At 42.9% G+C, this 72089-nt stretch overlaps 1 protein-coding gene, 2 long non-coding RNA genes and 1 other non-coding gene across 12 annotated transcripts; all 4 read left to right on the top strand.

Annotated features, from left to right (window-relative positions):
* The first annotated feature begins 22584 nt into the window (after positions 1–22584).
* LOC123594060 lies at positions 22585–48078 on the top strand. The gene is made up of 3 exons (XR_006710653.1): positions 22585–22695; positions 44190–44191; positions 48068–48078. It is a non-coding gene; the product is annotated as an uncharacterized LOC123594060 (long non-coding RNA).
* On the top strand, positions 23260–34663 carry LOC123594061. Its single transcript, XR_006710654.1, has 3 exons — positions 23260–23365; positions 32147–32151; positions 34644–34663. It is a non-coding gene; the product is annotated as an uncharacterized LOC123594061 (long non-coding RNA).
* Positions 48079–48319: 241 nt separating the features above from the next.
* Positions 48320–56560, top strand: MAGED2 (MAGE family member D2). 9 transcript variants are annotated; one of them, XM_045470661.1, is made up of 13 exons: positions 48320–48436; positions 49948–50021; positions 50374–50829; positions 51432–51740; positions 51859–51922; positions 52180–52259; positions 52783–52877; positions 53584–53663; positions 53757–53799; positions 54127–54189; positions 55313–55427; positions 55818–55913; positions 56426–56560. In XM_045470661.1, the coding sequence occupies exons 2-13, from the start codon at positions 49977–49979 to the stop codon at positions 56498–56500; spliced, it is 1521 nt and encodes a 506-aa protein (XP_045326617.1). In that variant the 5' UTR covers positions 48320–48436; positions 49948–49976; the 3' UTR covers positions 56501–56560. The 9 variants fall into 9 exon arrangements, with proteins under 9 accessions (XP_045326617.1, XP_045326610.1, XP_045326616.1 ...); XM_045470654.1 differs by having other exon boundaries at positions 48321–48436; positions 55818–56236; XM_045470660.1 differs by lacking the exon at positions 48320–48436 and adding an exon at positions 48877–49050 and having other exon boundaries at positions 49948–49998.
* On the top strand, positions 55026–55155 carry LOC123595559. Its single transcript, XR_006711247.1, has one exon. It is a non-coding gene; the product is annotated as a small nucleolar RNA SNORA11 (small nucleolar RNA).
* Positions 56561–72089: the final 15529 nt, after the last annotated feature.

Here is a 72089-nt window from a genome sequence, read left to right as displayed (position 1 = left end):
TTAAGAACTTATCTAACTCAATACCCAAAAAACAACCCAGTAAAGAAATGGGCAGAAGACATGAATAGACACCTTTCCAAAGAAGACATCCTTATGGATAACAGAACATGAAAAGATGTTCAACATCACTCATCATAGGGAAATACAAATAAAAAAAACTATGATGATATACCACCTCACACATGTCAGAATGGCTAAAATTAGCAACACAAGAAACAACAGGTGTTGGCAAGGATGAAGAGGAAAGGAAAACCTCTCATACTCTTGGTAGGAATGCACACTGGAACAGCCACTCTGGAGAACAATATGGATGCTCCTCATAAAACTCAAAGTAGAATTTCCCTATGATCCAGCAATTGCACTATTAGGTATTTACCCAAAGGATACAAAAATGCTGATTCAAAGGGCACATGCACACCAATGTTTAAAGCAGCACTATTGACAATAGACAAACTATAGAGAGAGCCCAAATGTCCATAGACTGAAAATGTATAAAGAAGATGTGGCATATATATACAATGGAATATTACTCAGCCATCAAAATAATGAAATCTTCCTATTTGCAATGACGTGGATGGAGCTAGAATATATTGTGCTAACCAACATAAGTCAATTAAAGAAATGCCATATGATTTCACTCATATATGGACTTTAAGAAACAAAACAGATGAATATATGTGAATGAGGGGGTGGAGAAGAGATGGGAACAAACCACAGGAGACTCTTAAAGAAAGAGAAGAAACTGAGATTTAATGGAGGGAGGTGAGTGGGAAATGGACTAGATTGGTGATGGTTACTAAAGAGGGTGTTTCTTGTGATGAGCACTGGGTGTGTTATGTAAGTGATGAATCACTGAATTCTACTCCTGAAACCAATATTGCAGTGTATTTTAACTTAAATATAAATAAAAATAAACAAATATATAAAAACTTCAAACACCAAAAAAAAAAAAAGACACATTGAGAAAAGTAAAAAAAAAAGATTCACATTCCATATCAGTTCTCCTCCAAGCCCAGGTATCTCAGTGCAGAGAGTGACACATTTCCCATGGGAGCAGAAGAGTATAATGACTGCCCAACTTCACTGTGGACACCAGATCTGACCTGCCACAGCACCTGGACAATTCTCATGGACCTGGGTAGTTCCTGGAATGTTTTCATGAATCTAGACCCTGGTTCACCCCAGCCTGCCTAATCCAGCAGCCTTAGGCAGTTTACACTATTCAGGCAGCCTCCACAGTAGGCTCCCAATGTACTCCTGAAAACCCAGGCCCCTGGTTCACCCTGTCACTTGCTGCTCCCAGTGACCCCAGGAAGATGACATGACACCAGGCTTGCCATAGACTCCTGGGAACCCAGGCTTATGTCTCACCCCAGTGATTGTTAGTTCCAGCAGCCCCAGGTGACTCCTTTAATACTAGGTTCCTGCTGGAATCCCACTAACCCTGTCCCCAGTTCACCTGGTACCTGCTGGCTCCAGCAATCCTGGACGTGTCCTGCAGCTTCAGGCAGTGAGATTGGCACCAAACTTCTGTCAGGCTCCTATGAATTTAAGCTCCTGGTTTACTCCAATGTCTTCTTGATCTAATGATATTAGGCTCCCTACAAGTCCCCAGGAATCCAGGTCCCTGGTTCATCTCAGTGTCTACTGGTTCCTGTGGCTCCAGAAAGCAACCTTTCCACCAGGTTCCCTGTGGGCTCCTCGAAACCCAAACCTGCATCTTACCCCTGTACCTTCCAGCCTGTGTCCCCGGGGGTTTTCCATACACCTAGGTACCTCCTGTGACACCAAGATCCTGGTGACAGGCTCCTGTGACAGTGGACTCCTGCAAAACCAGGCCCCTGGCTCACCTTGACATCTGCCAGCTCCAGTGGCCCCAGGAAACCCACATGAACCCAAGCAGGTTCCACAGCACCAGGCTCCCATGAGAATCCAAGACATCATCACAACTCACTTCCTTGTAGCTCCAGAGGGCTCAGACAGCCCCCATGACCCCAGGCTCCTGGCATGCTCCTGCCAGGCACACAGCTCACTCTAGGATTCTCTGGCTCCACCAGACTCAGGCAGCACCTATGAAACCAGGGTCCTAGTGGGTGCTCACAAACCCAGCACCTAACTCACCCCGGTGCCTGCCAGCTCCTGTAGACCCAGGCAGCATCCATGGACCCAGACAGCCTCCACAGCACTAGGCTTCAGATGAGTTCCTGTGAATCTAGGCTCCAGCTTACCCTGGCTCCTGCTGGCTTCTGCTATTTTCAGTGGTCCCAGATGACTCTCATGGCTCCTGGTAGGTTCTCACAATACAGGACCCCAGTCCACCCCTAGGCCTGCTGCTTCTAGGGACCCCAGACAGCTCCTGCTCCTCCAAGTGGCTTTCTTATATCCAGGCTCCTAAAGAGTTGCTGCAAACCCAGGACTCCCAAAGCCCCAGGAGGATCCTATGGCACCAGACTCCCAATGGGCTCCAGTGAATTCAGGCCACCATTTCACACTGGCACCAGTCTTCTCCCGTATCACTAGACTCCTTACAGGCTCTCATGAACCCATGTTCCTGGCTCATCTCATCATCACCTGGATAGCATGGCAGATCCTGTGGAATTTAGCTCCCAGTGGATGGGCTTACATGAACCCAGACTCCCAGTACATCTGAACACCAACCTGCTCTTGTGGCTCTGGACAGCTCCAGTGGCTCCAGGTCTCAAATCAATGCCCATAAACCCACTCCAGGGGGGTACCCATGAACACAGGATCTGGATGTGACCCAGTATCAGAATGACTACCATGGACCCAAGCTTTTGACCCACAATAGCAGTAGGCTTCCCAAGGACTCCGGCAGCAATCCCACCCCTGGATCCCACCCCAGACTGCCCACCCTGAATCTCTGGACAGGCAGACTGGTGATGGAAGTTGTCTACTAAAGTTAGTCTGTAAAGACTGGAAGAGTTGCCTACTTTCTGAAATGTGAAGACATAAATGTAAAGTCACAAATATCATAAATAATCAAGGAAACATGACAACACCAGAGGAAACTAATAAAACTCTAGTGATTGCACCTAAAGAAATGGAGATCTATGAACTGTCTGACCAAGAATTCAGAATAATTCTATTAAAGAAATTCAGTGAACACAAGAAAAAACAAAGGGGCAACTAAATGAAATTAGGAAAACAATACATGTTAATGTAAGCCTCATGGCAACCACAAAGCAAAAATACACAAAAGAAAAAAAGGAAATAAAAGAATACCACTGTAAAAAATAATCCACAGAAAAAGACAGCAAGAGGAAAAAAGAACTAGACAACAGCTGTAAAACAATGAAATAGATGACATTAGTAAGTACTTACCCAACAGTAATTACTTTAAATGTAAATAGATTAAATTCTACAATCAAAAAGTATAAAGTGACTGAATGGATTAAAAAACAAGATTCATATTTTACCCACAAGAAATTACTTCAGCTTTAAGGATGAACATAGGTTTAAAGTGCAGGGATGGGGGTGTCTGGGTTCTCAGTAGGTTAAGCTTCTGGTTCTTGGTTTCAGCTTAGGTCATAGTTCAGATCTCATGGTTTGTGAGCTCAAGCCCTGTGTTGGGTTCTGCAGTGGCCACTCAGAGCCTGCTTGGAATTCTTTATCTAGCACTCCCCCTCTTGTGCTTCTCTCTCTCAAAATAAATAAATACATATTTAAAAACTTAAGCGAAGATATGGAAAAGGATTACATGTCATTTAAAAAAGAGAAATTGAACATTTTTCCAAAACAGACTTACAAACAGCCAACAATTGCATGAAAGTTGTACATCACTAATCATCAGGGAAATACACATAAAAGCTACAGATATTACCTCAGACCTCTTAGAATGTCTATCATCTAAAAGACAAGAGGTAGATAGTGGGATGATGATGGAATAAAAGGATCCTGAGCTCACCCTGTCCCATGGACAGACTGAGGCAACAATTATATCTATTGCAACTAATTTTGAAAAAGACCAAAGACTAGCAGAAAAGATCTTCCACAGCTAGTCACAGAGAGAAGGCCACATTGAAAATGGTAAAAGGGTCAGAGAAGTGGTCAGAAATCCAAACCCCATAATGATTAGTCACAATGGCAGGGATATCACAAGCATGGAGGAATGAGGGGATTAGATACCATACTAAGCATCCCCAACCCTTGGGACCTGCACTGGGAAGATGAATGCCTATAATGTCTAACTTTGAAAATCAGCAGGGCTTGACCCCAGTAGTTTTAAAAATCAGCAGGGGTTTAACTCCAGGAGGACCAGAGGGCAATAGGAAACTGCAGTTTGAAAACCACATGGATTATACATAAATAAGATTTTTGATGAATCTTAGAATAAGAGGTGGGGCGGCAGGAATGTGCAGAAGATTTCTCCAGAAACAAAAGTGCTAGAAGATGCCATTTTTCTTGCCTCCCCTACCATAGATAGCTGGACACTTGCAGGGTCAATTCTAACACTCGACATCTAACTTGCTATCACTGCATGTCCAGCACCAACGTTCCCCTGCCTACCTGCCCAACCATACATGCCCATCTCAGCAGGCACCCCTCCAAAGTGGCTCCTCTCTCACCACACCCAGCAGGCAGCCTCAGGTGGGCAGCACCCCTCCAATTGACCCCTGCCTTAGGGAAGTTGTGAGTTAAACCCACAGTTCCTGCAGCTGGTTCTCTCAGCTGGTTGCACAGAGAGAAAGCCCTGCCTTCTGGTGCACATGCAACCTTTGCCAAGACTCAGTGCAGACAGCTAAACTGAATTCTAGCACTACCCACCAGTGAGCCCATCATAGCTGCACCCAGGACTCTCAAGAGCATGGGGAGGAAACCCTGCCCAGTGTGCCTATAGCAAGTGAAGAGAGTCATTGCAACTAGCTGGACTGAAGGCCAGCCCCTTCTGCCAACATGCCTAGAGTAATCATGGATTGGCCTCACCAGGAGGATGTATACAGCCCATGAGGACACCTCTGAAGTGCCTGATCCTGGTAACTAGGGGGCATTGCACTACAGGGCACCACAGGACCTCTTCTATGCAAGACCACTACTTTCAAGACCAGAAAACATAATTGACTTACCTAATACATAAAAAAAAAAATAGAGTAAGATAAAATGAGGAGACAAAGGAATATGTCTCAAATAAAATAACAAGGCAAAATCATAGTAAAAGAGCTAAATGAAACAGAGATAAGTAATAGGTCTGATGAGTCAAAGTAATGGTCATAAGTATACTCACCAAACTTAAGAAAAGAGTGGATGCACTCAGTGACAACTTCAACAAAGAAATAGAAAATGTAAAAAAGAACACAAGTCAGATCTGGAAACTACAGTAACAGAAATGAAAAAGACACTACAGGAATCAATAGCAGATTAGATGATGCATAAAAATTGGTAAGCAATAAGGAAAACAGGGTAATGGAAAGAAACCAAACTGAACAATAACAAGGAATAAAAAATGAGAATAGGTTAAGAGACCTCTGTAACATCATCAAGCAAAATAACATTCATATAATAGGGATCCCAGAAGGAGAAGGGGGGGCAAAAATTATTTGATTAAATAATGGCTGAAAACTTTTCTAACCTGGGGTAAGAAACAGACCTCCAGATTCAGGAATCAAAGAAAGTCCCAAACAAGATGAACTCAAGGAGGTCCATGCCAAGGCACATAACAATTAAAATGAAAAAAAAAAATGATAAAGAGACAATCTTAAAAGCATCAACAGAAAAGCAAACAGTTACATATATGGTAAACCCCATAAGGCTACTAGCTGATTTTTCAGCAGAAACATTGCAGGTCAGAAAGGAGTGGTATGATATATTCAGTGTTGAAAGGAAAAAACCTACAAAAAAGAATGCTCTACCCAGCAAGGTTATCATTCAGAACTGAAGGAGAGATAGTTTCCCAGAGAGAGCCAAAATTGCACCTGGACATCAAGCAGAGTGGGCATGGCACTGAAGATCCACACTGAAATTGATTGGTTTCTGCTTAGAGTCGAGGATACAAATGCTGGTTTGGGGTATGTGGGTGGCTCAGTCAGTTAAGTGACTTCGGCTCAGGTCATGATCTCATGGTTCGTGAGTTCAAGCCCCGCATTGGGCTCTATGCTGACAACTGGGAGCCTGGAACCTGCTTTAGATTCTGTGTCTCCCTTTCTCTCTACCCCTCCCCCACTTGCACTCTGCCTCTCTCAAAAATAAATAAACATTAAATTTTTTTTTAAATGCTTGTCAAATGTTTCAGTGAAACTTAATGCCACTCTAAGCAAGCTGGTCCCACAATGATGGGAAAATAATGAAGTGACCTTTTCTTGAATCAATCTCTGGTCTTCTTCCTATATGCATGGGGGCTGCATGCATGTTCCCATTACCCAGTCTGACCCAATCCCATGGTGGCAAGTCTGCAGGTACTTCCCATGAGCACAGATTTTGGAGGGCACATTTTTAATTCTCTTGGAACTCATGTAGTTTGAAACCATGTCAGTGTGATTTGACCTAGCAACTTTCAGGGTAATGTGGACCTTGGGACAGAATCTAAGAACCTGACCTTGAGTTTTGTTGTCAACCAATCCCCTTGGCCAAAGAGCCCATCACTTTTCATTCACTAACTGATGGGAACCAAAGGCTATATTTTTAGTACTTCGATACTTTGTATTTCTCAGTGTTTATAGGAAGCTACAGCTTCTCTGTTATCTGGAGTGGTGGGATAAATAATGGCCACTGAGGGAGAGATTGTCCTGGGCTATCTGGGTGGGTCAATATAATCAGTGGTCCTTATAGGAGGCACACAATGGGAGTGAAATTTACAGGAGGAGGTAGTGTAACAACAGAAGCAGAGACTGTGCTGATGCAATTGCAAGATTGGGAGAAAGGGTCACAAACAAGAGATGTGGACAGCATCTAGAAGCTGGAAAAGATAAGAAAACAAATTCTCTCCTGGAGACTTCCAGAGGAACTCTGCTAACACCTTGACTTTGGCCCAGTGAAACTTATTATGGACTTCTGACTTCCAGAAGTGTGAGATAATACATCTGTGTTCTTTTAAGTAAAAAGAAAAACAGAGTTTTCCAGACAAACAAAAGCTAAAGGAGTCATCATCACTTAAGCAACCTTATAAGAAATGTTAAAGGGAATTAATTAAGCAGAAAAAGGCCAAAACTGGAAATAAGAAAATTACAAAAAATTTCACTGGTAAACATAGAAAAGATAGTACATTAATCACTTATAAAGCTAGTATGGAGATTAAAAAATTAGCATTATTGATTATATCTAAAAATACTAGTCAAGAAAAATGCATAATATAAAGATGAAAAATAAGATATCATATACATAAAATGTGGAGGGGAGGTAAAAATTCAGTGCTTTGAGAATGTATTTGAATTTAAGTGGCCATCAAATATAGACTGCTATTCAATTACAATGTTATATACAAACCCTATGATAACCAAAATCAGTTATAATAGATATACAAAAAAGACAAAGAAATGCAAGCATTACAGCACAGAGAGCAAACAAAAAAACATGAAAGAAAATAAGAGAAGAAAAAAACAGAAAGGAACTACAAAAACAATTAACAGCAATACCCACATACTTATTCGTAATTAATTTTTCCTCTTCATTTTTTAATTTAAATTCTAGTTAGTTAACATACAGTGCTATATTGGTTTCAGGAGTATAATTCAGTGATTCATCACTTACATACAACAAACAGTGCTCATTATAACGCATGCCCTCCTTAATAATCATCATCCATCTAGCCCATTCCCCACCCTCTTCCCTCCATCAACCCTCAGTTTCTTTTCTATCATTAAGAGTATCTTATGGTTTGTTTCTCTCTCTCTTTTTTTCCATTTCCCACATGTTCATCTGTTTTGTTTCTTAAATTATACATAGGAGTGAAATCATATGCTATTTGTCTTTCTCTGACTGAATTATTTCACTTAGCAAAATACACCCTAGCTCCATCCTCATCATTACAAATGGCAAGATTTCATTCATTTTGATGGCTGAATAATATTGCATTGTATATATACACCACATCTCTTTATCCACAAATCAGTCAATGGATATTTGGGCTATTTACATAGTTTGACTAATGTTGATAAAACTGCTATAAACATGGGGATGCATTTACTTCTTTTAATCTGTATTTATACTTTGGATAAATACTTACTAGTGTAATTGCTCAAGTGTAGGGTAGTTCTATTTTTAACTTTTTGAGGAACCTCCACACCATTTTCTAGGGTGGCTCCACCAGTTTGCATTCCCACCAACAGTGCAAAAGTGTTCCCCTTTCACTGTTTCCTCACCAACACTTATTGTTTCTTGTTTTGTTAACTTTAGCCATTCTAACAGGTGTGAGGTCATATATTATTGTGGTTTTGATTTGTATTTCCCTAATGAGTGATGTAGAGCATCTTTTCATGTGTCTGTTAGCCATCTGGATGTCTTCTTTGGAAAAATGTCTATTCATGTCTTCTGTTCATTTCTTCATTGGCTTGTTTTTTGGATGTGAAGTTTGATAAGTTCTTTATAGATTTTGGATACTAACCGTCTACCTAATATGACATTTGCAAATATCTTTATCTATTCTGTAGGCTGCCTTTTAGTTTTTATTGTTTCCTTCACTGTGCAGAAGCTTTTCCTCTTGATGAACTACCAATAGTTCATTTTTGCTCTTATTTGCCTTCCCTGATGTGTCTAGTAAGTCCTTATGGCCAAGGTCAAAGAGTCTATTGCCTGTGTTTTCCTGAAGTATTTTGATGGTTTCCTGTCTCACATTTAGGTGTTTCATTCATTTTAAATTTATTTTTGTGTATGGTGTAAGAGTGTTCCAGTTTCCGTCTCCTGCATGTTCCTGTCCAGTTTTCCCAACACTACTTGTTGAAGAGATTGCCATTTTTCATTGGATAATCTTCCCTGATTTTTCAAGGATTAGTTGACCATATACTTGTGGGTCCATTTCTAGATTTTCTATTCTGTTCATTGATCTGTGTGTCTCTTTTTGTGCCAGTACCATACTGTCTTGATGACTACAGCTTTGTAATATAAGGTCCGGAATCGTGATGCTGCCAGCTTTGCTTTTCTTTTTCAGAATTGCTTGGACTATTTGGAGTCTTTTGTTCCATACAAATTTTAGGATTATTTGTTCTAGTTCTGTTAAAAATTCTGGTGGTATTTTGACAGGGATTGCATTAAACGTGTAGATTGCTTTGGGTAGTATTGACATTTTAACAATGATTGTTCTTTCAATCCATGAACATAGAATGTTTTTCCATTTCTTTGTATCCCCTTCAATTTCTTTTATAAGTGTTCTATAGTTTTCAGAGTACAATTTTTTTTAACCTCTTTGGTTAGTTTTTTTGGTAGGTATCTTATGGTTTTTGGTACAATTGTAAAAGAGATCAATTCCTTGATTTCTTTTTCTGCTGCTTCATTATTGGTGTATAGAAATGCAATAGATTCCTGCACGTTGATTTCATACCCTGTGACTTTGCTGAATTCATGTATTAATTCTAGAAAAATTTTGGTGGAGTCTTTTGGGTTTTCTACAGAGTATCATGATGTCTGAAAATAGTGAAAGTTTGATTTCTTCCTTGCCCACTTGGATTTCTTTTATTCCTTTTTGTTGTTGTATTGCTGAGGCTAAGACATCTAGTACTATATTACATAGTAATGGTGAGAATGGGCATCTCTGTTTTGTTGCTGACCATCGAGGAAAAGCTCTCAGGTTTTCCCCATTGAGAATGATATCAGCTTGGGTCTTTAAAACATGGACTTTATGATGTTGAGGTATGTTCCATCAAACCCTGCTTTGTTGAGTTTTTTTTTTTTTTTTTACTGTTTATTTCTTTTTGACAGAGAGAGAGACAGAGCACGAGCGGAGGAGGGGCAAAGAGAGAGGGAGACACAGAATCCGAAGCAGGCTTCAGGCTCTGAGCTGTCAGCACAGAGCCAGACAGGGGGCTTGAACTCACAGACCACGAGATCATGACCTAAGCGAAAGTCGGACGTTCAACCGACTGAGCCACCCAGGCACCACGATTGAGTGTTGTTGTTTTTTTTTTTAATCAAGAATGGATGCTGTATTTTGTCAAATGCTATTTCTGCATCTACTGAGAGGATCATATGGCTCCTATCTTTTCTTTTATTAATGTAGTGTATGTATCACGTTGATTGATTTGTGAGTATTGAATCACCCTTGAAGTCTAGGACTAAACCCCACGTTATGCAGGTGAATAACTCCTTTAATGTACTGTTGGATTTCATTTGCTATTATCTTGTTGAGAGTTTTTGTATCAATGTTCATCAGGATAATTGCCTGTAATTATTCTTTTACTGGGATCTTTCTCTGGCTTTGGAATCAAGGTAATGTTGGCCTCATATAAGAAGTTTGGAAGGTTTTTTTTTTTCATTTTATTTTTTGGAATAACTTGAGAAGACTAGGTATTAACTCTTCTTTAAATGTCTAGCAGAATTCTTCTGGGGAAGGCATCTCCGTGGACTTTTGTTTGTAGGGAGATTTTTGACTACCAATTCAGTTTCTTTCTTGGTTATGGGTCTGTTAAAATTTTCTATTTCTTCCTGTTTCAGTTTTGGTAGTTGTGAGTTTCTAGGAATTGTACATTTCTTCCAGATTACCCATTTTGGTGGCATATAACTTTTCATAATATCCTGTTATAATTGATAGTATTTCTGTGGTGTTGGTTATGATCTCTCCTCTTTCATTCATGATTTTATTTATTTAAGTCTTTCTCTTTTCTCTTTTTTTTCAATATATGAAATTTATTGTCAAATTGGTTTCCATACAACACCCAGTGCTCAGCCCAAAAGGTGCCCTCCTCAATACCCATCACCCACCCTCCACTCCCTCTCACACCCCATCAACGCTCATTTGTTCTCAGTTTTTAAGAGTCCCTTATGCTTTGGCTCTCTCCCACTCTAACCTCTTTTTTTTTCCTTTCCCTCCACCATGGGTTTCTGTTAAGTTTCTCAGGATCCACATAAGAATGAAAACATATGGTATCTGTCTTTCTCTGTATGGCTTATTTCACTTAGCATCACACTCTCCAGTTCCATCCATGTTGCTACAAAGGGCCATATTTCGTTCTTTCTCATTGCCCTGTAGTACTCCGTGGTGTGTATAAACCACAATTTCTTTATACATTCATCAGTTGATGGACATTTCGGCTCTTTCCATAATTTGGCTATTGTTGAGAGTGCTGCTATAAACATTGGGGTACAAGTGCCCCTATGCATCAGCACTCCTGGATCCCTTGGGTAAATTCCTAGCAGTGCTATTGCTGGGTCATAGGGTAGGTCTATTTTTAATTTTCTGAGGAACCTCCACACTGTTTTCCAGAGCGGCTGCACCAATTTGCATTCCCACCAACAGTGCAAGAGGGTTCCCGTTTCTCCACATCCTCTCCAGCATCTAGAGTCTCCTGATTTGTTCATTTTGGCCACTCTGACTGGCGTGAGGTGATTTCTGAGTGTGGTTTTGATTTGTATTTCCCTGATGAGGAGCGACGTTGAGCATCTTTTCATGTGCCTGTTGGCCATCCGGATGTCTTCTTTAGAGAGTGTCTATTCATGTTTTCTGCCCATTTCTTCACTGGGCTCTTTGTTTTTCGGGTGTGGAGTTTGGTGAGTTCTTTATAGATTTTGGATACTAGCCCTTTGTCCAATATGTCATTTGCAAATATCTTTTCCCATTCCATTGGTTGCCTTTTAGTTTTGCAGGTTGTTGCCTTTGCTGTGCAGAAGCTTTTTATCTTCATAAGGTCCCAGTAATTCACTTTTGCTTTTAATTCCCTTGCCTTTGGGGATGTGTCGAGTAAGAGATTGCTACGGCTGAGGTCAGAGAGGTCTTTTCCTGCTTTCTCCTCTAGGGTTTTGATGGTTTCGTGTCTCACATTCAGGTCCTTTATCCATTTTGAGTTTATTTTTGTGAATGGTGTGAGAAAGTGGTCTAGTTTCAACCTTCTGCATGTTGCTGTCCAGTTCTCCCAGCACCATTTGTTAAAGAGACTGTCTTTTTTCCATTGGATGTTCTTTCCTGCTTTGTCAAAGATGAGTTGGCCATACGTTTGTGGGTCTAGTTCTGGGGTTTCTATTCTATTCCATTGGTCTATGTGTCTGTTTTTGTGCCAATACCATGCTGTCTTGAGGATTACAGATTTTATCAGAGGATAAAGTCTGGGATTGTGATGCCTGCTGCTTTGGTCTTCTTCAAAATTACTTTGGCTATTCGGGGCCTTTTGTGGTTCCATATGAATTTTAGGATTGCTTGTTCTAGTTTCGAGAAGAATGCTGGTGCAATTTTGATTGGGATTGCATTGAATGTGTAGATAGCTTTGGGTAATATTGACATTTTGACAATATTTATTCCTCCAATCCATGAGCAGGGAATGTTTTTTCCATTTCTTTATATCTTCTTCAATTTCCTTCATAAGCTTTCTATAGTTTTCAGCATACAGATCTTTTACATCTTTGGTTAGATTGATTCCTAGGTATTTTATGCTTCTTGGTGCAATTGTGAATGGGATCAGTTTCTTTATTTGTCTTTCTGTGCTTCATTAATAGTGTATAAGAATGCAACTGATTTCTGTACATTGATTTTGTATCCTGCAACTTTGCTAAATTCATGTATCAGTTCTAGCAGACTTCTAGTGGAGTCTATCGGATTTCCCATGTATAATATCATGTCATCTGCAAAAAGTGAAAGCTTGACTTCATCTTTGCCAATTTTGATGCCTTTGATTTCCTTTTGTTGTCTGATTGCTGATGCTAGCACTTCCAACACTATGTTAAACAACAGCGGTGAGAGTGGACATCCCTGTCGTGTTCCTGATCTCAGGGAAAAAGCTCTCAGTTTTTCCCCACTGAAGATGATGTTAGCTGTGGGCTTTTCATAAATGGCTTTTATGATGATTAAGTATGTTCCTTCTCTCCCGACTTTCTCAATGGTTTTTATTAAGAAAGGGTGCTGGATTTTGTCAAAGGCCTTTTCTGCATCGATTGACAGGATCATATGGTTCTTATCTTTTGTTTTATTAATGTGATGTGTCACGTTGATTGATTTGCGAATGTTGAACCAGCCCTGCTTCCCAGGAATGAATCCCACTTGGTCATGGTGAATAATTCTTTTTATATGCTGTTGAATTCGATTTGATAGTATCTTATTGAGAATTTTTGCATCCATATTCATCAGGGATATTGGCCTGTCGTTCTCTTCTTTTGCTGGGTCTCTGTCTGGTTTAGGAATCAAAGTAATACTGGCTTCATAGAATGAGTCTGGAAGTTTTCCTTCCCTTTCTATTCCTTGGAATAGCTTGAGAAGGATAGGTATTATCTCTGCTTTAAACGTCTGGTAGAACTCCCCTGGGATGCCATCTGGTCCTGGACTCTTATTTGTTGGCAGATTCCTGATAACCGATTCAATTTCTTCGCTGGTTATGGGTCTGTTCAAGCTTTCTATTTCCTCCTGATTGAGTTTTGGAAGAATGTGGGTGTTTAGGAATTTGTCCATTTCTTCCAGGTTGTCCAATTTGTTGGCATATAATTTTTCATAGTATTCCCTGATAATTGTTCGTATCTCTGAGGGATTGGTTGTAATAATTTCATTTTCATTCATGATTTTATTTATTTGGGTCATCTCCCTTTTCTTTTTGAGAAGCCTGGCTAGAGGTTTGTCAATTTTGTTTATTTTTTCAAAAAACCAACTCTTGGTTTTGTTGATCTGCTCTACAGTTTTTTTAGATTCTATATTGTTTATTTCTGCTCTGATCTTTATGATTTTTCTTCTTCTGCTGGGTTTAGACTGCCTTTGCTGTTCTGCTTCTAGTTCCTTTAGGTGTGCTGTTAGATTTTGTATTTGGTGTTTTTGTTGTTTCTTGAGTTTGGCCTGGATTGCAACGTATTTTCCTCTCAGGACTGCCTTCGCTGCATCCCAAAGCGTTTGGATTCGTGTATTTTCATTTTCGTTTGTTTCCATATATTTTTAATTTCTTCTCGAATTGCCTGGTTGACCCACTCATTCTTTAGTAGGGTGTTCTTTAACCTCCATGCTTTTGGAGGTTTTCCAGACTTTTTCCTGTGGTTGATTTCAAGCTTCATCGCATTGTTGTCTGAAAGTATCAATGGTATGATATCAGTTCGTGTATACTTATGAAGGGCTGTTTTGTGACCCAATATGTGATCTATCTTGGAGAAGGTTCCATGTGCACTTGAGAAGAAAGTATATTCTGTTGCTTTGGGATGCAGAGTTCTAAATAGATCTGTCAAGTCCATCTGATCCAATGTCTCATTCAGGGCCCTTGTTTCTTTATCAATCCTGTGTCTAGATGATGTATCTAACGTTGTAAGTGGAGTATTAAAGTCCCCTGCAATGACCACATTCTTATCAATAAGGTTACTTTTGTTTGTGAGTAATTGTTTTATATACTTGGGGGCTCCCGTATTCGGCGCATAGACATTTATAATTGTTAGCTCTTCCTGATGGATAGACCCTGTAATTATTATATAATGCCCTTCTTCATCTCTTGTTACAGCCTTTAATTTGAAGTCTAGTTTGTCTGATATAAGTATGGCTACTCCAGCTTTCTTTTGATTTCCAGTAGCATGATAAATAGTTCTCCATCCCTTCACTTTCAATCTGAAGGTGTCCTCAGGTCTAACATGAGTCCCTTGTAGTAGCAAATAGATGGGTCATTTTTTTATCCATTCTGATACTCTATGTCTTTTGGTTGGAGCATTTAGTCCATTTACATTCAGTGTTATTATTGAAAGATATGGGTTTAGAGTTATTGTGATGTCTGTTGGTTTCATGCTTGCAGTGATGTCTCTGATACTTTATCTCACAGGATCCCCTTTAGGATCTCTTGTGGGGCTCTTTTAGTGGTGACGAATTCCTTCAGTTTTTGTTTGTTTGGGAAGACCTTTATCTCTCTTTCTATTCTAAATGACAGACTTGCTGGAAAAGTATTCTCAGCTGCATATTTTTTCTGTTCATCACGTTGAAGATTTCCTGCCATTCTTTTCTGGCCTGCCACGTTTCAGTAGATAGATCTGTCATGAGTCTTATTGGTCTCCCTTTATATGTTAGAGCATGTTTATCCCTAGCTGCTTTCAGAATTCTCTCTTTATCCTTGTATTTTGCCAATTTCACTATGATATGTCGTGCAGAAGATCGATTCAAGTTACGTCTGAAGGGAGTTCTCTGTGCCTCTTGGATTTCAATGCCTTTTTCCTTCCCCACTTCAGGGAAGTTCTCAGCTATTATTTCTTCGAGAACACCTTCAGCACCTTTCCCTCTCTCTTCTTCCTCTGGAATCCCAATTATGGGTACATTACTTCGCTTAATTATGTCACTTAGTTCTCTAAGTCTCCCCTCATACTCCTGGATTTTTTATCTCTCTTTTTCTCAGCTTCTTTTTCCATAATTTTATCTTCTAGTTCACCTATTCTCTCTTCCGCCTCTTCAATCCGAACTGTGCTCACCTCCGTTTTATTTTGCAGCTCATTTATGCATTTTTAGCTCCTCCTGTTTCTTAGTCCTTTGATCTCTGTAGTAATAGATTCTCTGCTGTCCCTATACTTCTTTTAAGCCCAGCGATTAATTTTATGACTATTATTTTAAATTCATTTTCTGCTATATTGCTTAAATTGGTTTTGATCAGTTCATTAGCTGTCGCTACTTCCTGGAGTTTGTTTTGAGGAGAATTCCTCCGTGTCGTCATTTTGGATAGTCCCTGGAGTGGTACAGAACTGCGGGGCTCTTCTTCTGTGCTGTCTGGAGTAACTTGCATTGGTGGGCGGGGCTGGAGTCAGACCTGATGTCTGCCCCCAGCCTGCCACTGGGGCCACAGGCAGACTGGTGTGTACCTTCTCTTCCCCTCTCCCAGGGGCAGGACTCACTGTGGAGTGGTGTGTCTTCTGTCTGGGCTACTTACACACTGCCAGGCTTGTGGTGCTGCTTCTATAGGATCTGGCATATTAGACAGGGTGGATCCGCAAGGTGCACAGGGGAGGGAGGGGCAGGCTCAGCTCGCTTTGCCTTTGGTGGTCCACTTCGTGAAGGGCCCTGTGGCACCGGGAGGGAGGCAGACCCGTGGGAGGGATGGATCCACAGAAACACAGTGTTGGGTGTTTGTGTGGTGCAAGTTCCCTGACGGGAACTGTATCCCTTTGGGATTTTGGCTGGGGAATGGGCAAGGGAGATGGCACTTTCCCAAGCCTTTGTTCCTGGCCAAGCTGAGCTCTGTCCTCCAGGCCTCAACAACTCTCCCTCCCGCTCTCCCAGCAGAGCTGTTGACTTATAACATTCCAGATGTTAAGTGCCAGTGGCTGTAAGAAAACACTCCGTCCAGCCCCTCCGCTTTTGCAAGCCTGACTTGGGGTCTCTGCCTTGCTGGGTGGACTGGATGCCCCTCCACCACCCTGGCTCCCTCCTGCCATTCCGTGTAGCACGCACCGCCTCTCCGCCCTTCCTACCCTCTTCTGTGGGCCTCTCGTCTACGCTTGGCTCTGGAGACTGGAGAGTCCGTTCTGCTAGTCGTCTGGTGGTTATACGGGTAAATTAGGCAGATGTGGGCAGAATCTAAGCGATCAGCCAGTCATGGTGAGCCCAGCGTCCTCCTTTGCCACCATCTTCCTCCCCTCCTTCCACCTGAAGTCAAAAAACGCTAGTTCTTAAGTGTGTTTTGTTCTGTTTGGTAAAAGAAGCTAGATATAAAAAGGAAAAAGAAAAAAATTGAAATTAAAATTTAAAAATAAATTAAAAATAAAACATAAAAAAGAAGGTAGATCTCATTTTCCCCAGAGCTGAAGCTTTGTAGTATTCTATGATCAGTACACTTAGTGCATCTGAGGGGTTTGTGCTGCTCTTCTGGAGGAGGGGTCTCTTGTGTGAATCTCAAGTGGACTTTCCCTAGTGAAGATGCATCTGGAGGGCTGGGGTCAGGGCTTGATGTAAGCAACTTTAGTCTGCACTCAGTGGCACTGTATAGCTCACTAGGGTTGGTCAGTGTTGATGGGCATGAGTAAAATGGCATCACTCCACTTTCTCAATCCCAGAGCAGAGAGTTTGCACCTGCCACTCTTCAGGAAGCCCTCAGAAAAGCTAACAATCACCCCCTCTTGTGTCCCCAGCTTCCATCAGCTCCCTGCTTCTCCTGTCTGAGTCTGAACTATCCACCTGCCAGGTGACAAAGTACTCCTGTGTTTTATCTCAAATATGGCTGTGTTTCAAAACTCCCAATTTTAGGGACTTGTGTGGCACGAACCCACTCTGATCTTCTGGGGGAAGGTCTCACCACACTTTTGCTGTTTCCTGGCTTGTTCCAGAAAAACGGTGGCATGAGTGTGCAGTGGTTCAGAGTTTATAGTAAAGTGCAGCAAAACTCAGCACCAATGCTTGCTGTCCTCAGTCCCATCCCTGTTACTATGCTTGGGAAGAGTGCAGCGTGTTGGCACCACCAGTTCTTCTGTTGCTGGAGAGGCTTTACTTCCACTCCCAAATGCACTCCAAGCAGGGGAACTGTTTCTTCTCGTGTGACTTGGGGAATCTTCAAACCACACTGCCCTGCTCCCAGGTGTCCACCCTCCTTCCCCACAAGAGCACCTCTAACATGACCAGACAAGATTCCAGTGATGGCACGGATTTCTAAAACTTCAGATTTTTCACTCTGCTGCTTACAACAACTTGCATTAGTCTCTGTAAGCAGAGCTCCCTCCCCTAACACAGCACCTACAGTTCTTATCTCCCCTAAATCAACTCTCTGCAGCTCCTACCTTCTACAAGGTGGTAATTTTTTAACTTGTAGACAGGAAGTTTTATTCTCTCAGTTCTCAGATCAATTTATTGAGTGATCAGTATGATTTTTATTTATCCAGCTGTGTTTGAGGGAGGAAGCAACCTTAGGGTCCCCCTGATCCTGTGTCATCTTACCTCCACTTCCTAATAATTATTTTAAATATAAATGGACTAAATGCTCAAAAGTCATAGAGGGACTGCATGGATTAAAAAAAATACAAGACCCATCTATATGCTGCTTGCAAGAGATTCACTTCAAACTTAAAAAAAACATGCATTACTGGAAGTGAAAGGAAGGAAAAAATATTCTATAAAAATGGAAACAAAAATAAAGCCAGGATAGCAATACTGTATAACAAAAAGATAGACTTTAAATAAATGCTGTAGCAAAAATCAAAGAAAGACATTGTATAATGATAAAGGGATCATTCTAACAAGGGAAAATAACAATAGTAAATATATATTCAGCCAACATAGGAGTACCTAAATACATAAATCAAAAATTAACAGGCACACAGAAAGAAATTGAGAGTTATAAAATAGCAGTATGGGACTTTAACACCCTGCTAAGTTCAATGGATAAATCATTCACACAGAAAATCAGAAAGGAAATGCTTTGAACAACACATTAGACTAGATAGATTTACCAGATAAATATAAAACATTCCATCTCAAAACAGGAGAGGGCATGTTCATTTCAAGTGCATGTAGAATATCGTCCATGTTAGATTACATGTTAGGCCCCAAAACAAAGCTCAATAAACTTAGGAAGATTGAAATCATATCAGCACCTTTTCCAATCACAATGGTATGAAACTAGAAATCAATTAAAAGAAAAAATGAAAAGAAACACTAAAACATGAAAGTAAACATTATTCTTTAAATAACCAATGAATTAATGAAGAAATAAAAAAGAAAATCAAAAAATACAAGAGACAAGTGTAAGTGGGAATACAAAAATCCAAAGTTTTAAAATGAAACAAAGACTGTTTGAAGAGGGAAGTTTATAACGATACAGACTTATCTCAAGAAACAAAAACAAGCTCAAATAAACCCTACACTTAAAGGAACTAGAAATAAATGAAGAAATAAAGTCCAAAGTCAGTAAAAGGAAGCAAATAATAAAGATTGGAGTGGGATTACTTAAAATAGAGATTAGAAAAACAATGTAAAAGATTCATGAAACCAAGAGCTGTTCCTAAAAAAAAGATTATAAAAGGATAAACATTTAACTAGACTCATCAAGAATAAAAGAGACACCTCATATAAATAACATCAGAAATGAAAGAGAAGAAATAACAAATGACACCAGAGAAATACAAAGAATTAAAAGAGAATAACATGAAAAAATAAATGCCCAAAAATTGGACAACTTAGTAGAAATGAATAAATTCCTAGAAACATACAACCTTCCAAAACTGAACTAGTAAAAATATAAAATCTGAACAGACTAATTACTAGTAATGAAATTGAATCGGTAACCAAAAGCTCCAAACAAACCAAAGTCCAGAACCAGATGGATAACATATAACTTCTACCAAGCATTTAAAGAAGAGTTTATATCAATTTTTTTTTGAGACAGAGAGAGAGAGAGAGAGAGAGAGAGAGCATGAGTGGGGAAGAGGGGCAGAGAGACAGAATCTTTAGCCGACTCCACATACAGCGTGAAGCCCAATGCATGGCTCAATCCCAGAACCATGGGATCATGACCTAAGCGAAAATCAAGAGTTGGATGCTCAACCGATTGAGTCACCAAGATGTCCCATTACCAATTCTTCACTAGCTAGTCCAAAAATAAAACAGGAAGAAAAACTTCCAAATTCATTCTACAAGGCCAGCATTGTTCTAAAACCAAAACCAGGCAAACAAACTACAAAGAAAAAATATATATAGGCCAATTTTTCTGATGAACAAATTTGCAAAAATGCTCAAGAAAATATTAGCAAACCAAATTCTACCATACACTAAGGGAACATTTACCATAATCAAGTGGGATTAATTCCAGGGATGCAAGGATGGTTCGATATTCACAAATCAATGTTTTACATCACATCAGAAGAGAAAAAATAAAAATCAAATAATCATCTAAAGACATGCAAAAAAAGTATTTGACAAACACAACATCCATTTTTGATAAAAACTCCTAACAAAGTGGGCTATAGGGAAAATACTTCAACATAATTAAGGCTTTATATGAAAAACCCACAACTAACATCATGCACAATGTGAAAAAATAAAAGCTTTTACTCTAAGATTATCAACAAGACAAAGATGTCCACTCTCACCAATTTTATTCAGCATTGTACTGGAAGTTCTATGCACAGCAATCAGACAAGAAAAAAAAAAATAAAAGGCATCCAAATTGGTAAGGAAGAATCAAAACTGTCACTATTTGCAGATGACATAATACTGTAGATAGAAAACTTTAAAGACTCTACCAAAAAACTATTAGATTTGTTGATTATTTCCTTTGCAGTGCAGATGTGGATCCTGAGAAACTTAACAGAAGACCATGGGGAGAGGAAAGGGGAAAAAAGTTACAGAGAGGGAAGGAGGAAAACCATAAAAGACTCTTAAAAACTGAGAATAAACTGAGGGTTGATGGGGGGTGGGAGGTAGGGGGAAGTGGGTGATGGGCATTGAGGAGGGCACCTGTTGGGATGAGCACTGGGTGTTGTATGGAAACCAATATGACAATAAACTTCATATTAAAAAAATAAAAAATAAAAAAATAAACTATTAGAACCAATAAATGAATTCAGTAAAGTTGCAGGATACAAAATTAATATACAGAAATCTGTTGTATTTCTATACACTAACAATGAAGTAGCAGAAGGAGAAATTAAGAAAACAATTCCACTTACAATTCAAAAAAAAATAATAACATACCTAGGAATAAGCTTAACCAAGGAGTGAAAGACCTGTACTCTGAAAACTATAAAACACTGATGAAAGAAATTGATGATGACACAAACAAAATGAAAGGTATACTGTACTTACGGACTGGAAAAATTAATATTGTTAAAATATCCATAATATCCTAGGCAATCTACAGATTCAATTCAATCTCTATCAAAATACCAGTAGCATTTTCACAGAACTAAAATCTTAAAATTTGTATGGAGCAACAAAAGCCAACCCAAATAGCCAAAGGAATTTTGAGAAAGAACAAAGATGGCACTACCACAATACCAGATTTCAAGTTATACTACTATAGTAAAACTATTGTAATCAAAATGGTATGATACTGGCACAAAAATGGAAACATAGATAAATGGAATAGGATAGAGAGCACAAATAAATAAACCTGGTCAATTAATCAACAAAAGAGGCAAGAATATACAATGGGGAAAAAACAGTCTTTCAATAAATGGTGTTGGGAAGACTGGACAGCTACATACAAAAGAATGAAATTGAACCACTTTCTGACATCATACATGAAAATACGCTCAAAATGGATTAAAAACCTAAACGTGAGACCTGACCATAAAAATCCTGAAAGTGAACAGAGGCAATATCTCTTAGGCAATCTCCATAAGCAACATATTTATGGATATGTCTTCTCAGGCAAGGGATACAAATGAAAATAAACTATTGGGACTACATCTAAATTAAAAGCTTCTGCACACCAAAGGAAACCATCAACGAAGCAAAAAGGCAACTTACTGAATGGGAGAAGATATTCACAAATGATATATCCAAAAAGGGGTTAATATTCAAAATATATAAAGAAATTACATGCGGAGCCTGGGTGGCTCAGTCGGTTGAGCTCAGGTCATGATCTCACAGCTTGTGAGTTTGACCCCTGCATCAGTCTCTGTGCTGACAGCTCAGAGCCTGGAGCCTGCTTCAGATTCTGTGTCTCCCTCTCTCTCTGCCCCTCCTCCACTCATTCTCTCTCTCTCTCTCTCGCTCTCTCTCTGTCTCTCCCAAAAATAAATAAACATTAAAATTTTTTTTAAAGAAATTACACAACTCAACACCAAAAATGCAAATAAGCCAATGAAAAAATGGGCAGAGCACCTGGATAGATAATTTTCCAAAGAAGATATCCAAATAGCCAATGGACACATGAAAAAATGTTCATCACTAATCATCGGGAAATTCACATCAAAACCACAAGGAGATATGCCCTTACACCTGGTAGAATGGCTAGTATCAAGAAGACAAAAAATAACAAGTCTTGGCAAGGCTATGGAGAAAAAAGAAACCTCAGGTAATGTGGATGGGAAAGTAAATGGTATAACCACTGTGGAAAACAGTATGGAGGTTTCTCAAAAAGTGAAAAAGAGAAATACTACATTATCCAGTATTCCATTACTGGGTATTAACCCAAAGAAAACAAAAACACTAATTCAAAAAAATATTGCTTATCTATGTCTATGGTAGCATTATTTACAATAGCCAATATATGGAAACAACCCAAGTGTCCATTGATAGATAAGTGGAAAAAGAAAATGTGGTGTATGTATACAGAATGGAATATTACTCAGTATTAAAAAGGATGAGATCTTGCGATTTGTAACAATATAGATGACCTAGAGGGTGTTATAATAAATGAAATAAGTCAGAGAGACAAATACAAATACCATATGATTTTACTTATATGTGTAATCTAAAAAATACAACAAGTGAATAAACAAAGAATCAAAAAGCAGAATCCGGCTTATAAATACAGAGAACAAACTGATGACTGCTGGAGAGGAGGATCTGGGGCAGAGGGAAAAATGGGTCAAGGGGAGTGGGAGATACAGGCTGCCAGTTATGGAATGAAAAGTCACAGGGATGAAAGGTATAGCACAGGGAATATAGTCACTGGTAGAGTAATCCAGTTGTATGGTGACTGATGGTAGCTACACTTCTGAGGATAGCATAATGTAAACATGTGGGAATCACTATAATGTACAAATGAAACTAATGTAATATTTTGTGTTAACTATACCTTTTTAAAAATTTGAAGAAATGAAAAATTTTAAGTGCATGGAATAGACATAGCATAAGGCAGGGATAGCCGAAAAATACTATGGCTAAAGGGCTAAAACATCACTTTGGTTCTAAGATAACTGAGCTTCGAAATTTGAAACTTTATGAGGTCAAAAAAATCCTTTTACAACTTTAATGTCCAATTATATTCAAGGATTTTAAGCGTTCATGTATCCATGATGCTGAAATTCAGTGGATGCTGTACCTTCCTTCCCAAAAGACCTGTGGTACAAAAGTTTACATTACAAATTCTATACAGTGATATCACTTTTAAAATTTATAATTCTGGAACCCTAGAATAATACGATTTGATAATGTTCATAGAAAGTGTTACGAATTCAGGCTCTAAACTCAAAATCTCTTTGGCCAATGGCTCCATTATTCATTTTATTATTATTATTATTATTTACTTTTATTTTTAGAGAGAGAGAGCACACGCAGGGAAAGGTCAGAGAGAGAGGCAGAGAGAGAGAATTTCAAGCAGATTCTGCGCTGTCGGCATGGAGTTCAATATGGGGCTCAAACCCACGAACTGTGAGATCATGACCTAAGCTGAAACCAAGAGTCAGCTGCTCAACCAGCTGAGCCACCCAGGTGCACCCATTCTGTTGTTGTTTTTTTTTTTTAAGTTTATTTATTTATTTTGAGAGAAAGACAGAGCAGGTGTGGGAGGGGGAATGGCAGAAAGAGAGGGAGAGAGAATCTCAAGCAGCCTCCACACTGTCAGCACAGAGCCCTATGCGGAGCTCAATCCCACAAAATCAAGAGTCAGGCGTTTAACTGAATGAGCCACCCGGGTGCCCCTCCAGTATTCTGTTTTAAGGGTGCTCTGGTTGAAGGGCTATAATATTTAAAAATAGATGGACCCAGGACTCTATAGTGTCTAAGCTCTGCAATGTCAGTGCACTGTATTTTTCTGGCTTTGAAGTAAAATAAACAAAACAAAACAAAGCAAAGCAAAGCAAAGCAAAGCAAAGCAAAACAAAACAAAACAAACCTGTGGCCTCCGGAAGGCTCAGAGTCTAAATTGACTACAGTTTTATTTTTATTTTTTGACTCAGGTTTTATGACACCAGAATTCTCTAGCTTGAAGGCTCTATGAGCCCAGGCCCTTTGGAGACCTGAAGTTTTGTGGTTAAGGGTCTTGATGGTTACAGCCCCATTGTCCAGTGTTTCAATGTTCCTAGTCTTCTGTGGCTTTAGGTCTACATGGCTCTTGATGTGCAAGTTACCAGGACCCTAAGGTAGGCCTTGGCCTATAAGATGCAAGGGTGATTGGAGGTAGAGTCTCTGGTCCCAGGGGACCACTGTTCCAGCACTCTGTGCTTTCTGAGCCCTCTAAAACAAGAGCTAAACGAGGTCCACGGGGTCCTTGTTACCTGCTTCATCTTGCTACCAAACACGAAGCCACTCACATCAACAAGAACAAATGCCACAAATACCAGAATACCATGTTTATCTTGACAGGTGCGAGGCCTCTGGGGGCAAAGTCATGAATAAAATAGTCATCGTAAACCTGGACAAAAAGAAGTGAAACCATCAAGAACTGTGAGAGGCAATCTAAATCAGGTCCCCTCTTATTCTCCCTACAAAACGCCCTGCTTTTTTCCTTCCTAGGCCTTATCTCTGTTTCTAGCTAAATAGACATCTGTGCGATTGTTTGTTCAATGTTCATCAGAACTGTGTCTCTGCTGTTCAGGCTGGCAGCCTAGGGCTTGCCCCAGAGCTGTGGAGTGAATGGGACTGGCTTGTGGCCCAAGGCTCCAAGGATCAGGATCTCTGTAATATGTGAGTTCCTGTCCATGAGAGCTGACTTGCACAGTCTTGAAGGCCCCTGGGGACATTTTGCCTGGGATCCAGGAACTGTAAGTATTGTTTTAACCTCCCTATAACAGAGTGAGCCAGGGGCCCAGGTCCATTGCTTCCAGGAGCTGGGAGTTTGCAGGGCCTCCCTCTCCTCCTTAAACCTCCTTTCTGCTGTTGCTGGGCAGAATAGGCAGGGAAGGAGAGAGCAGAGGCCGAGTGAGCTGTTTGTTCAGAGGGGATTGGTTAGACCAGGTGCAGATGCCTTGGGCTGTCAGAGATGTGATTGGCTGCTGACCCCCTTCCCCCACTGCATCTCCCCTCTGCAGAGCCTGGGGGCTGGCACATCTGAGGGAAGTGGAGGGGGGAGCTGGGACGGCCCCCAGGACCAGTGTCAGCTCAGCCTAGGGAAGTTTGGGCTTGCTGAGGGTCTGTACTGCTCAGTAGCCTGAAGTAAGCTCTGCCTTGGGACAACCAGCTTTATTCTCCCCTCTGCCATTCAGGCATGCTCTGATCACAAGGCTGGACACACTATCTCCCCCTCTCTCAAGGGGAAAGGAGGATAAGGGAGGACATCTTACTCTTTCCCTCCATTCCAGCCTTTGAATCAATTCACAAGTGCATGCGCAAGCTCTGTCTACACTTTCTCCTGGTACTCTACAGCAGTTCTCAAAGGCCTGGGTCATCCATTGTGCAACTGCCCAAGCCCAAGGCAGACCCCAGCTGCTTTCCCATTCCTCCCATAACCTGGGTAGGTGAGGGTTTCTGGACAAATCACATTCCTATCTCTTCATGGTTCCAGGCTCCCTGGTGGCCCCTCACCTCACAGCCTATAAGCCAGAGGCATGACCCAGGTCACCAACTTCTCATGCTCCCCTCAGCTGACATGCCACCTCACTTTCAGGAAATGTTTCCTTTCCTTCCTAATGAAGAAAATTAGGGCACCAGGCCATGTGCCTTGGACTGCCCACCCCACCCTTGCACAGGGTTCACACACCCATACACCTCTTCCTCTATGAAGGACAAAACAGTCCTGTCCTGGACCCCATGCACTCCCAGCCTCCAGCACCTCCTCCACTGGTCAGACCCTTCTCTCCAACCTGCTCCACACATGCTACTGGGTCTTCTTTAGAATACAAAAAGTTGTGTGTCTTTTCCATTCACTAAGAAAATCCCTATTGATCCCAATCCCATCCTAACCTCAAACCACGTTCTCGCCTCCCTGCAGCATGCCAAGGCAATCACATTGTCACCTGCAATGGTCTACTCACCTCCAGTTTACTCCTCTCCACACCACAGACTGGCTTCAGCCCCTACCACACACTGACTCTTCTCTCACTAAAGGCAACAGTAACTAGTTCGTTTCCAAACTCAATGGGTGTATTTTGATTCTTACTGGACTGCATCTCCTTGATGTATTTCACAATTGGTGATCACTTTCAGTCCCAAGAAGAATCTTTTGTCCTGGGAATCTGAGATGGTGAACTCTCCTTATTCTCCTACCAGCTCCCTGGCCCATCTGATTCAGCCTCTTTCTAGAGCTCCATTTTCTTCCCCTGTCCCTTAAGCAGTGCTTCTTGATAGTTTTTAGTTACGGTGTGGCAAAGAAAATGACTATGTTTGTGTAGCACAATGGAGGGAAGTGGTGGGGATATAGATCTCTGAGCAGACTGCTGGCAGCTGGTGGGGCTGGACCCCCTGAGAGCTGAGGAGATCAACAGCTGCTGGACTGAGAAGCCGTGCCTTAGCAATTGCCATCCTGGATCTGCTCTTTTGGCTTGATACATTCTCCCTGGGTCACTTCCCTAGCTCTCATCCTTTCAGTCCCTGAATCTCCATGATGACCCAATACCTCTTTCTCCAGTCCAATGCTCTCTACTCTTTCCCCTCCACAAGTGCATACCTACTCACTGTTGGATCTGTTCCCTTGGATGTCAGAAGATGCCTCCAATGTATTTTGCCCAAACAATAAATTCATATATTTCCCCCAACCTGCCCGTGTGTGCCTTTGTCATTTAGAGACCCCATCATCCACATGGTCACTCCAGATACAAATCTGAGTGTCACCCCTGAATCCTCCTGTGCCCCTCACTCCCCACATCCAACCAGCCACCAATTCTTGCTGGTTTAATCTGCTGGATATGTCTCAGGTCTACCCCACCTCTCCATCCCAAACTAACAAAACCCAAATTCAGGACTTCTTTCTCTTTGGTTCTGCTGCTTCCATTGTGGCCTCTCCCAACCATGCATCTTTGTAGCAGCTGCTCAGTCTGGTCTTTCTAGTCTCAAACCCATAATGTCATTCCCTCTCATGGCTGCCTGGTCACCTTCAAGACGTATTCCATATTCCTTATCATGCCTCTGCAGCACTTATAGCCTTCACTCTCACCTCTCACCATTTCTTGTGCCTCAAATCAATGCTCCAGGAACTCCGACCTACTCTAGGCCTTCCCTAAACACCCCTGGGTATATCTGGCCTTCATTCCTTGTATCGTGCAGCTCCCAGTTGGCTAGAATGTCTTTCTCTTTTCACAGCCCCCCTCCCAACTTGATACACTTTTTTGTATTCTTTAATCCAAGTCAGTCTTTGCTTCTACCGAGGAGCCCTCCCCTGACCACCTCCTTACCTCATGATGGCATCCTTCTTACCTTGTGTTGTCATTGAAAGAGCACTTCTCTCTCTCTGTCTCTGTCTCTCTCTCTCTCTCTCTCTCTCTCTCTCTCTCTCTCCCCCTCTCTGTGCTTCACCCAGAGACAGTGCATAGGATCTGTGTGGAAGTCACATCAGGGTTCCCCAAACCATCCAGCAGCGAGCATGAAGCACATTAGGTGCCCAGGGAGTCCCGACTGAAGGAATGAAGGGGTGAAATTGTTGAGCTTTGAAAGATGAGCATACTCAAGCAGGAATGGGAGGTCAGTTGAGGGGTTTTGGGTAGGGGGTGCAGGAGTCAGGGCACACAGTAAGTGGGAGTATCTGTCTTACTACTTAATGCCTAATTCCATCTGGTCTAATTATATTTTTACTCCAGGCAATGCCCAAAAAGGTAAAGAATGAACAAGCAGACAAATACCTCAGTTAACACACCGACATGATAGAACACCAGGTTAAGGTCCCTGCTGCCACCTTGCTGGCAGGGTACCTTCAGCCCCTACTTTGAGAGGGTGAATTATTTTATTCCCCCTACACAACCATCCCTCTGTGCCATCCCTCTGTGCCTCTGCACAGGCTGTCCCCCATCTCTCTGCATGCTATTCCCTTCACCCTATCGACCCAGGTAGAGGTAGAGTCTATTCATATTTTCCCAGGCTAATTTATTTATTTATTTTTAATTTTTTTTTAACGTTTATTTATTTTTGAGACAGAGAGAGACAGAGCATGAACGGGGGAGGGTCAGAGAGAGGGAGACACAGAATCTGAAACAGGCTCCAGGCTCTGAACTGTCAGCACAGAGCCCGACGCGGGGCTCGAACTCACGGACTGCGAGATCATGACCTAAGCCGAAGTCGGCCGCTTAACCGACTGAGCCACCCAGGCGCCCCTTCCCAGGCTAATTTAAAGGCCAACTCCTTTCAGAAGGCTTTCCTCAAACCCTTGTCAGTGATATCTGCACATAACCCATTACAGATTTATATGCAGCATTTAGAACATTTTACGACTGCCACGGCTGTATGTGTCCAGCTGCCTCAGGACTGGGACATTCCAAAGGAAGATTAGAGGCTGTGTCCACCTCATTTCTGAGTTCCCAGAGTCAATGAGGACAGGACTGGGCTAGAGTAGCTCTGATCGGTGGCGGTGTATCCACGTATGAATAAGTGAACAAACATGTGCGTGGGGAGAGTTGTTACCAAAGCACTATATTATCACAGAGCAGACAGAGGAATTGTCAGTGGACTGAGGTCATCAGGGAGGTGACGTTTGAGCAAGGTCTTCAAGGACGGGGAGGACACTGACCAGTGGACAAAGGAGGGAGAAGACATTCCCAGGGCAGCAGATAGTGTGAGCAAATGCTTAGACACACAGATGGCTGACAAATTCAGGTGTTTCTGAAGAGAAGTGTGCAGTGTGGTGCGGCGTGGTGTGAGGCAGTTGGAGGGTGGTTTGTGTGCTGTACGCAGTGAGAGGTATGGCAGGAAAGGCAGGCTGTGGCCAGACATCTCAGGCTGCCATACAATCATTGTCATCAAGCCCAGGGTCTTGGGTCTGTGCTTTACCCCTCTGGCAGAGCATGGGACCTCTGTATATTCTTCATGAGTGTGTGAGCTCAGAATTAAGGGATCCCTGTTTAGGAAGATGGCTCTGGTGAGGCAAAAAGTATTTTTAAAACTTAGAGACAGCAAGAAAACCCGAGGGGATGTGAGAGTATCAGAGCTGCAGAAAGTGTGAGAGCCCCACGAGTGCGAGAGACCAATTACTGGCCAATGGTTCACTTTCCAAAAGGACTGGTTAAGAGTGGGCTATAACATAAGGTGCCTGGGGGGGCTCAGTGGGTTAAGCGTTCAACTTGGGCTCAGGTCATGATCTCACGGTTCGTGGGTTCGAGCCCCACGTTGGGCTCTGTGCTGACAGCTCAGAGCCTGGAGCCTGCTTCGGATTCTGTGTCTCCCTCTCTCTCTGCCCCTCCCTCGCTCTCTCTCTCTCTCTCCATCTCTCTCTCTCTCAAAAATAAATAAACATTAAAAAATTAAATTAAATTAAAAAAAATTAAAAAGTGTGGGCTATAATGTGATTCAATTAGGAATGGATGCATTTGTACTTCGATTCAATTTATACAGCTCCAGGTCTCCAACACTTAGAGAAGCACATGTGCTTCCATGGTTTGAAGCCATGTGTCCCCCCTTATACATCATTCTGTCCGTGTCCACTTGTTCTCATTCATCATAGGGAAAGACAGATGAGCAACTTACAGAAGCCAGATTATTGCCCAGGCTTGTCTGACTCCAGAGCCCATGCTCATCCCATTCCCCTGGCCCCCTCACCTGCAGTGACCTCCAGTGATGTCTTCCATGACTACGTCATACTGGACCACAGAGTTGGCCATGGTGCCTGAGCTGGAGAAGGCAGACTGGTCTTTCAGTGTTGGGCAGAAGGTGATTCAGATACAGGTCTCTCCCCATTCAATCCTGGTGGATGGGGGTGAGTCAGCCTCACCTGGATTGGTGGGGAGGATACAGGTGGGTGGCATGGAGGGCCCACCAGGCAGAAATCCAGGAAAGGGGTATCAAAAAGGGCAATATCTGAGCATGGGGAAAAGCAAACCCTGTACCACCTGCTGCTCCTCCTGCCTACAACACCATTCCACCTGCCAAAATGCTATATACTCCTCTCCAAATCCTACAATAAGCTCCTCCTGCTCTGCTTCTTTCAGCTGGCCCAGCCTGACAGACCCAGGCTTCCCCACAGCTCCCAGGCTCAGGAAGTCTGACCCTCACCCACAATCTCACCCTGGACCCCACCCCTGGAGGAATGTCATGTCCCCAGGTAGACCAGGGGCCTGGGTCTCCTCCCACAAAGGCTGTATGGCATGTGCCGTGGAGACGGACAAACACAGAGCGACAGGGCCTAGGTCCTCTCCCATGCTCCTTACTGTTTGTGGCAAATTGCAGTCTAGCAAGCTTCTCCTCTGGGATAGAATTTCATGTGTTCTGCCTTCTGACTCTCAGAATCATGTGTGTGAATGAGGCTCTCGGCGCCTCGAGAAATCACAGATGATTTTCTGGTCCCGGATGTTTGCAGGCCACAAGATCAACTCCACTGGAATTTCAGCCCAAGACATGACCACTTAGACATACCTCTGTGCCTCCTTTTTTCCAGAAAATGGAACCTTGGGAATTCTGCTTCCCCCCTCCTTCCTGCTACAGCTGTCAGGAAGCTTAGGGGCAAGCCAAGCCCCCATACTCTCTGAGGCGCCTGCTTATATACATTCCCTTGGCTTCCTTCCTTTCAGAGGTCTTTGTTCTGTTTTATCCCCACAGGATTAGCTCTATCCTCTGTTTTAACCTTTAAGGAGAAGGAGGAGAGAGCTGCCATTTATAGCTTAGGGCTTAAGAGTGCAGCCTCCAAGGACTCAGATGCTGCCTGTGGGCCCATGGACAAGTTATTCACACTAAGCCTCAGTCTCCTCATCCGTAGCATAGGAATGATGACAGCTCCTGTCTCATAGACAGTGTTTGTGGGGATTAAATGAGACCATTTATGTAAAGCATTTGGAACCATACTTGGTTCGTAGTAAGTGCTCAATAATGCTAACAATTACGATTATCATCACATCTTCATTACTCTGCACCAGTGATTTGTAGGAAGGAATTTTCTCAAATCCTCACAATGGTCCTGGGCTATAGATGTCACCTCCCCATTGTACTGATGGGAAAAGTGTAGCAGAGCAAGTGAGTGATTTGCCTGTGGTCCCACCTTAGGAAAAGGTCAAAGCTGGGATTCCAACCCAGATCTGTGTGTCTGTTTTTCTCCTTTATGTGTACCAGCCTGCCTCTCTGGGTCAGCAGGGTCAAAGCAGGCAAGACCTCCAAGCTAAACAGCTTGGTGAGGGTGGCCCCATGGCATGGGTGATTTCTCTGTGCCTGTACATTCATCTCTCAGACGAGGTGGGTAGGCCAGCTCAGTGGTTCTCCAATCTGGCTGGACATCAAATTCACCTGCAAGTGGGTTGAAAACATAGATTCCTGGATCCCCCCCACACACACACACACCTACTGAAGCAGAATCCAGAAGAGTGGGGTCCAGGAATCTGTATTTCTAACGGCTTACATAGTGATTCTGATGTAGCCAGTCTGGCCTTCAAACATCTGTAGATTAAGTTCAAAGCAAGGCTGGCAGCCAGGATATCTCTCTGGCCTACAGAGCCTGAGATGGTATCCTCAAGGGCAGCCTGCACTTCATACTGACCTCACATTGCCCTTGCATTCTCAGTGGTCATTTGAGGAATGTGAGGTTTGGCTATGTTGGCTTCTGTACCCTCAGTATTTTCAACACATGATTTCTTGGAGCCCACCCAGCATCCCCTACTGCAATCTATTTTTTCTTAAGATAAATTAGATTTTGGAAGTTAATGCACTTGCTGATTTCACAGTTTGCAAGCATCAGACCAAGCTTATAACACAAAAATCTTCTATTCCAAGCATTACCTCTTGTCATTTGAATGTGGAAGGATCTTGGCAGTGAGGACAGGGTAGAAGTGGTACTAAAGGGAAGCCCAAGTGCAAGTATCGCATTCAGGGAAGGCCAATATGATGGTTGCCCCATAATGCTGCCAACGTACTTGTGTGGGTGTTGGTACACAGGCAGCTGGCCCTCAGACACAATATGTAAATATAGCCAATGCCCATTCTTTCTGACACGGAGACCTCTACACTCATTCTTGTCAACAATTGGCCAGGCCTCAGGCTCACCACTACCAGATACTGGCCCTTGTGCCACTGCAGTAACCACTCATAGGCCAGGGAGAAAGTCACCTCTGTACCTACTGCCAGGCTAGTAGAGATTCAGAACTTTTCTGTTTCCCAGTTTTTGGTCATGAAAGGGAGGAGGGTGGGTACTAAGGGGATGGGATATCATAAGTTGGAAGAAAATGGATTGATTACCGAGTTCTGCCCATGCCCACCCTGGCCCCAGTAGACCCAGTCAGGCTTCCAGTTCAACTAAGGCCCTCAACCCATCGTTTGTCACCTGCTTATTAACCTATCTCTCTCCCTCATTCACACTCCTACATATTCTGCCTGAGAAACTTTCACAGGCAGCTTACCCATAAGGAAACTCTGTGGGTGAAAATCTTAATGTAGAATGCAACAATAAATGGCTAATGATTTATTTTACAAAAACTCTTTTCCACTTATATACAATGCCTCTTTTCCTTCAAATAGCCCCTCACTCCACATGCTGTATAGTAAACTTGTTTATATGCCATTAATTCCTCAGCATGCAGTAGCCAATCCTAAATTTTATGTGCTTGATGAAACTCTTTTGGAATTTGGGAGGAAAACTGAAGGAAGACTACATTTCTGCCAGTTGAATGGAACTCAGGAAACAGGATTCAATTTATAAAAATTTCACTTGAATATAACCTCACTGTCTGGTGCCAATTCTTAAGCCATAACTTGCAGGAGGCGGAAAGTGGAAATGGGGATGTAAACTCTCATTTATTGAACACCTACTTTCTCACAAGTTTGGATATTAATTAACTTACATCATCTTCATGTACTACTACGAAACAGAGATCATTATCTCCATTTTACAGAGGTAAGAACTGAGGCCATGGGAAAACACGTGTAAGTTCCTGATCACATAGCTAAGATGAACTCGGTCACATTTCAGATTGGATGGAGCCTTACCTGATGCCTACATAAGCAGATATCTTTCCTTGCTGGTGGGATTTTTCATGGATTTTCTTTACATGGTGCTTCTCTTTGACTTCTGCAATATAGAGTTTATTGTTGATGGTTCTGACAAAGGAGGAATGAGGAAGGACAGACAGAAACAGAAAAAGAAAATAAATAGGTGGTTAGAAACAGAGAGAAAAAGATACAAACACAAAAAGATGGATCAGGGATAGGGAGAGAGAAAGAGAAAAAATAATACCATAGAACTAGAGTGAGAGAAGGAATGAGAGATGAGAGGATAGGGCAGATAAAATCAGGTGAAGCAATTATCATTATCTCCATTTGTCAGATGGGGCAATAGACACCACACGGTTGGCATATGGTGGACCTGGTGTTGGGACTTATGTTTCCCAAAGTGTTAAATGAACTCCATGTTTTGGCACATAAGGTTATGAAACACAACTGAATATCTGTATTGTAATTGTTATGTGTCTACTGTAACATGTATTAAAAAGATAACTAGCATGTTGAACCCATGAGTTCACAGATATTGTTGCTTAGGATAAGACTAACTTAGGTAAACTTAAAAAGTGCATCTATTTAAAGAAATTATATTAAGTAAATAATATGGTAGGTGGTACAGGTGGTACCACCTGTACAGGTGGTAAAAAATTGTGAAAGCAGAATGCAAATCCCTGAAAAGGCATCTGGGCCTGACTAGGGAGGGGACCTTGACCTCAGGGAGCTCAGAGACTAACAGGATACTAACTCAGACTGTTTACCACCACCCCTAATTTTTCCCATTGCTCTTAGGTAATAGAGTGTAAAATTCAAAGAATGGAGGGAGCAATTTTTCCCCAAGCCTTTAGGAAAGGGACATAGAGGAGGTAGCCTTGGTTCCAGGCCTGAAAAACAAATAAGCTTTGGATAGATGGTCTTCACTGGCCATGACTTCTTAGTCTCCTTTGTTGGCTCATTCCCTTCCTGGCCTCCAAATCTTTGGGACACTCCAAGACTCTGCTCTCAACCTCCCCTTCCCTTCCTCTGTTCTTTCTACAGGTGAGGTCATCTAGCCCCATGGCTTTAAACATCATTTCTATGCAGATGAGTCCAAAATCTGTATCTCTCTTGTGGACCTGTCCCATGAACTCCAGATCTGTATATCTAATTGCTTATTGACATTTCCACTAGAATCTCCAATAGACACCTAAAGCTTAATGTGTCCCAAAGTTAGTTCCTAGTATCTCCCCCATCTCCTAAATCTGTTCCTCTCCAGTCTTCCTTATCTCAGGAAATAGTTGTTTCACTAAAAAATCTTAGTCATGCCTGATTCCCCTCTTCTGTTCACACTCCATATATAATCCATGAGGGAATTTTAGCTCTATCTTTAGATACATCCAGAATCTGACTACTTCTCATCACTACCCAAGTCCAAACTACCAACATCTCTTGCTTGGACAAATGACCTATGAACTGGCTTCCTTCCTTAAAGCCTTGCCTCCTTATTTTCTGTTCTTCTCACAGCAAAGAGATCCTTTTTCAATTTTTTAAGGTTTATTTATTGATTTTTGTGGGGGAGGGGCAGAGAGAGAGAGAGAGAGAAGGGAGAGAGATAATCCCAAGTAGGCTCCTCACTCAGCACAGAGCCCAACGCAGTCTTGAACTCATGAACTGACAGATCATAACCTGAGCCAAAATCAAGAGTCAGACGCTTAACCAACTGAGCCACCCAGGTGCCCCTCAGAAGATCCTTTTAATCCTAAATCAGGCCAAGTCCCTTCTTTGCTCAAAATTCTCTGTGACTCTGTCTTAACTCAGAGTAAAAGCCAAAATTCTCATCAGGGCTCACGTGGCTGTACATAGTCTGGCTCACTGTCACTTCTTTAACCGCATAACATCCTACTATTTTCCTCATTTATTATGCTCCATCCACACTGGCCTCCTTGCTATTCCTTGAATTTGTTCAGCATACTCCTGTCTCAGAGCCTCTGCAATGACTGTTCCCTTAATCTGGAATACTCTTCCTCCTGATCTTTGCAAGTCTTACTTACACCCTCTCTTCTTTCAGGTCTTTGTTCAAATGTCATTTCCTCAGAGAGACATCCTTGATTACTCTAAAATAGCACCCTTCTACTCACTCTGTATCTCCCTTGCTCTACTTTCTATTTCTTTGTAGCGCTTCTCATCCATAAATTGACATATACTTCCATGTTTATTTTTTCCTTGTCTGTCTTCTCCAGTGGACTGTGTGCTCCATTAGGGCAGAGATTTTGTCTGTCTCATTTACTGCTGTATCCCCAGTGTATGGAATATGGCCTGGCACACAGCAGGCACTCAACAATTACTTATAGAATGGCTATTCTGGATAGACAACAGGAAAACACAGAATGTGTTTCAAGGAACAGCAAGTATTTAGTTAGATTTGGCTAGAGCAGAGGTGCAGGTAAAGAAGGTATGGAGAGAAGTTTGGAGTGATTGAGTAGGCCTAGATAATAAAGGGTTTTGAACACCAGACTCAATGAACTCATATGGCAGTGAAGACTTTTGCTATGAAGAATGGGGGTCAGGGATCAATCTTGAAAAGAATAGGGATGGGTCAGAGCTGTCCTTTAAGGAGCAATACATAGTTCAGTGTCCTAGAGAATATTAGTGCAACTCTGTAAGAGGCAGGAACAACAGTCTCCATTTTACATATGGAGAAATTGAGGCACAGATATGGGAGGTGAGGGTAAAGTTATTTTACCAAAGCAGCATATGCCAGGAACACTTGAAAAGGATATGAAGCTTGAAGAAGAGACCACTCAGGCAGGAACTGTTCCCAGGCAGCTAAAACAGACTATTGCTGTGGCTGGACTAGGGTGGGGGTGGGCTGGGCTGGCACAGTCCCAAGGTTTCCCAGGGGATGTGGGGGTGTAGGGTGGAGCTGGTCTGGCAGCAGCACACTGAGGCCTCTGTGTATGTGCTGCCTCCAGCAAGCATACTTTCCACAGAGTCTGCCCAACATTTCCTCCAGCCTACTTTGCTTAATTAAAAAAATCTTTTGGTGTCTGCTTTTTTTTTTTTTCCTGTTGGAGCAAAAATCCAAATTCTGCCCCATTGCTTGGCCATTGCATCATTTGACCAGGAACCTCTGTAGTTAGCCCTCATACTTCAAATTCATACCAGCTTTTTTGCCTTTGGTTCCCCCCTCCTTCCTCTGGCTTCTTAAATCTTTAAATCTTACCCATGTGGAAATCAAGCTTGTAGGAAACCCTCTTTAACTACCTCAGCACCTCTCCCCTGAGCTCTCCGGCCAGGAACACACATATCACCTCCTTCAACCTTTCCTCTCTCTAGGGGAGTGCCATCATCCATCAAAGCCAGGGGATTCCCACAGACAAAGCCCAGACTCCAGGGTTGTTGTAGAGACTTACCGGTTGTTTACAGTACAAGGACCCCTCTGGAGAGGGAGGTCTGAGCGAAGGCTGAAACTCTGTGCTGGCCTTACTCAACTTCTAAATCCAAGTCGTCTCTCCAAAGTCAGGGAGGCTTTTTCTGGTTCACACTAAGGTGTTATATGGGCTAATGAGACCCCACTAAGCTTCCCTTGACCTGCTCCTTCTCCCATTTTTATCATCTCAAGGAGGGCACTGTCCTCTACCAGGTCAGACAAGCTGAAATCAGGTTGGCACCCTCTCTATTTAGTTATTTTTCACATACATCACATTTTTTCTCCCTCTTTATCGTCTCTAATCCTACCACCACTGCACTACTCCAGCCTTCAGCATCACTCAGACTCCTTACTGAGCTCCCTGCTTCATAGCTGGCCCCTCCAATCCACCCTCATTTCACTATTGGCACTCCTTGCTTAAAACCTTGCCATGTCGGGGCGCCTGGGTGGCTCAGTGGGTTAAGCGTCTGACTTCGGCTCAGGTCATGATCTTGTGGTTTGTGAGTTTGAGCCCTGTGTTGGGCTCTGTGCTGACAGATCAGAGCCTGAAGCCTGATTCAGATTCTGTGTCTCCTCCTCTCTCTCTGCCCCTCCCATGCTCATGCTTTGTCTGTCTCTGTCTCTCAATAATAAATAAATATTAAAAAAATTTTTTTAAAAACCTTGCCATGTCTCTTCATTATGGGCCACAGTTATTTCTAAAGTAGGATGCACATGCTCCAGGGTGTGCTGGAGATAAATCATGAGGGACTGGGAAAGAATATTAACACTCTACTTATAATGTTTTTTTCTTCATCCTTTGTTTATATTTTTGCATATGCTTAATAATATAGCTAATATGGTTGCTCATTAGTATATTTATATAATTTATAAATTAATAAATATACATATTTGGAGATTACTTGATCAAGTTTTTCCTGATGGGTGTGCAAACACATTAGATGGTTTGGACACCACCACATAAGGGCCAGGAACTTGGTCTGGCATTGGTAGCCCTCCACTACCTAGTCTTTCCTTACCTCTCCAGTCTCATTTCTTACCATTGTTCACTCCTGCTTGTGCCCTACACTCCAGTGACATTGAAATTCCCAGCCCTGCCCTCTGCTTGTTCATCTGGTGAACATATCATATTTCAAGCCTCAATTTATGTGTCATCTCTGTCAGGCTTTCTCTGACTGCCTGGGGGTGGGGAACTGACCCCTGTCTCCTGGTAAGCCTCACCATTCCCATCATCTAGCATTCACACTTCTCTTTTCTGCCAGCATATTATTAAAATTATCAGTTTCCTTTTTCCTGTCCCCCATTAGACAGCGAACTCTTTGGGAGCAGGGACTGTGTGTAATTCATCTTCCTTTTTCCATAGTACCCAGCACAGTGTAAGTCACACAGTCAGCATCAGGAAATGTTTTTATTTTTTTAAATCAAGCTAATATTATCAAGAACTTATGTGCCCAACACTGATTTTATCAGAAACTTTCACATCTATAAACTCATTTAATCCTTTCAGGTTGGTCCTAATTTTATCCCCATTTTATAGATGTGTAAAATGAGACCCTGAGAAGTGACGTGACTTGTCCTGAGTCCCATAGCTGGCAGAGCCAGGGTTCAAACTCAAGAAGTCTGATCTCAGAATACATGATCTTTATCACTATGCTCTGCTGAAAGAATGGACAAAAGCATGAATATATATATATATATATATATATATATATATGCACAAATAAATAAAACAATAAGTTTGGAAGCAGACTTACGTAGTAAAATTAGACATAAAGGCAAGGTAAGGCAGATCCAGGTCAAAGATGGCGTTATGGACGTTAGCACATGGTTTGAACAGAACAGAGGTGACCGAGGTGTGGGCATAGTGGGAAACCACAGTTGAATGTATGAAATTAGTTTGTCATCAACAGCTGAGAGAGAAGACAAGAAAGTGAGTTAGGTAAACTCTACCCTTGGCCTACATGTGCTAGTAGTACTTGGGAACCCAGAACTCCTGGACAGGCCTCAGTGACAGGTGGAGAAACTAAAGACAAGAAAGAGAAATCAGCCTCTGTCATCCATTTCATAAATCTGCTTAATATTTCAGTGAGCTTTATCAAGTCTCATAACCAGATTTACAGAGGACCACAAATTAAGGGACCTCTGGAAAAGTGCTTCAACAACTTTACCATGTATGTACATGAATCTCCTGGAGATCTTGTTAAAATGCAGATTCTGATTCAGCAAGTCTGGGGTGGGGCCTGAGATTCTGCCTTTTGTAAGCTCCCAGGTGATGCTGGTGATGCTAGTCTACGTATTTTACTTTAGCAAAGCTTTAGAGTATATAACAGAGCAGCTATCATTCGTTGAGCCCTACTCTGTGCAAGGCACTGTGATAAATATTTTTTTTCTTCTTCTTTAGGATCTCAGGTGTAAAAATTGCATCTGATAAGTGCCGTCATGCACTGAAATCATGATAAATATCTGGCATCCATGATCTTATTTAATTCTCCAATAGGCTCTATGAGCTAGATACTATTATTGTCCACATTTTAATAGTGTGTTAACTGGGCCAAAGACTGAGGTCACATACAAGTAGGATACTGATTTTCTTCCTCACCTTTCCTGAAGCCATGATCCCTCATGGCTCCACGTATAACATATATCTAGTTCATTCTCAGAGTCAGACAGTGTCAGACATTTGGGATCAGATGGACCTAGGTTCAAATTTTGGTTCTGCCACTTCCTAACTATGTCTTAACCTCTGAGCCTCTGTTTCCTCCACTATATGATGGAGATACAGGGACACTGTAAGGATTAATTAGTAACTCTAAAATCCCTGGTTCAGCACCTGACATGTGCTCAGCAAATAGTAACTTTTTTCTCTGGTTCTAGCTTCTGAGTTACAGAACTGAGAACACAGACCCAATGACTTTTTCAATCCCCCCACATAAAGAGCTAATTTTCTTACAAATCCAAGAGGTTTGTTCCCTCATCTCAGAAATGACCTTTGTGCTTGATGGGAGGGGGTGGCCAGGAGGTTTTTGGTGTGTCAGTTCAAGGAAGATGGTCAGGAAAAAGCTGACACAGATGAGGCATCTTCACTCAGACATGATCTCACCTCTGGCCTGGGTCTGTTGTTCACATCCATAAGGTCTGAGCCTGATCTCCAAATTCTCGCTCTTTTGCATCTGCAGGTATCCCTTCTCTTGAGAGAGAGGGACTATCCTGAAGGGTGAGGAAGGCTCTGAATGTGTCATTGAGGACTATACAATTCAGGATTGTCCAAGATCTGGGATTGGCATCTTGCCTAGAGAGGGGCCAGTTCCATGCCTCCCTTTACCCTCCTCATCCAGTTACAGATGACTAAAAGCTAAACATACTAGAGTGCTGGGTTTGTCTGTTTGCTATGTTGGCTCAAGGTGGGGTTTTTCTTTCCTATAAACATCCAGAGGATCCCAAAAACTGAGGCCAGAGAAAGATCCTTAGTACTGATCATCTTTAAAAAGTAGCAGATATGAGAGAGGGGTTGGTGGAGCAAGGTCCCAATCCTGGTCTCTTCTGGTACTGGCTTTAACCTTGAGACAGGAGAGACTTACTTAGAGTTCCATAACAAATTAAAGGGTCCACAGACATGAGACTTACAGTCTCCAGAATAGTCAGAGGCCAAGACAGGCTAGGGTAGAACTGAGAATCTAACATAGTGGTTCAAAATGGAACTACTGGATTCAGATCATCTGAGTTTGAATCTCAGTTCTGCAACTTACTAACAATGTAACACTGAGATAATAATACTAATAATTAATACTTAACATTAAATTAATCAACCACTCTATAGCTTCAATTTTTCTCCTATAAAATGAGGATAATAATAGCATCTACTTCATAAAGTTGTAGTAAAGTTATAACAAAGATTAGGTGACACTGTGCTTTCGGAATGCTTGGAACAAAGTGTGCAGTAAATATTAGCTGCTAGGACTATAGTGGGATGACGTTGGAATGAGATGAAAAGTATGGGAAGCTCCCTGTCCCTCTGGAGACCTAGGTGGAGGAAGGTTGGGGAGAGGTTGAGTTAATGGGCATCAGTCTGTATGTGGGAACCTGGAGATGCTCTGGATTGTATCTGCAGGTACAGTGGAGGGCAAGAGTGAGGATTGGAGCTGAGAAAAAGATTACTTGAACGTCTGCACATGGGACATCAGCATTAGTTAGTCAAAATCCCTATCTCCCTGCCCTTTCCACCCACATAGAGAACATGCAGTTCCAGCACTTACCTTCAGGCAAAATCTCTAATGACATTTTACAAACTGTATAGGGAACACTGAGATTTGTCCCTATGGCATTTGGTATTGCAGAACAAAGCCTCTTCATTCTGGTATTTGGACAACTCATAGCTTGTCAGTTGCCACCTCCCCCAAGTCCACACAAAGTTTCCTGTCAGAATTTCCTCATAGAAGAGAGCCCTACTTAGAAAACAACCCTGCTTGTGCAACAACAGAAAAATCAGCTACCAGTCCTATCCCTTAACTAGGAATGGATAACCAAGAATCCTTAGGCAAATTAAAAGAAACTGCAGCATGACAGAAAAAGACTAAAATAAACAAAACAACTGATCCCAGAACAATTTGGGAATTTTGGTAACAAAAAAGAATTTCAGAAAGAAAATATTAATACTCTCAGCAAAATTCAAAAAGATATAGCATGAATAAAACAAGTACTAGATGCCACAAAACAGGAACAATCAGAGAAAAGAAAGACTCCTTAGAAATGAGAAAAATAAGTTGTTGAAATTTAAAAAAATTAGCAGAAGGAATGGGAAATAAAGTTGAGGAAATTTCCCAGAATGTAGAGGAAAACAAAAACAAAAACAAAACAAAACAAAACAACAAAGAAACACAAGGTATGAGAGAAATTTTAAGAGTCTATCTCAGTGAACCCAGGAAATGGTTAATCCAACCAAAGTGATTATTGCAGCCTCCTCACTGGTCCTCCTGCTACCCCCTTTGTCATCTTCCCATTCACCTCCCCACACCAGTATATACTCCAAGTAGCCTGAGGGATCCTTATGAAACTAAGTCAGATCCTTTCCCATTTCTTCTCAAAACTCTCCTGTGGATCCCACTGTGGCTTACAGGGTCCTATAAGATTAAGCCCTGTTATCTATCTGACCTCATCCTGTCATTTCCCCCTCTGCCTTCCTCCACTACTCTAGCAACACTGACCTTTATGCTCTTTAAAATGGCAGGTGGGAGAAAAAAATGCTAGGCACAGGCCTGCTCTAGGGCCTTTACACAGACTGTTCTTTCTGTGTGAAATGTTCTTTCCCAAGACACACACACACTTGTCTAGCTTTCTCATGTCATGCAAGTCTTTGTTCACATTCTACCTTTTCAGTGAGTCTTTCTCTGACCAACCTATTTATTTTTTTAATTTTTATTCATTTTTGAGAAAGAGAGAGAGACAGAGACAGAGAGAGCATGAGCAAGGGAGGGGTAGAGAGAGAGGGAGACACAGAATCTGAAGCAGGCTCCAAGCTCCGAGATGTCAGCACAGAGCCTGACCTGGGGCTTGAACCCATGAACTGAGATCATGACCTGAGCTGGAGTCAGACGCTTAACCTACTGAGCCACCCAGGCACCCCTGACCAACCTATTTAAAACTACAATAACCTCCCACCCTCACTGGAATTCCCCATTTCTTTTACCCTGATTTATTTGTCCTCATAGCACTTACCACATTTTAACTTGTATGTTTTACTATTTATCTGATTATTTTCTCTCTTTCCCTCACTAGAATATCTGCTCCAGAAGGGCAAGGATGTCTGTCTTCTTCACTGTTGTATCTTCAGCTTCTAGAACAGTGCGTGGCACATAGTAGATAGTCAATAAATAATTGTTGAATGAATGAATATGATAAAGGCAAATGATTCAAAGAAAAAAGAAAGGCTATTAGAACTCTGTGTGTGTGTGTGTGTGTGTGTGTGTGTGTGTGTGTGTCACTGCTTGAGAAAATCATGGTCCAAATGTAAAGCAAAATAAAATATAACATGATTATAAGCAGCTGATAGAATATAAAGGAGACTCTCTTTGACCTTGATGGTAGAAACATTCTCCTTTGAAAGGCCCAAAGATTGTGTTGTTGGACTTGTAGAGAAGGAAGTGTTTTCCTGGCTCACTACTTGCCTGGGTTTTGAAAAATATTTACATAGTCATAATCGTGTAGATGCTATTTACTGGTTTTCAGTTTTTAGAGCCAACTTGGAGACAAAACAAAGAAGACCTGGTTGTGGTTGCAGAACACAATGTAAATGTTGATAACCTGAGCAATGTAAAGGAAAGATGAAACATGGGTCATTGGATGGGCAAGGGGAGGGTAGTGACCCTAATATCCTTGTCCTAAAAAGTGGGCAATTGAAATTATCTGTCAAAAATGAATGAAACAAGGAATGGAGGTTTGTTTTTTTCAAGTAACAAAATTAACCAAGAACAAAAAAAGGAATATCAGTGTTCAACAATGGTGGGGAGTGAAGGGCAAAATGAGGCAGTATATGCATTTAAACAAAATCTTCATTGACATACCAGGGAGACAATAGGATATTGTCTAAATTTTATAAACGAAAAAAACAGCTATATACGCATTATCTAGAGTTGTAAAGGGAACTACCAGCAGAACGACAATGAAAACAAAAACCCTTTTAAGGTTGTTTGGAGGGAGTGGGATGGAGATGGGGAGGGTCAAGGCAAGGGACTATGGTTTTTATCATATGCTTTCCTGTATTTTAATAAAAATAAAATTACAAATACTTTATGTTGATCTCACAACAAAAAATAATTATATATCCCATGATATTTTATGATAGTATCAAAATGGGTATGTGAATATCCAATTAGATTCATCTCCACAGAAGATAATCATAGTGTAATGTACCTCACATGTGTTTATGAAAAGGGTTGGAAAGAATATTCTGGCACTTAAAACATTGGAAATAGTACAGCATACTGGTGAAGGCTCTAGTATTTGGCATTGTACTGACCTGGGGTCAAGTCCTCTCTCTGCCATTCACTAGTTGTTAGTTGCTTTGCCATGGGAAAATTACCTCCCTCACCCCCAATTTTTTCACCTGTAAAATGAGGCTAATGCTCATTTTACATTGAAATGAAAGCTCCTCAAAAGCAAGGACTACCTCTAGAGAGGTGCTTAATACATAGTTGGTGCTTATTGACTGTTGAATGACCTGAATCTGCCTCAAAGATGTGTGCTGAGGAAGGACTCAAGAGCAGAGGAGAAGGCATGTTAGTCTAAAAGTGAGTAGCCGGTTTCCTCATCTATGGGAAATTTGCCTCTGGTTTAACAAAATGAAGCCATTTTGATTGTGGAAAGATAGCTCTCCAAGCTTAGAACATTACAAAATAAATTAAATTGTCCTGCACATAAAAGGAAGAAAAAATGAGATTCCATTAGCAGCTCAAGAGAGAGGACATAGGAACCTGGAAATTGGAAATAAGAGTACCTCCACATGTTCAGGGACAGAAAAGGCCCAACAACAATGAGGAGTAGGGGCCCAGGAGAAGGGATGTTTAGTAGACCTTTCCCAGTGATGGGAATGGCTAAAAAATATGAAGAACAGGAAAGTCTGATATCAAATTTTAAGCTAATTGCTATGCTATGCAGACTTAGATGACTAAAAAAGTGATAGGTAGCTTTGGAAAGAAACCTTTGCCACTCACTTCTAGCCTTACCTCTGAAAAATTCGGAGGTACTTACTTTGTATAATTTGGTGGAAGGGAAATATGTTAGGAGAGGATTGGTGATAAGGATATTCTGGGCTTTCCATTTAAGCTTCAGCGGTCTAAAATCTTAGATGTTCCAGAATTAGGCAGTTTTATCCCTGACCTTCTACCCTAAGCAATCTTTAGCCTGCCTTTCCTTATCTCCTTAACAGAGCTCCCTGGTGATAACTCAGCTTTTCATCTTTGTCCTCAGTTGATGTGTAGAACCTATATTATCTCAGGTATTTGCCTGCTGATGTACAGATGCTGGAAACTTGTCTGGGACCCAGTGACCTTGGTTCTTCAGATTTTATGGGTAGATGCTAAAGATCAAAAGATTCCAAGAGTTCACAAGGAGAAGATGGAAGGAAATCTCTCTGGTCAAGGGTGAAGATTGTGAATGAATTTGTTTTTTCTCTCCTGATAAGATTTCTTCCTGTCCTCTGATCCCCAGGTCATAAGATAAGGGTGGTTATGGTACTATGTTAGAGAGATGGTGGTATTGAGAAGGGACTGGGGAAGTTTGGCTTTAAACATCTTTGGGGGGCGCCTGGGTGGCGCAGTCGGTTAAGCGTCCGACTTCAGCCAGGTCACGATCTCGCGGTCCGTGAGTTCGAGCCCCGCGTCAGGCTCTGGGCTGATGGCTCGGAGCCTGGAGCCTGTTTCCGATTCTGTGTCTCCCTCTCTCTGCCCCTCCCCCGTTCATGCTCTGCCTCTCTCTGTCCCAAAAATAAATAAAGGTTGAAAAAAAAATAAAAAATAAAAATAAAAAAAAATAAATAAAAAATAAACATCTTTGGGAATGCCTTCCTGATGGACTTGGACTGAGATTTTGCTTGAGTCCCTTGAATCCAATATCTCCTAAGGTTTTGACTCTGTATTCCTTTAAAGTTACTCCAGAATCCCAAAGGCCACAACCGGGACTTAAAATGTTGTGGAATTTAAAATGGTGGAGGTTGTAACGTAGGATAGATCTAACAGATGGTGTTCCATGGGGAAGAAATTGTACAAAGGCTCATAAGCAAGCAAGGGCTTATCTGGTAATAGTAAGTGTTTTCTTTGGTTTGAATATAGGCAGTATTCAGAAAAACAGCAAGAAAGCCTGAAAAACTAGTTAGGGATAAATTTTGGGAGAACCTTGAAATCAGGCTCAGGTGTTTCTTGAAAGAGTAGTCTATACTCATTGTCATGTATACCTCACCGACCACTGACATCTCAACTCACTGTAATCATGAAACTACTACATGGCATAGACTCCCAAGTAACAATGACTTAAATAATGTATACATGTATTTATCTCACCTAAAAGAAATCTAGAGGGTAGGCAGTCCAAAGCTGGTATGGTAGCACCATGAAATTGTTAGAAATCCAGGTTCTTTTTAGTTTATTGATCCATTATCCTTAGGATTTGACCCTTAACCTCATGGCCTTTATTCCAGGAGTCTATGTGTCCAGGTAAAACTAAAGATTTTTTTTAAGATGTTTTATTACTAAGAAAGAAGATAAGAAGGGATATTAGGGTAACAGTTAGCAATCTATTCCACAAATGTCTGTACTGAAATTATCCCCTCCAAGGTCACCAGTGACCAGACCACCACCACCTGATTGTTAAATTCCCTAGATGTTTTTTTCAAGAATTTTCTTGATCTCTTTGGTAGTATTCAACACTATTCACCACCACCCCCATTGTTGTGAAACATTTTTTAACTTTCTTTTTTTTTAGAGAGAGAGAGAGAGAGCAAGTGGTGAAGAGGGACAGAGAGAGAGAGAAACAATCTTAAGCAGGCTCCACAGTCAGTGCAGAGCCTGATGCAGGGCTTGATTCCTCGACCCTGGGATCATGCCCTGAGCCAAAATCAAGAGTCAGACACTCAACCGACTGAGCCACTCAGATGCCCCTATACATTCTTTTCCCCTGGTTTTGTGACACTACTTTCTCCTGCTTTTCTCCATATCTCTTTGGTCACTACTTATTCATCTCTCTTGTGAACTCCTTTTCCTCTGCCTATGCCATAGTTACTGCTGGTCACCAGGGCTCTTCCCTAGTCCCCATCTGTTCTAAAGCTAAACATTCTTCTCAGGTGCTATTTCCCTTTCCATAGATTAAAAAAACCATATATATACTGGTGACTTCTAGATCTGTAACCTTAGTCCAGACCTCTCTCCTGAGCTTCAGACATGTATATTCAACTGCCCGTGGAATATTTCTTCTTGAATGTCCCACAGGTTTCTCAATATGGATGTTCCCCCGTTAGTATTCCCTTGTTAGTATTCCATATCTCAGTGAAATGGGCTACCATTAACACGTTTGATCTCTCAAATCAGATCCCCAAGAGTTCCCTTTGATAGTTCCCTCCTCCTCACCCCTTTCCCCACTCCCAATTATTCATAAAGTCTTGTTGCTTTTTACTTCTCTAATATATTCTGAATTCAATAATTTCTCGCTATATCCACAGCTACCACTCTAAGCCAAACCACAATCATAGTTTACCTATATGGCTACTCACCCTCTTTCCAGGTAGACGTCTAATCTATACTCCTTATGGATTAGGCAGCTGAAGTGTTCTTTCTAAAACACTACTCTGTATTGTATCAAACCCTTAAACCATTCAAAAACTTTTCAGTGCTCTCAAAATCAAGACCAAAGTCCTTATCCCTTGTTATGATTTGGAAGCAATGGGAATTTGGATCCTGGAACTGGAAGAAAAGGAGGTTCTGTGCGAAGTATGAAATAAAGCCCTGGGGATGGGGGAGAGAACCTAGGAAGCAAGAAGTGGTAAACTGCTATATACTTGGAGAAAGCAACAATTCAGAGAAAGAAGAAGTCAGGAGAACAGAGGCCCATCTTGAGTGTCTGGGAAGTGTGTGTGCGTGCGTGCGTGTGTGTGAATTTTCTATAGAAGGTAGGAATTGATATTTTATTAGCTTGGTGAAGGAAAAGGTGACCTCATAAAGCAGAAGACTTATGACCATTTGAATTATTGTTGAATGTAAGAAAGATATTAAATATTATTTAACTAACCACTGTGCTGAATTTTATTATGTTTTCTAATAACTTTTTAGTTAATGCTCTTGGGTTGTCCAGGTCTGCACTCATATACTCTGTAATTAATGATAATTTTATCTAATTTCCATTATTTATATATCTTATTTTGTTCTCCTGAATAAACCCGATTACTTATGTGAATTTATTATGTGATAAAACTGCCATTTCAAATCAGCGGGGAAAAAAAGATGGATTAATTTGCAGATGGTATAAGGATAAGAGACTGATTTTGGAAAATAATTAAGCCTGAGTCTTTTATAAAACAAATTTTGGAATACTCGAATATGTAAATGTAAATACTGAAGCCAAAAAAGTGCTTGAAAAAAACACGCATTTTGTGATAAAAGGGAATTGTGATAAAAGGACACTACATAACTAAATCATTTTGTATAGCAAAGATTATCATCAATAACATGAAAAATATTTGTTATATATGTGACACATAAACGTATGAGAGACATTGTTGGTGGGAACATTATTCCATGTACCTTTTGAGAGTAAGTTGACAAATTTTAAATGGAAGAGTTTTTGTAGCATTTGAGTCAGCAAAAAATACTGTAAATAACAACAAAAAAGCCCAATACAGACATACAAATACAGGATATTCCTTGTAGTGTTGCTTATAATAGTAAAGGGAGGGGAAGACCATCTAAATGTCCATATTCATGTATCCTGAACCTGGGCTGGTTAAATAATTATGGACTATCTATGCAAGAAAAGACTATGCAACTGTTAAAAAAAACGTGCACTACATATAACTGTTTAGAATATATAACTGGAAAAAAACCCGGGTCACAGAACAGGATACCATTTGTAGGGAGAAAACCCAAATAATTAGTGTATGAATAGAAAAAAATGAGGAGGGATGTATATCAAAATGTTAACAATGGTTATTTCTGGGAAATGAGATAAGAGTGGCCTTTCATTGGTATGTTACATTATTTCTGCATTATTTGAATTTTCACAACACATTACCTTTGTAATAAGAAAAAAATAAAGATATAAAAATAAATAAATTCAATGAATGAGTCGCTTTGAGGGGGTGGTTTTGGTTGGAAGGGCTGCAGACCGAGCCTGGTACAGTGGCATAAACACGGGCTTTGGCGTCAGACAGCCCTGAGCTGGGCCCCATTGCCCCACCCCCAAGGAAGGAGGGGGGTGGCAGGGGGCTGCGGAAAGGGGCTGGGCTGGGCTGGTTTCAGCTCTAGTCCAGGAGGCTGAGACTTTGAGAGGGACTGAGAGAGGGCAGACGCATTTGGGACTTGCTCGAGGACCAGGTAAGGGGCGTTGAGATTTTGGGTTTCCTGGCAGCCAGTAGTTTCAGCCCCCTCGAACCTATAGCCAGGCAGGTGGGCAATCTTTACTGCACCACTGCAGCTGAGGGAGAGATGACCTGGAGCTGGATGTAGGCAAAGAAGACCACTTAGAGTAGTAGGCGGTAGGACTATGGGTCAGAGATTAGTCGGGGAGAAGAACGGGGAACCGGACTTGTTGGGTGGCTGACTGGGAGTATGAGGGGGAGGGGAACATTGAGGGAAAGTGTAAATCCAGAGAAGAAAATAGGAAATGCAGAGAAGGGTTAAGGAATACTAGGGAAGGGGGTGCATAGGTAACGTGGAGGAGGATGTAAGGAATGGGGATAGGGAATTCTGAGGGGTAAACAGGAAATGTGAGGGGTAATAGGGAGCAAGAAGCAAGGCTGAGGGAATACGGGGGTGGGGGGTGATAAGGAATGAGGAGCAGAGAGGGGGGAAGGGCAGACTGGCTGCGACGGAGGCCCCCTAGGGAGGCGGAAAGGGGCGGGACCATTTCCGGCCTAGAGCGGGGAGGGCAGTCTAGGAGTTTTGGAGGGCCTTGGAGAGTGGACGCACTCTTCTTTAAGGAGAAGGAGGTGAGCTGCGGGGCCCAACTCTCGATCCGCTGTCCAGTAGGGGCTCTGTGATCTACAGCCCAACCCTCTGGGATCTGGGGAAAACCTGCTGTAGGGACCGGATCGTACCGGATCCATCCGGATGGGAAGGGAGGGGACTGGACCCGGTTTGGCTGGGCCCAAGATGGAATCACTGGCTTCAGTCTGATTTGAGGAGGGGGTGTATTAAGGAAGGGGCGGAACCAAGATGTGCTTTGCCCCTGGTCGGAGGGGGCGTGTTGTGAAAAAGGGTGGGACCGGGCGGGCGGTACTGTGGACTTCGGGTGGGTATGAGTAAGGGGAGGGGCTGGGACCACCAGATACTGCGATAATTTTAGAGGGAGGCCTGTTGGGGAGGGGGCGGGGCGGAGTGGCACGGCGGACCGAAAGAAGGGCGTATGTTGGAAACGGTTGTGGACAGAGGCCGGCCCATTGCGCATGCGCACTATGGATCCCTAGGAAGGGGCGTGTAAAGGGCCAGCTTGGAGACAGGGGCAGATGCCGAGTGCGCATGTGCACGGTGGACATCAAAGAAAGAGCTTGTGCTGGGAAAGCGGGTGGGGCTAAGGTGGGCCCTGCAACGAATGCGCATGCGTACTGTTGGCCTGCGGCTGGGGGGGGGGGTGGGGGGGTGTATTGGGAAAAGGGGCGGGGTCCCCAGCTGCCGCGCTGGCACATCTTCCTGGAGGAGGGGAGGGTGCGGCTGCAGAGAATTGAGATCTAGAAGCTCTGGATTACTGAATCTAAGAACGTAGTCTTTGGGGGTGGGGGAGGGGTTTGGGATTGGGGCCCTACAGAAAGTGAGGATCCGTTTCCAGGCAGAACTAGAGGGAGGACGTTCTGGAGGCTCCCCTTTTCACCCAAGCCTTCTCTCCTTAGGCTCAGCTCTTGCCAGGCCAACTTGAGACATGTCTGACACAAGCGAGAAAGGTACGGGTCCAACCCGCTTCCAGGTAAGGCCTCCTTCCTTCTTCTCCTTTGCTTCTTCTCCAACCCCTATTGCTGCTTCAGTTCCCTTGGCACCACCCCCCCCCCAACACTTTCTTGTCTGGGTGCCCCTCCCCCCACTCTGTAGAGGGAGGAAGGGAGGGAGGAAGGAAGGAGGGAGGGAGGGAGGGCAGGCCAGCCATTCTTGTGCCATCACTTCCTGCTCAGAGGAAAGAGAGTCCTTGTGGGTTAGGTGGGCAGAGCACATCACAAGTAGGAGTTAGTATAGGTCAGAGAAGTGAGGCCTGGAATTTTGGAGCCACTTGCTTACTTGGGGGTGGGGAGAAAGTCTGTGAGCTTTCCTGCTTCCTCTTGCAGGCTGAAGCTTCAGAGAAGGACAGTGGCTTGAAGATACAGAGCCTATTGACAGTGACCCAGAGCTCGGAGGTCTCAGAGACACAGAAGACATCAAAGGCACCAGAGGTCTCAAAGGCCACAGAGGTCTCAAAGACTCCAGAGGTTCGGGAGACAGCTGCCACTCAGGCCTCACCTAACACTAAGCTGACTGATACCCAGGTTCTGGCAGCTGAAAAGAAGAGTCTAGCAGCTGACACCAAGATGCAGAGTGCTGACCCTCAGCCTGTGACACTGCCTGCCACTGAGACCAAAAAGGTCAGCTGTGTGGCTAATACAAAGGTCAATATAAAGGCCCTGGAGCCTGAGGATCCTGCCTCTCAGGCTTTGGCAGATGAACCTAAGCCTGAGGGTGCAGCTGCTCAGGTTCAGGAGAATCAGGATACTAGGCCCAAGGTCAAGGCCAAGAAAGCCAGAAAGGTAAGACCTCTGTAATCACACTCTTCCCTTTTCACTTCTCCCAGTTAGTTCATTTGTTTTGCAAACATTTAGAAAGTTTCCTGTGCTCATCAAGGCTGTGGGGGACAATAAGAGGAATGTGATACAATTTCTCTCTGCAGAGAGTTCACAGACTCGTGGAGAAATGAGATAGTACACATAGCTGCAATCTGAATATAAAGCAGTTTGTATTTACATAGTAGCTACCATGTGTTAGACCTTGAGCTAGGCACATTCATACGGGTTATCTCATTAAATCCTGAAAATAATACAGTTTTATAGAGAAGGAAGCTGAGTCCCAGAGAGGTGGAATGACTTTTCCAGGGTGGTACAAGCAGGAGCAGTGGTGGACATCGGGAGAGGAGAATCCTCAGGCCCCATCCTTATGTTCCTTCTGGCCTGGTGAAGAGATGAAACTACTGCCTGGAAGTCTGTGAAAAACAAACCCAAGACTCAACATGGCCAATATCTAGTCAGGCTGTTACTACATGGGTGGGATTAGAGGAACCTTCTGGAAAACATAGGATGAGGGAGAAGGAACATCTACTTTATCTGACAATATTTTGCTCTCTCTATTAATGCAGGTGAAGCCTCTGAATGGTGAAGAGGATGGCAGCAGTGATCAGAGTCAGGCTTCTGGAACCACAGCTGGCCGAAGGGTTTCAAAGGCCCTAATGGCCTCAATGGCCCGCAGGGCTTCAAGGGGCCCCATAGCCTTTTGGGCCCGCAGGGCATCAAGGACTCGGTTGGCTGCTTGGGCCCGGAGAGCTTTGCTCTCCCTGAGATCACCTAAGGCCCGTAGGGGCAAGGCTCGCCGCCGAGCTGCCAAGCTCCAGTCATCCCAGGAGCCTGAAACACCACCACCTCGGGATGTGGCCCTTTTGCAGGGGAGGGTAAGAACCCTGTTCTCTGTACTTTTCCTTATCTACTGCCTTGCCTTCTTTTTCTGCCTTCCCCTCAAATCTTTTGCAAACATATTTTGATCTTTCTACCTTTTTTTCCCTTGTCCAGGCAAACGATTTGGTAAAGTACCTCTTGGTTAAAGACCAGACAAAGATTCCCATCAAACGCTCAGGTAGTGTCCTGCTAACCCTCCATTCCCTAAACTGTGCTCTCCATTGCCCACTTTCCCATGTGCTGAGGACATTCCTTGCCCTTATGCTCCTACCTGTGTACTCCCAAAGTTCTAATTTGGCAGTGCTAGCATCTCTATTCATTATTTCAGAACTGTTTGTGCCACCCACAGCAGGGTTGTCAAAGGGTCTTTAGCTTGGGTTTTGGGCCACCTGGCTTCACTTCAGCTCAGGTGCTCGCAACATTCTCCCCTTGCAGACATGCTGAAGGACATCATCAAAGAATACACTGATGTGTACCCTGAAATCATTGAACGAGCAGGCTATTCCTTGGAGAAGGTGAAGTGGCAGCTGTGGGGGATGGATGCAGTGGGGAAGCATTGAATTAAACAAGTGTACATGTGTCTTCTGGGGGTGGGACTGCTCACTAATTCAGTCCCATCACTGTGTGGATGGGTAGATAGTAGCCTAAGGAGGGGTATAGACTAGCCCAGGGTCACATAGCATGTCTGGCAAAAGCACAGCTAGGACCCAAGCCACCCAACTTAGTCCTGGTTTCTGTCTGCTGCTGTAGATGTCATGTAATGTATTTCACATGCTCACCTCTTTCCTTCCATTCCCCATTCTCTGTCTCCCTAGATTCCCGATAATCTCAGAGAAGATGCTGATAACAATAGTACATTTCTTACCTGTTTGCTGTGTGCTGATCACTTAACGTTTATGTAGATTATTTCACTGGCCCCTTCCCCCTGTACACACACACATGCACACCCACACCCCCACATACCTAGGTACACGGGGAGCTGTGGGATGCCCAGGAAGCTGAATTTATGATCTCACAAGCTGTTCTCCCCATCCATAGGTATTTGGGATTCAGTTGAAGGAAATTGATAAGAATGACCACTTGTACATTCTTCTCAGCACCTTAGAGCCCACTGATGCAGGCATACTGGGAACGTAAGCTGGGAAAGGGCTGGGGTGGGAGGGAGGCTCTGCTTCTGTCTATGGCACTACCCCATCCCTGTCAACTCTCCCCACATCTCCTTAGAGAGGCAGGAAGACAGGGCCTGAAAAGCTCCTCTTTCAGTTCACACATAGTTGGAGCCTTGCATATGGTAGTGGTGCTTGATTATGATTGAATGAAGGTGTAGAAGCCTGAAGCAGTGCATTCCTACTATCCAGTTTTCTGTTTTTTCCAGAAGCTTCCCAGGAAAGTAGACCTGTCATTGCTTGTCTCTTCCTACTGGCTTTGGTAGAGTGGTTCTCAAAGGAAAGTTTCCTGGTGTGGGTAAATCATGATGCTCACAGGACAGGAACATCACTGGGGCTGTGCCTAGAATTTTCTTGGGGTAGAGGGATCTGGGAGAAAAAGGTGGGACTCACGCTAGCTGGGTGCCTGGGTTGTACCAGGTTTCAGGCATTCTTCCATCCTCTCAGCAACTGAGGTAGGGAGGATTGGATTTTCCCATTTTACTGAATAGGAGACTGAGGCTCAAGAGTCTAAGTGCCTTGCCCAGGGTCACGTAGAGCTTGAAGCATAGACTGGGCAGAATTCTCTCATGTCTGAGGAATCTGGGAGAGGCTAGCCTAGTGAACTGACTGGTGTATTTTTTGCAGATGGCTGCTGGACATAAACCTCCTCTCTACCCTGTTATTTTCCTAGGACTAAGGATTCACCAAAGCTGGGTCTCCTCATGGTGCTTCTTAGCATCATCTTTATGAATGGAAATCGGTCCAGTGAGGGTGAGTGGCTGGGCATGCAGCTGAATGGGTGGCCACAGTTGGAATTCCACATGTTCATTTTCTGTCCCTGTCTCTTCTTGCCTCCCCTTGCAGCTGTCATCTGGGAGGTGCTGCGCAAGCTGGGGCTGCGCCCTGGGTATGATTGGGCTCTTTCAGTGCTTGCTGTCCATGTTGTCCTTTGACAAGAGAGGAGTCCCAGGATTGCATCAGTCTGGTGGTCTGGTGGAATAGATGGAAGTGCTAGTAGAGGGTCCAGGGTTCTGACCTGGGTGGATGGGGAAATGTTCCCAAACTCTCTGCCCCCGTCCCACTATCTCTTGGGCTTCTGTGGAGTTTTCCTCTTGTGCTAACAGTCTCTTTTCCATGTTGAAAATGCCTCTGCATACCTCTGGGAAGTGCCATATCTGATTGATTGATTGATTGATTGATTGACTTATTGATGGATTTTTCTTTTTGCTATCAGGATACATCACTCACTTTTTGGGGATGTGAAGAAGCTTATTACTGATGAGTTCGTGAAGCAGAAGTAAGTGTGTGTCTGGTGATGGTGTGTTCCATGTGTTTTGCCTGTTTTCAGAGCTGAGTGATTAAGCTATAGTGCGTGTGTGTGTGTGATTAGGCATGTGTATATGTGTGTGTGTGGCAGATGGTAGGTAGCTTATTTCTGAGGTAGTGAGAGTGAGCAGGAGGACACATTTCCTGACCGAAATGTACTCTCACTTATGCCCTCAGTGCAATTTCTTCAGGGTAGGGATTGTCATTACCAATGTTGTGCATGTGAGTAAACTGAGGTTCAGAAAGGTGAAGTAATTTGCTTAAGGGGTTGCACAGGTAGCAAATGGAAGAGTCATATTTAGGTACTGGCCCCAGTGCCTTGGTTATTTTTTACTGTGCTAACCAGGGCTTTATAGAAATTAATGTCCATAAAGAAATGCCATAGAATCATAGCTTTAGGCAGCCAAGTACTATGCTGGGGCTTGACTTGTGCATCTCATTTCATTTTCATAACTACCGTATACCCAGTATAGGTGCTGCCATCCCATCCCCATTGTCAGTTGAGGGACCTGGGTCTCAAAGAGTGGAAGTCTGATTGTGGCCCTGGCTGGTAAGGGGCCCATTTGGTCACGGAGCCCTCTTCACTTTCTAGCCAGGGCCCATTGTGTCTGTGGTTCTTAGCACATGTGCACTCACACAGAGACATTAGCATGCACCTGCATGTGTGTGTGTGTACACATGTACACACACACAGTTGGGAGTATGCACAAAATACGCTACTCTTGGTGGACTATTTCTTCTCTTTATAGTCATTTTCTATGGTGGACTGTCCCAGGGCTCCCCAGGTTACAGATATGACCCAGTGGTGGGGTGTGCTCAGAGCAGGGGCCCTGAAGAAATGGCTCCTCTGTTTACAACACACCCAGCAAGAATCTGGGTTCATTGTGACAAAGGGCACAGAAGTTGTGGCCTTCTTATGAGCAGATACTCTACATGTATCTCATCTTGCACCTCCACATGGCTTCTGGGCAGGACCAATGGGATAGGGCTCCATATTGGAAGAAAAGCTATAGTATATAGTGGGGATGTCCAGTCCATACATGGATGGGCTGTGGTTGTCTTAGACATAAAGGCTTTCAACTTCTCTTTTCAAGGTACTTGGACTACGCCAGAGTCCCTAATAGCAATCCCCCTGAGTATGAATTCTTCTGGGGCCTGCGCTCCTACTATGAGACCAGCAAGATGAAAGTCCTCAAGTTTGCCTGCAAGGTAATTGGATCACTGCCCAAGCTTGGCATATCAAGAGCATGGGGTGCCACTGGCTAAAGTAGGCTGTGTGTATAGCAGCCTGCAGCTCATACATGAACATTCTGAAGCCTCTGTTAATGTGCCATTTATCTGAATCATTTAATTTGTACAACTAACGTCATTACCCTATACCAGATGAGAAAACTCAGACTCACAGAATTTATTAGATAACATGTCCAAGGTCACAGAGCTAATAAGGGTCAGAGCAGGGATGGAATGTTAGGTACGTAATTACTGTAGTATTTATTATATTGCTATTATTGTGTAGGGCACGTAACATGGTGCCTAGCATAAAGTAGGTGCTCACTTCTTAGATTCTGATCCTTCTGATGGTTGTTATTTCTGTTTCAGGTACAAAAGAAGGATCCCAAGGAATGGGCAGCTCAGTACCGAGAGGCAATGGAAGCAGATATGAAGGCTGCTGCCGAGGCTGCAGCTGAAGCCAAGGCGAGAGCTGAGATTAGAGCTCGAATGGGCATTGGGCTTGGCTCTGAAAATGCTGCTGGGCCCTGCAACTGGGATGAAGCTGATATTGGACCCTGGGCCAAAGCCCGGATCCAGGCGGGAGCTGAAGCTAAAGCCAAAGCCCAAGAGAGTGGTGGTGCTAGCTCTGGTGCTAGTGCCAGTGCTAGTGCCAGTGGTGGCTTTGGTGCCAGTGCCAGCCTAACTGCTACTCTCACATTTGGGCTCTTCACAGGCCTTGGTGGAGCTGGTGCCAGCACCAGTGGCAGCTCTGGTGCCTGTGGTTTCTCCTATAAGTGAGATTTCAGGTATCTACTTAGACTGGGTCTGGACAACTTGGGCCTATGGGGTTGGGATGAGGAACTGGCTGGTTATAGGAAGGCCAAGGTTGCAGGACCGTATGGAGCATATGGGAAAACCCCACGATTAGCATTTTATTCTTTCCCTTTTGATGGTTATCAGTTGACTTTTTCAATTTATTTTACTTGTGTTTTCAGATATTCCTAATCCCAGCAGTCTTTCTCTTCGAGCCAGGGTGCATCCTCAGAAACCTACTCAACACAGCACTCTAGGCAGCCACTATCAATCAATTGAAGTCGACACTCTCCATTAAATCTACTTGCCATTTCTGAGTTTGTTGCTTTTTTTTTTTTTTTGGTGGGCTATCACATTTTGGTATGACATTTAAAATTGGAAGAGTTTCTGCCTCAATCTATATTTATTGGATTCAGGGGAGCAAAATTAGCATGCCTCACTGGGATAATTTGGGTGTCAGCAGTACAGGCATCTGTAGTCAGCAGTACAGGCAGGATTGCAGTGGGGTGGGGAGTCAGGATTGTAAGCACAGAGGACACACTTTGAAGGAGTGAAGTGGGCAAGTCTGGAGCAGAAAGCAGAGGTAGAGGAGACTGGGCATCAAGTATAGGCTCTCTTTTTGAGAAATGTGGATGAGACAAGGAGGAGAGAGATAGGTACTTAAGGGAGATAAGGGAATAAGTGAAGATTTTCTTGGGAAAGGAAAGAGAAGTTTAAGCAGGCAGGAGCTGATAGAGAGGGAGATGTTAAAGATTGACTCATGTAGCCCTGAGGAGGTAACAGTGTAAGGCCTGGGATAAGGGACTGTCAAGAAAGGACTTGGAGAGGGGACTGTGGAAAGATGACAGGCATTAGGGAGGCCCCACTGGAGGATGGAGCCCATGATTTTTGGGAGACCTTTCCTCCATGGCAAGGTGGTCAGTAATCTTGGAATCAATAAGATAAGTTCGTTTATCTCAAGGTTTTGGTTCTGGAATAAGGACATAAGATCAAAGACAGTGACTATATGGGTCTGTATCTTCATTACTGTGTGCACGGTGCCTGACACAGTAGATACACAGAATGGTGGAAGAGATGGATCGTGGGACCCAGGGAGGCTTGGGGAGGAAGATGAGGAAATTAGGAGACAGTATAGGAGACTCGAAGCCTATGAACAGGGCAGAATGTTAAAGAAGTATATCAAGTAATCAAGTGCCTGCTATATGTCTGGCAGTGTTCTAGGTATCTGCGAAGAGGTGTTGACAGAACTGGAAGGATGAACTAGGGCACTAGTCCTATGGTCAGACAGTAGGATGATGGTATTTAAGAAGATAGAGCAGACAGAAAGTGATGGTAAGGCCCAAGGAATGGGTGCTTAAAGGGGAGTGAAGACATTTCCTAGAGATGAGGGAGGAATAGGCTGGGAGAACAGGGTGTTGGTTGGGTTATTCATGTGGACAGTGAAATCACCAGGGATGGTGGCAGGAGTTGCGGAGGGAGGAACACTTGGAACCACGTGCCAAAGTACACTTGTGTGGTTGAAATTGCCCTCCCAGCTACACTGCCCACTAAGGGATAGGGCCCTCAGACAATCCAAGATCCACCTTCACCCTGTTTGGGAGAGTATTTCCCTGGACCTTTCTCCAAGAATCCCCAACCCTCTAGTCCCCCAATACCAGACCCCTAATCGCTGGGATAGAATCTTACGGAGGACAGAGTAATGGCTTTCTCTTCCCTCCTGTAAACTAATCAATAAAGGAACAATGTAAAACAAAACCCACCTCCATTTAAAGCAAGGCAGCTCCTTGACTGGCCATGAACCAAGACTTGCTTTCGGCGCTGAGGTGTTTTTCACTGGAAGTAGAGGTTCTTCCATTGATTCCTTGGACCATGGTTTCCTAAGGGGCTGGGTAATACCCAGGAGAGGTAGACAAGGTCAGAGACAGCTTAGGCTTAGGAAGGACTCTTTAGTGGATGGGTACTGTGTCCAGGGACCCCCTCAGATTTCCAGGTGATGTCTATCTGAAATGGAATGGGGAGGTGATGGGGTCTGACAAGGAACTTGTCATAATTCTAATAATTCAGTTAAAAGTGCTTCATAGAATTAAGAGTGTATCATAGTCCTGGGAGAATTCTTCCCTTTCCCCTTCCCTCTGTAGACCAATGGGCTTGCAGGGCTCTCCACCTCTTCTCCCTTCATGCAAGTCCTAAAGTTTGACAGGACATGGGGTTGGCTTATTTCTCCCCAAATGTAAGGACTGAAGACATGTGGAGCAGGGGGAAATAGATCAAATCTGGTTCCACACAAGTGGGGAGTGGCCAGAGCTGGGAAGACTAAATAGGGACAGACTCCAGTTCATGTTTTTGCCACTTATCAACTTGGAGGCCACTACTACAATGAATAAACTCCCACAATTTTTGTTTTTTCTTTCACTATATCATTTATTAACTTGAGACTATATTATACCTCTTCCCCTTGGCTAGGAGGTGAAAGAGCTCTTAGAGTAGTTTTCTCCACCTGCTTTTCATTATAAGTCTTTAAGAAGCCTTTTTTGATATGTTGTTCTAATTGCTGTTGCTCACTCCCATGAAATTTCAATACCATAGATATACCATATATATATATATATATATATATATATATATATATACCTATGTATAATTGTGCTTCATACATAAAATATTTTTTAATATGAAATTTATTGTAAAATTGGTTTCCATACAACACCCAGTGCTCATCCCAACAGGTGCCCTCCTTAATATCCATCACCCACCCTCCCCTCCCTCCCATCCCCTATCAACCCTGAGTTTATTCTCAGTTTTAGAGTATCTTATGGTTTGGTTCCCTCCCTAACTTTTTTTTTTCTTCCTTCCCCTCCCCCATGGTCTCTGTTAAGTTTCTCAGGATCCACATAAGAGTGAAAACATATGGTATCTGTCTTTCTCTGTATGGCTTATTTCACTTAGCATAACACTCTCCAGTTCCATCCACGTTGCTACAAAAGGCCAATTTCATTCTTTCTCATTGCCAAGTAGTATTCCATTGTGTATATAAACCACAATTTCTTTATCCATTCATCAGTTGATGGACATTTCGGCTCTTTCCATAATTGGGCTATTGTTGAAAGTGCTGCTATAAACATTGGGGTACAAGTGCCCCTATGCATCAGCACTCCTGTATCCCTTGGGTAAATTCCTAGCAGTGCTATTGCTGGGTCAAAGGGTAGGTCTACTTTTAATTTTTTGAGGAACCTCCACACTGTTTTCCAGAGTGGCTGCACCAGTTTGCATTCCCACCAACAGTGCAAGAGGGTTCCCGTTTCTCCACATCCTCTCCAGCATCTATAGTCTCCTGAAGTGTTCATTTTAGCCACTTTGACTGGCGTGAGGTGGTATCTCAGTGTGGTTTTGATTTGTATTTCCCTGATGAGGAATGACATTGAGATCTTTTCATGTGCCTGTTGGCCATCTGAATGTCTTCTTTGGAGAAGTGTCTATTCATGTTTTCTGCCCATTTCTTCACTGGGTTATTTGTTTTGCAGGTGTGGAGTTTGGTGAGCTCTTATAGATTTTGGATACTTTGTCCAATATGTCATTTGCAAATATCTTTTTCCCATTCCATTGGTTGCCTTTTAGTTTTGTTGATTGTTTCTTTTGCAGTGCAGAATCGTTTTATCTTCACGAGGTCCCAATAGTTCAATTTTGCTTTTAATTCCCTTGCCTTTGGGGATGTGTCAAGTAAGAAATTGCTGCGGCTGAGGTTAGAGAGGTTTTTTCCTGCTTTCTCCTCTAGGGTTTTGATGGTTTCTTGTCTCACATTCAGGTCCTTTATCCATTTTGAGTTTGTTTTTGTGAATGGTGTAAGAAAGTGGTCTAGTTTCATCCTTCTGCATGTTGCTGTCCAGTTCTCCCAGCACCATTTGTTAAAGAGACTGTCTTTTTTCCATTGGATGTTCTTTCCTGCTTTGTCAAAGATGAGTTGGCCATACGTTTGTGGGTCTAGTTCTGGGGTTTCTATTCTATTCCATTGGTCTATGTGTCTGTTTTTGTGCCAATACCATGCTGTCTTGATGATGACAGCTTTGTAGTAGAGGCTAAAGTCTGGGATTGTGATGCCTCCTGCTTTGGTCTTCTTCAAAATTACTTTGGCTATTCGGGGTCTTTTGTGGTTCCATACAAATTTTAGGATTGCTTGTTCTAGCTTCAAGAATGCTGGTGCAATTTTGATTGGGATTGCATTGAATGTGTAGATAGCTTTGGGTAGTGTTGGCATTTTAACAATATTTATTCTTTCAATCCATAAACACGGATTTTTTTTTTCCATTTCTTTAAATCTTCTTCAATTTCCTTCACAAGCTTTCTATAGTTTTCAGGATACAGATCTTTTACATCTTTGGTTAGATTTATTCCTAAGTATTTTACGCTGCTTGGTGCAATTGTGAATGGAATCAATTTGTCTTTCTGTTGCTTCATTATTAGTGTATAAGAGTACAACTGATTTCTGTACATCAATTTTGCATCCTGCGACTTTGCCGAATTCATGTATCAGTTCTAGCAGACTTTTGGTGGAGTCTGTCGGGTTTTCCATGTATAGTATCATGTCATCTGCAAAAAATGAAAGCTTGACTTCATCTTTGCCAATTTTGATGCCTTTGATTTCCTTTTGTTGTCTGATTGCTGATGCTAGCACTTCCAATGCTATGTGAAACAACAGCGGTGAGAGTGGACATCCCTGTCGTTTTCCTGGTCTCAGGGGGAAAGGTCTCAGTTTTTCCCCACTGAAGATGATATTAGCAGTGGGCTTTTCATAAATGGCCTTTCTGATGTTTAAATATGTTCCTTCTATCCTGACTTTCTCGAGGGTTTTTATTAAGAAAGGATGCTAAATTTTGTCAAATGCTTTTTCTGCATCAATTGACAGAATCATATGGTTCTTATCTTTTCTTTTATTAATGTGATGTATCACATTGACTGATTTGCGAATGTTGAACCAGCCCTGCAGCCCAGGAATGAATCCCACTTGATCATGGTGAATAATTCTTTTTATATGCTGTTGAATTCGATTTGCTAGTATCTTATTGAGAATTTTTGCATCCATATTCATCGGGGATGTTGGCCTGTACTTGTCTTTTTGCTGGGTCTCTGTCTGGTATGGGAATCAAAGTAATGCTGGCTTCATAGAATGAGTCCAGAAGTTTTCCTTTCATTTCTGTTTTTTGGAACAGCTTGAGAAGGATAGGTATTATCCCTGCTTTAAATGTCTGGTAGAATACCCCTCGGAAGCCATCTGGTCCTGGACTCTTATTTGTTGGGAGACTTTTGATAACTGATTCAATTTCTTCACTGGTTATGGGTCTGTTCAAGTTTTCTATTTCTTCCTGTTTGAGTTTTGGAAGAATGTGGGTGTTTAGGAATTTGTCCATTTCTTCCAGATTGTCCAGTTTGTTGGCATATAGTTTTTTATAGTATTCCCTGATAATTGCTTGTATCTCTGAGGGATTGGTTGTAATAATTCCATTTTCATTCATGATTTTATCTATTTGGGTCATCTCCCTTTTCTTTTTGAGAAGCCTGGCTAGAGGTTTATCAATTTTGTTTATTTTTTTCAAAAAACCAACTCTTGGTTTCATTGATCTTCTCTACAGTTTTTTAGATTCCATATTGTTTATTTCTGCTCTAATCTTTATTATTTCTCTTCTTCTGCTGGGTTTGGGGTGTCTTTGCTGTTCTTATTCTATTTCCTTTAGGTGTGCTGTTAGATTTTGTATTTGGGATTTTTCTTGTTTCTTGAGATAGGCCTGAATTGCAATGTATTTTCCTCTCAAGACTGCCTTCGCTGCATCCCAAAACATTTGGATTGTTGTATTTTCATCTTCATTGGTTCCATATATTTTTAATTTCTTCTCTAATTGCCTGGTTGACCCATTCATTCTTTAGTAGGGTGTTCTTTAACCTCCATGCTTTTGGAGGTTTTCTAGACTTTTTCTTGTGGCTGATTTCAAGTTTCATAGCATTGTGGTCTGAAAGTGTGCATGGTATGATCTCAATTCTTTCATAGTATGAGGGCTGTTTTGTGACCCAGTATGTGATCTATCTTGGAGAATGTTCCATATGCACTCGAGAAGAAAGTATATTTTGTTGCTTTGGTTTGCAGAGTTCTAAATATATCTGTCAAGTCCATCATAAAATATTTTTAAATACAGGGTTAGTTATGACTAAAATGTTTAAGTTAAAGTTAGTTTAAAAATGGTAAAAGCTATTAACATTTAACTCTATATAACTATTTGCTGAACAACTTTAAATGCAATTTATTTACACTGTAATGTAATTTACATTATAATGTATCAAATTACATATGAAAATTAGCCATTTTTTAAGTAGGTCCACACCCAATGTGAGGCTTGAACTCACAACCCTGAGATCAAGAGTCACTTGTTCTACCTGACTGAGCCAGCAGTTGCCCCTGAAATTAGACATTTTTATAACTGATATGATATCAGCGTAATAAATTTCTGAAAGTTATTCACATTATTTTTCCAGCTAAAGTAAAACAATTGAAAAATTTAAATTATTATAAAACTATTTTTAGTGAACTTAATTTTTTTTAAGGTTTATTTATTTTTGAGAGACAGAGAGAGCGCGTGAGCAGCGGGGGAGGGGCAGATAGAGAGAGAAACACAGAATCTGAAGCAGGCTCCAGGCTCTGAGCTGTTAGCACAGAGCCTGATGCGGGCCTGAAACCCATGAACTGCGAGATAATGACCTGAGCCGAAGTCGGATGCTTAACCGACTGAGCCACCCAGGCACCCCAGTGAAAATATTTAAGTGCTGCTTGATATTTATTCAGATATTGTCAGCAGTTTTTCTTTTCAGTACCTGACATAAATAGTGACGGATTGAGTAACGTTTGTAGAATTAAATAGAACCTATTTTAATTTAATTCCCAAAGTCCAAATAACACAAAGGAACTGAGGATCAAAGGCAGTCAATGGCAGCAAATGGGCACACGCAGGCCACTTCTCACATATGATTGCAATGGAGCAACAAATTGTAAACCCTCCAATCACAGCCATGTATTCTCCAAGGTTTTGTAACTCTGACCTTGCATACATTTTGTGTATCTTCCATGACCTCAGCATCGTTGCTACTCATGTGATACCCAAAAAAATCCAGTAAGAAAAATTAAAAACAAAAATAAGATTTTATTAGGTAGTCTTGAGACTTAGAGGGCCACATACTATCATAATAGCTTATTTTTGCTTCTCCAAGAGTTAATTTTCACCCTTTTGGGGGTGATTACCCACCACCCCATCCACTTTCACCTCTGCATTTAAAAGTTGAAAATGCAAGCCCTAAAGTAATCTTTCCTTAGTGGACTGAATAAAAGAAGGTAGAATGAATGCTGGGTAGCCAAGAAAGGGGTGGAGGGAAGGAGAGAAAGAGAGAGGGAGAGAGAGAGAGAGAGAATAAGAAATATCTACTAGGGAACAAACATTTGTAAGAACAAAACTGATAGCAAACTTTTCCCCAAACTGACACTTTCAAAACTGTCTTGGTTCAACATAATGCTTCTAATCCATTTATAACTACCATCCACCACTTCTCCAAAACAAGATTACTGCAAATCTTACCACCTACTGTCTCCAGCTCCAAGTCCAATAATTTTGGGTGATACCTTTTCCCATTCTAATTTTATTGCAATCCTTTGTAGATATGCTACAAGTTATGAGTTAAATTGTATTTTGAGCCACCATGCACATGCTATCTTCTACAATGGGGCAAAGATGAAGAGGACAGAAATAAATTACACACACACACACACACACACACACACACACATACGGAGCAAGGAAGGAAATAAGGAAGATGGTTATAGTCCTTGTTCCTGACAGTAGCCAAGAGGCCACAGCTGGTGTTTCTAACTTACCTTTCTCTCTTTTGAATCAATGTGTGCCCCTTGCCTTTAACAAGCACCTTAGCTGCTCATGGTTATTTGCTTTGTAGCATGGGGCCCTTTCAGGTTCTTCATGTGTATGGCTCCTGTATTCTTTGGCTAACCTTATTACTGCACATGAGGTGGATGAAAGCACTCAGGAGATTTCCCGGGACTCATAGAGACAGTAGATTAAGCCCTACTCCATTAGGTCCAGCAATCCTGTACACGACTTGTAGGAGCAAGTTGCATATTATGCTCCTAAGGGACTCTAGAGGCTGCCTCCAAATGATTGTGTGAAATCTGAGCTCTTAGAGTTCCTACCTTTATTGGGCTGTTGTAATTAATCTTCCTTCAACTTTTGCCACTGGACATGGCACTGCTAGGGTCACGCAGTGAATCTCTTGAATTCCCAACATGCTCTTCCCTATCCCATTGTGTAGTAGACTCCTTATTTACCCTTGATGATTAGAAGCACTCATACCAGCCACACAGTAAACACCCTTTTTATGTCTATTGGTTCAAAGTCATGGGGAGCCCCAAATAGCCAGGTAGGAGTCTCAACTTCCTGTTAATCAAACTTTTGCAAGAGTTTCACTAAGTGAAGTGATGAGAAGTGTCACTCCCATTTTCACCCTTTGGTTCCTAGACCTATGTATTCTTTTTATAAGAAAAAGAGCGCCATATATTTGTTGTTGATTCAAAGAATACACAGAATTTTGTAGAATGGCCCTCATACCTCACAAAGCGTTGTTTCCTAACTGTAGCTATAACTAAAGCTTCCATAAACCATTCCACCCTTTTATAAGGGCAGTTGTTTATAGATTATGGTGTATGTGGTAAGAACAGGGAAGCCCGGTCATTAAACCATTGTCTTACCTCTTTCACTGTGAAATATGTACCTTGACCAGAAAAAATATTGTATGGATATTTCAGTTGTGTATAAAGTATATAAAATAATTAGAAAATCCAAAGATGATGGTACCAGTAAAAGCACTGGAGGCAGGGAAGGCAAATCAATTCCAGAATATGTGGTTATTTCAGTAAGAATAAATTGATACTCACTCCATGGTGGAAGGGGCCCAATGTAATCTGTTACTCAAGGACTTGTTGGTCTTCCCAGAGAATGCCAACATATTGGGATTTGTGCTGTTGAGAAAGTAAGCACTCAACAGTGATGATAGTCAAGTCAACCTAAGTGAAGGTAAATCCATGTTGAACCCCTCTGTAACATCCATCTCTTCTACTATGGCAATTTTGTTCATTGGCTCATCAAACAATCACTTGGATGTTTAGAGAAAGATGTTGACTGATTTCCCTAGGCTGAGCCACCATGCTCCTTATGGTAGCACAAATATTCTTATACTCAGCCCATCCTGAGAGACCTGTTCACTTACTCCTCATATATATTCAAACAAAGCAATTACACTGTGCCTTACACATAATAAGCACTATTTTGTTGCATTATTGTTATGCTATCAGTTCTCCATCTTGTTCCTTCCCACTCTCTGACCATTTGGCCAGAGTGTTAGATGGTATTGATTCTGTGCCTGGCCAGGTCCCTTTCTGGATAAAGAGATAAACCAGATGCATGGCTCTGAGTTTTGCCTCCTAAGAGGATTTCTTTTCCTTACTTCCCTTCAGGGTCACAACTGTGTGAGGCTATTAACACCATGGCTGTCAACTCCCACCTAGTTCCTGCTTATCAAGCAGCAGCATCTGTAAACCATGCCCCTGGGGTTTTTCATCTTTAGTAAGCTGGTTATCAGAAACTACCCACAAGGACCTAAGTGACAGAGAGCCAGCAGTGTGGCTCGAACACTTTAGTGATGAGTACCAGAGTATCCAGTTCTCAAGATACAACCAGTCCAGTGAAAGAAATGATGACAGCACTGAGAGGTACCATAAAGAGCTGTGGAAGCCCAAATGAGCAAGTGATTCACTCTTCTTCTGCATATAGGCATGTTATTGGTCATAGACGGTGTGTGAGGATCATCAGCACAAATGCATAGACACAGGCACACATGTATATGTACAAATACAAGCATTGTGTACACACATTCTAATTATGGATTCTAATTAAGATCAGCAGTCAGTGTGCTCTGGTGGAAGGAGCCTTAATTGGGAGGTAGGCGACAGGGGTTAAACTACCCCAGCATACAGGTCCCTGTGTGCCCTGGGACACATCCCTGCTCTCTCTGTCTTCGTATCTCCTCCCTGTAAAATGTGAACAGCATTTGCTCACCCAGCCTGATCCTGTGAAAGTCACAATAGATAGTGGACGAGGAGCACCTAGAGTGCTCCATGACACACAGTAGGTGACAGACTCTGTGACTGATTATAGGTGACAGTCAATGGGAAAGTGCTTTGTAACTGTATGATTCACTGTTTCCATAAGCATGAAGGTTGGCTCCAGGTATATGCATACATATACATGTTTGTGTGCAGAGGCAGTATGCATTGTGGAGGTGACCACATGTCCAAACTGGATATTGAGCTGTGTAGGCAGGGCAGTAGTTTGGCAGGGCAATAGCTGACCCCAACTAAAAGACCCTGGCTTTAAGTGTTGCCATGGGGCAGTGGTGGGTGATGCCACCCATACCCTCCATTCTGCTCTGAAGAGTGAGAGGGGTGGGAATCAGAGGTGTTAGTCCACCTCAAGGGGAGGCTGCCAGTCTGAAGGTAACAGAAAGGGAACCATGGGCCTTCCAGTGCAGTGCCTTGCCTAGGACACCACCACCTCTGCAGTGGGGGATGCTGAGGGGCAGGCATGAATGCATGTTTTTCAGTCCTGGCTCTCTCTTTTACTGGCTGCATGACCTGGGACTGCTCTTTGCTTCTCCTTGGGCCTTAGCTTCATCAGGTTTCATAAACCATTAATGGTAATGCCCACCCCACAGAGCTGTTGTAAAGATTAAATGAGGCTCACAGCAGATGGTGCTGTGACTGTACACAGGTGCCCAATAAAAGATAGTGCTCCCTCCCTCCTGCACCTCATTTCCCATTTGTCCTACCCAAGCCATCCACCCAGCAAGGAAAATTACTGTGTTAACAAGCCCAGCACGGGGTCAAACTCTAAGGAAAACATGGGCCTTTGTTTTGTTTTATAACCAGAATGTACAGATTACTATCATTGGCTGCAGAGAAGAGACTCATGCCACAGAGTCAGAGATGGACCAGAACTGGGAGAGATGGAGCCCAGGGCACGGTGACCTGCCTGGGAGGGCAGGGGAGGACAAGGGAAGGATTCCTGGACCAAACCATGGAACAGGAGCTATACCTTGGAAGATGGTGGGTGAGAGAGGGCAGGAAAAGAGCAGTAACTGGTGGGAGACAAGTGGTGACAGTGATATGGCCTGTAGTTGAGGCTGGAGGCTGTGGCATCAGCACTGAGTAAGGGAGAAGATGGATTCAAGGATGGGGCACATCAGGGGAGCTGTCTGTGCAAGTGACGGTGACCAGATGACAGAGGGCAGGCTAGGTGGGAGAAACTGTACCAGCAAAGGCACAGAGTTGTAAGAGAGATTGGGGACCTTTCAGGCAGGGGTGCAGGGTGCTCATTGTAATAGGGCTGGAGGTGCAGCCAGATCTGGGCAAGCCTTAAGTGCCAGGACCAACTTGCAAATGTTGTTAGCACATGGGAGCCATTCAAGGATGAGTGGCTGATGGAGTGGAAGTGTGGGTGTGACCAAAACCTGCTTTTACACTGTCAGTGAGTTCCCTCCCCCATCCTCAGGACCCAGGCAGTGGCCACACCACCCACCCATGGCCCACCTAGGCGAGATCAGTCAATGCCTTGGGGTGCATGGAACACTTCCTACCTGCTTGCCCCGAGCCGAGAGGCCAGAGTCACCTCCAATGCAGCCTCTGAGGCTGAGTTCACTCTCACTGTGCCAGCATTGGTAGATGGAGCAGCGTGTGATGTGGATGTTCATTAGATAGTAGACTGTATGGCTCTGGATGTGGTCTTGCACTCCGTTCACCATGTAGCATGTGCCCACATTGAAGATCTTTATGAAGTACACGTGACTGGGTCAGCCCAAGCAGGAGCAAGGGCAGCAAAGGAGCTGATGGTGCTGGGCTCTCTTTGTTATTCCTCATTTGCTCCTCTTGAGCCATGTCTATCCTATTCTGTGCCCCAGGAGAATGACTTTTCTTGATTGCATCCTCTGGGCTCCCTTGTTCTGCAAACAAGACACATTGTCATGAGATGAAAGATGATCAGACTTTACAGTGTTTATTCCCATGTGTTCTTATCCATTGTGTTGTCTTTTGGCCATGTCTAAGTTCCCTAACCATGGTCATAACTCCTGTGGGGAGCCCCTTATCCCAATTATAAATGTAACCATTCTTATGCTCTTATGATCCTTCAATTTTTGGAGTAGTAATGGCTTTTAGCTGATGAGTCCTTGGGTATCTGATGATCACTTGTGAGCTCTCTTAACCCTGCCCATCTGTGAAAATTTATGTCTTCACTAATACATCTTCAGTTACCCACTGAGTGTATCATCTCTTTTTTGACAGCATTCTGATTGACACAGAGAATGAATGTGAAAGAAAAATGGAATGAATGAATGTGTGAGTAAGGAAAGAGTGGGTGAATGTAATGTGAATAAATGCATAAATGAATAAGTAAATAAGTGTTAATGAGGGAATGACTGCATAGGTTGATCTGTAAACTTCCATATTTATTCCAGTAAAGTTGTGGAAACCACATTTGCTTCCCCTCAAATGACCACTGAGAATGCAAGGGCAATGTGAGGTCAGTATGAAGTGCAGGCTGCCCTTGAGGATACCATCTCAGGCTCTGTAGGCCAGAGAGATATCCTGGCTGCCAGCCTTGCTTTGAACTTAATCTACAGATGTTTGAAGGCCAGACTGGCTACATCAGAATCACTATGTAAGCCGTTAGAAATACAGATTCCTGGACCCCACTCTTCTGGATTCTGCTTCAGTAGGTGTGTGTGTGTGGGGGGGGGAATCCAGGAATCTATGTTTTCAACCCACTTGCAGGTGAATTTGATGTCCAGCCAGATTGGAGAACCACTGAGCTGGCCTACCCACCTCGTCTGAGAGATGAATGTACAGGCACAGAGAAATCACCCATGCCATGGGGCCACCCTCACCAAGCTGTTTAGCTTGGAGGTCTTGCCTGCTTTGACCCTGCTGACCCAGAGAGGCAGGCTGGTACACATAAAGGAGAAAAACAGACACACAGATCTGGGTTGAAATCCCAGCTTTGACCTTTTCCTAAGGTGGGACCACAGGCAAATCACTCACTTGCTCTGCTACACTTTTCCCATCAGTACAATGGGGAGGTGACATCTATAGCCCAGGACCATTGTGAGGATTTGAGAAAATTCCTTCCTACAAATCACTGGTGCAGAGTAATGAAGATGTGATGATAATCGTAATTGTTAGCATTATTGAGCACTTACTACGAACCAAGTATGGTTCCAAATGCTTTACATAAATGGTCTCATTTAATCCCCACAAACACTGTCTATGAGACAGGAGCTGTCATCATTCCTATGCTACGGATGAGGAGACTGAGGCTTAGTGTGAATAACTTGTCCATGGGCCCACAGGCAGCATCTGAGTCCTTGGAGGCTGCACTCTTAAGCCCTAAGCTATAAATGGCAGCTCTCTCCTCCTTCTCCTTAAAGGTTAAAACAGAGGATAGAGCTAATCCTGTGGGGATAAAACAGAACAAAGACCTCTGAAAGGAAGGAAGCCAAGGGAATGTATATAAGCAGGCGCCTCAGAGAGTATGGGGGCTTGGCTTGCCCCTAAGCTTCCTGACAGCTGTAGCAGGAAGGAGGGGGGAAGCAGAATTCCCAAGGTTCCATTTTCTGGAAAAAAGGAGGCACAGAGGTATGTCTAAGTGGTCATGTCTTGGGCTGAAATTCCAGTGGAGTTGATCTTGTGGCCTGCAAACATCCGGGACCAGAAAATCATCTGTGATTTCTCGAGGCGCCGAGAGCCTCATTCACACACATGATTCTGAGAGTCAGAAGGCAGAACACATGAAATTCTATCCCAGAGGAGAAGCTTGCTAGACTGCAATTTGCCACAAACAGTAAGGAGCATGGGAGAGGACCTAGGCCCTGTCGCTCTGTGTTTGTCCGTCTCCACGGCACATGCCATACAGCCTTTGTGGGAGGAGACCCAGGCCCCTGGTCTACCTGGGGACATGACATTCCTCCAGGGGTGGGGTCCAGGGTGAGATTGTGGGTGAGGGTCAGACTTCCTGAGCCTGGGAGCTGTGGGGAAGCCTGGGTCTGTCAGGCTGGGCCAGCTGAAAGAAGCAGAGCAGGAGGAGCTTATTGTAGGATTTGGAGAGGAGTATATAGCATTTTGGCAGGTGGAATGGTGTTGTAGGCAGGAGGAGCAGCAGGTGGTACAGGGTTTGCTTTTCCCCATGCTCAGATATTGCCCTTTTTGATACCCCTTTCCTGGATTTCTGCCTGGTGGGCCCTCCATGCCACCCACCTGTATCCTCCCCACCAATCCAGGTGAGGCTGACTCACCCCCATCCACCAGGATTGAATGGGGAGAGACCTGTATCTGAATCACCTTCTGCCCAACACTGAAAGACCAGTCTGCCTTCTCCAGCTCAGGCACCATGGCCAACTCTGTGGTCCAGTATGACGTAGTCATGGAAGACATCACTGGAGGTCACTGCAGGTGAGGGGGCCAGGGGAATGGGATGAGCATGGGCTCTGGAGTCAGACAAGCCTGGGCAATAATCTGGCTTCTGTAAGTTGCTCATCTGTCTTTCCCTATGATGAATGAGAACAAGTGGACACGGACAGAATGATGTATAAGGGGGGACACATGGCTTCAAACCATGGAAGCACATGTGCTTCTCTAAGTGTTGGAGACCTGGAGCTGTATAAATTGAATCGAAGTACAAATGCATCCATTCCTAATTGAATCACATTATAGCCCACACTTTTTAATTTTTTTTAATTTAATTTAATTTTTTAATGTTTATTTATTTTTGAGAGAGAGAGAGATGGAGAGAGAGAGAGAGAGCGAGGGAGGGGCAGAGAGAGAGGGAGACACAGAATCCGAAGCAGGCTCCAGGCTCTGAGCTGTCAGCACAGAGCCCAACGTGGGGCTCGAACCCACGAACCGTGAGATCATGACCTGAGCCCAAGTTGAACGCTTAACCCACTGAGCCCCCCCAGGCACCTTATGTTATAGCCCACTCTTAACCAGTCCTTTTGGAAAGTGAACCATTGGCCAGTAATTGGTCTCTCGCACTCGTGGGGCTCTCACACTTTCTGCAGCTCTGATACTCTCACATCCCCTCGGGTTTTCTTGCTGTCTCTAAGTTTTAAAAATACTTTTTGCCTCACCAGAGCCATCTTCCTAAACAGGGATCCCTTAATTCTGAGCTCACACACTCATGAAGAATATACAGAGGTCCCATGCTCTGCCAGAGGGGTAAAGCACAGACCCAAGACCCTGGGCTTGATGACAATGATTGTATGGCAGCCTGAGATGTCTGGCCACAGCCTGCCTTTCCTGCCATACCTCTCACTGCGTACAGCACACAAACCACCCTCCAACTGCCTCACACCACGCCGCACCACACTGCACACTTCTCTTCAGAAACACCTGAATTTGTCAGCCATCTGTGTGTCTAAGCATTTGCTCACACTATCTGCTGCCCTGGGAATGTCTTCTCCCTCCTTTGTCCACTGGTCAGTGTCCTCCCCGTCCTTGAAGACCTTGCTCAAACGTCACCTCCCTGATGACCTCAGTCCACTGACAATTCCTCTGTCTGCTCTGTGATAATATAGTGCTTTGGTAACAACTCTCCCCACGCACATGTTTGTTCACTTATTCATACGTGGATACACCGCCACCGATCAGAGCTACTCTAGCCCAGTCCTGTCCTCATTGACTCTGGGAACTCAGAAATG

This window comes from Leopardus geoffroyi, chromosome X (assembly GCF_018350155.1).
Source record: "Leopardus geoffroyi isolate Oge1 chromosome X, O.geoffroyi_Oge1_pat1.0, whole genome shotgun sequence".
Classification (NCBI taxonomy): Eukaryota; Metazoa; Chordata; class Mammalia; order Carnivora; family Felidae; genus Leopardus; species Leopardus geoffroyi.
This window is presented reverse-complemented; position numbering and strand designations above follow the sequence as displayed.

Excerpts from the sequence above, each read along its gene's own strand:
- MAGED2 (XM_045470652.1), top strand. The coding sequence starts at position 48,892 with ATGAGGAGCAGAGAGGGGGGAAGGGCAGACTGGCTGCGACGGAGGCCC. Across the intron at positions 49,051-49,947 it reads TCTTCTTTAAGGAGAAGGAG|GCTCAGCTCTTGCCAGGCCA; the intron begins GTGAGCTGCGGG and ends TTCTCTCCTTAG. Across the intron at positions 51,923-52,179 it reads GATTCCCATCAAACGCTCAG|ACATGCTGAAGGACATCATC; the intron begins GTAGTGTCCTGC and ends CTCCCCTTGCAG.